At 40.0% G+C, this 72089-nt stretch overlaps 2 protein-coding genes across 9 annotated transcripts in view; one reads left to right on the top strand and one right to left on the bottom strand.

Moving 5' to 3' along the window:
- The first annotated feature begins 25350 nt into the window (after window positions 1–25350).
- ZSCAN12 (zinc finger and SCAN domain containing 12) lies at window positions 25351–46785 on the top strand. 7 transcript variants are annotated; one of them, XR_010023588.1, is made up of 7 exons: window positions 25351–25437; window positions 26340–26805; window positions 30640–30784; window positions 32270–33404; window positions 42478–42924; window positions 44076–44210; window positions 44317–46785. XR_010023588.1 is itself a non-coding variant. In XM_063096698.1 (5 exons), exons 2-5 carry the CDS (start codon window positions 26392–26394, stop codon window positions 42596–42598), a joined length of 1815 nt encoding a protein of 604 aa, XP_062952768.1. In that variant the 5' UTR covers window positions 25351–25437; window positions 26340–26391; the 3' UTR covers window positions 42599–44057. The 7 variants fall into 7 exon arrangements, 4 of the variants coding, with proteins under 4 accessions (XP_062952768.1, XP_062952769.1, XP_062952765.1 ...); XR_010023587.1 differs by lacking the exon at window positions 44076–44210; XR_010023586.1 differs by having other exon boundaries at window positions 44076–46785.
- Window positions 46786–70581: 23796 nt separating this feature from the next.
- Window positions 70582–72089, bottom strand: part of ZKSCAN3 (zinc finger with KRAB and SCAN domains 3) — a 10943-nt gene continuing 9435 nt past the window's right edge. For both annotated transcript variants that reach the window (XM_063096703.1, XM_063096704.1), the window contains exon 6: window positions 70582–71825. In XM_063096703.1, the coding sequence (XP_062952773.1) occupies window positions 70966–71825 (860 nt within the window). In that variant the 3' untranslated portion in view covers window positions 70582–70965. The remainder of the gene's footprint in view (window positions 71826–72089) is intronic.

Below are 72089 nucleotides of genomic sequence, written 5' to 3'. Positions count from 1 at the left end.
GCTGAGAAGATCAGTGTGCTGGCTATAATCCATTAGAATAGCCTGGTGAACTGTGGCATTGCACAATAGATGGGCAGGTGTATGCTGCAAAGTAGGGAGCCTCTATCTGGGTTTAAGCAGGGGAGTAATGTAATCTTACTAGGCTTCTAGAAATATCCTAGAAGCAATGTGTTGAATGAATTGGAAGGGGGCAAGACTGAAAACCAGAGAGTAAAGAGACTTGGAGTTGTCAAAGAAAGTAGCAAAACCGTAAGTTGGTGATAGTAAGGCAGTAGCTATTAAAATAAAGAGGGTCCAGAATGGGACTATGTTAAAGATTAAAGGGGTAGATTTGACTGGCTTGATAATTAGATTGATGAAAATGAGAAAGAAAAAGAAGTGCTAAGAGCACTGCCTATCACATATTAAGTACTGCAGAGTGTTTTTTTGGTTATGAGGAGGAAATGATGAGTAGTTTTTGGTGGTGTTGAGTTGAAAATACCCGTAAGACATGCAAGTGAAGGTTTAATACGCTACTGCATTAAAAGGGTCTGGAGCACCAAAGGAAGATTGGGATGAGAGAATCACATTTAAGAGTTCTCAGGTCATGACTGATGCCATAGAATGGGTGAAAATGCCCAGTATGAATGTGGGATGAGGTGGCTGGATCTCAATTTAGGATAACCAGACATTTCTTGGCAGGCAGAAGAGCCATGAAGTAAACGTAAAAAGAGCCATTAGAAACATTTATTTAACAAGCACTTACACAATTATTCCTGAGTGGCAAGTATTGGTCTAAGCACTTTACAAAAACCAACTCACAGAAAAACAACCATATGGAGTGTAATGTTTCTTAGAAGACTGAGAGTGGTTAGCAGTGTTAGGTGCTACGGGGTATCTCATAAAAAAATAAAAATAAAAAAGACTGAAAAATACCCACTGGCTTTGTGTACCAGGGGGCCTTGGTTATTTAACTTGGGATCCATAATTGAAAGGTGAGACCCCCTCACTGACATACACACTATTTTCTAAAATTAGAAATGCCTTTGAAAGCATCTAGCACAGTTTTTGGCAAAGAGAAGTTGATTTATGTGTTAATTGACTAAATCTTTGATATGCAATATAAGTGGGCAAAGCTGTTTGCATTGCTCTTTGCAACTATTTTCTTCATCTGAATATTTCACTGAAGTTTCTGTATCAAAAAGCTAATAGAGTCTTATTCTTTAATTCTAAAGTAACTGAAATGTCTTTTAATTTTATGCCATTTTTCTTATGCCATTTTTTGCTTGTTTTATCTTTTGCAGTGTTTCTTTACCTTCAAATGGCCTTGATCACAGCCATTTACTCTGAATAAATATGTTCTCAGTTTGGAGTAGATCTCTGTAAACAATGTTGTGTTATGTCTTAGCATCAACCTGAAGCACACCTACTGCTACAGTGAGCCAATCTTCTGAGCTGTGTTTCACCCAGAAATGGATTCAGTCCAGCCCTTCTGGGCTACAGAAGAAATGTCAGATAGTTAAAGAATCTAGCCTGCACAGAAAGTGAGCTTCTGACCAGGAGTACTTCAGACAGAACTTCAGGCAGTTCTGCTGTGTGTATTTACTTGGGCCTCAAAAGTCCAGCTCCAGGCTCTTTGCCGTCTGTGGCTGAGACCAGAGATACAGAGCAAGGAGCACATCGTGGAACTACTGATACTGGAGCAGTTCCTGACCATCCTACCTGAGAACTCTAGGCCTGAGTTCAGGAGCAGCCCAGAATAGAGGGAGGAAGCTGTTACTGTACTGGAGAACTTAGAGAGGATGATCCAGGAGGAAAGGTAAGATAAGGAAGAAATGGTCTATTATGAGACAGCAGGTATTATCTCCAAAGAGTTGACATCTCCTCTTAAGTGTAATCAGAGGGAAATGGCTAACATGTATTGGCCATTTATTTTGTTTTTTTAACTTATTGGCTCTGTGTATTTTCCCCTCTCTCTCTTTTTATCCCATGCTCTTGTAGGTTAAGGGAAACTCTGCTTTCTTTCCTCCTATTCTGTGTTCAACAGTACTACTGGGATTTTAAACTCTAGAATTCTCAGTAAATATCACCCTCTTCAAACTGTATCTAATTGTTCCCAGGTCTCATCCCTCCTACAGGGATAGAAAGTACCCCAAGAGCAAATGGTTTATCTGGCAGCAGCATAGGACCCATCTGGGGTCCGGCTCTAGTCTGTAAAGGATCAGCTCAGTTCTGAATCTTTGGAGATGCACCCTGTTCAGGAGAAAGGTGAGGAGGAGACTGCGCTGACAAAAAGTTAGGAAATGCTTCTATCTTTTTAAATTTTTCCAAATGAAACTCCTCACTACAATCTGTGCCTCTGTTTCATTTGATCTCTAATGCCTGTTCCACTTTTAACCTGTTCCTCTAAGCATATCATTTTAACCTTGACTATAATTATTTTTATTCTTTCACTTCTTTGCATTAAAATTCTTGAAAAATCCTGCTACTCTCTCATCATATCATGTGGACTGTTCAGTTTCTCCATTCTGTTTTAAAACTACCAATTTCCCTGACACTAACCTCTTATCCCAAAGGCAGGAGAATGTTTTTCTACATTGACACCAACGTAGAAACCTACTGTAGAAAACTATTGAAAGGTTACATGCAATAGAGAATTTTACAAATATACATTTTTTTAAAAGTTAGTATAAGAAACATAAAACTTTAGTTAGTAGGTACTTGCTTATTGGAAAAGCACACATACATACCCAAATGTAATTATACTGTACATATTGTTTACCACTTGTTTTTTAATTTAATATTACATTGTGGATATCATTTCAAATCAGTTACATATAATACATGTAATACATCTAGCTGACATGCATTTCACTATATGGGTATCAAATTATTTTTTAACTATCTCTAGAGGGTTTTTCATTACATCTTTTATTCTTTGTTGTTTTTGTTTGTTTGTTTTGTATATACTACCAATTAAAAACCATAAACTCTTTTACCATTGTTTTCCTTTTTATTCTGAAAAAAAAATTAAGCTTATGTAAAAATAGAATTATATAAGTCCCCATGAACCTGTCCACCCAGCTTCAACATTACCAGATCATGGTCAATCTTGCTTCATTTATAACTCTACTCATTTCCCATATTTTTTCATATGATTTTGAAGTGTATCTCAGATATATTTTTAAACTTGTAAATATTTCAATATTTGCTCTAAGATATATGAATTCTTAGGGGCATATCTAAATGATAGGGATTTTTAAAAATGTAAACATAATGCTATTTTCGCACCTAAAAAATTAACAATAATTCCTAAATATCAATTTTCCAGTTTTCTCAAAAATGTCATAAAATTTTTCTGTTTTGGTTTTTAACTTATTTGAATCAAGTTCCAAGGAAGAAAACATATTGTGATAGGTTATATCTCTTAAGTTGCTTTTAATATATAGGTCTCCCTCTCCTTTTTTCTCGAACTCCCTTACAACTCACTTGTTAAAGAAAATCAGGTCGTTTGTCCTGTAGAGTTTCCTGCAGTCTGGGTTTTGCTATTTGATCTTGTGCTGTAGTTTAACATGTTCTCTTGTGCTCTGTTTTCTATAAATTGTAGTAAATCTACAGGCTAGTTCAAAATCAAGTTTAAGTTTTTTGGGGAAGACAAGTTTAATTATTTTGGCAAGGTGGTGTTTTCTACTAGAAGGTCTGGTTGTCTCTTTTTCTGTGATGTTAGCAGCTCTTGATCCTCAGCCAGTAATCCATTAGGGGGTCCCCAAAATAGTGATATTCTAATTCTGTCCTTTTTCTTCATTTAATAAAGTTGGAATATTTATATAAAGAGATACTTCCCTTGATTTTCTATCTGATTACCCAGTTATTTGTATAGGAAAGACAAAGTAATTGCTTAACTCACTCCCCATTACCTTGTTTTCTTTTAATGGGTTTCTGAAACAATGAATTAGTTTGCTGTCATCCTCTAAAACAGTAGCCAATTGTTATTAGTAACAATTAGTATCAGGAACTCATGGATTTAAGCTTATTTGAGTTTTTTTGATCCTTTAAACTTACTATTGTTATTGAAGCTCATTTGCCTCATCTTTGACCCTTTTCAGTTTGGCTCCTGCATTTTTATGGCCTGAACCTCATCATCTTTAATAGCTTTCTTGCTGAATGGTACGGCCATGTTCACCTTACCCAGTCCTAGAATCAGTCATTTTTCCAAGGACCCCTGAGTCTGTTTAGTGGGAAATGGTATTTCAAGACCAAAAGTAAGGCACCAGGAGTGCTCATTCCTAGGCCTTTTCAGTGCTCAGAGTTAAAAAAAATTGAAGATAAATTATGTATCATGGGTTCACACAGTTGCTTATCTTTCATCTGTATCTCCTTTTGGAGGATTCTCAAACACATCAGAATGATAGCATATCAAATAATTACTCATTTGCTTTATCCCTTTATATATACACAATAGCCTCAGCAGCACCATCAACAAATATGATTACTATAAACAGCTTAATGGTGGTATGTCTGGATGCTCTTATTCTTTTCGTCCTTAAGGTATATCTCACTGGGGATATACAAAAAAATAAAAATAAAATTACTGCTTTAAGGACATTTGAAATAATTCCTTTTCTTGTAAAATAGTTTTAAAAATAATGTATTCCTTTTTAAAAGAATGGTTACACCACTGGTGGATGTTTTATTTCTTTTCCAATTTGTTTTATTTATTTTCCAGTGTTTGGAAATGCTTTAAATTTTCATTTTCTTTAATTACTGTACCTAAAATGTAAAATCTTAAATGTTAACTCTACTACGATATTTTCAAAGAGGTCCTATTTTTGTTTCTTCCTTCCTATTTCCTCCCTTCCCCATAGGTATCCTTTCCTTGCTTTTTTATGGATTATCCTTTCATTATTTGTTATTTTAATACAAGCATACATATATACACACACACAAACAAATGCACAACTCTCCCTTTTTTAAATGATAGCCAAGTGTAATTTAAAAGTCAAACTCAATATACATCTGTTTTATGTGACACATTTTGTTCTGTTATCTGTTTTTTCCAGTGTTTAGTTCTAATAAGTGCTTATTTAATTAGCAAGTGATTGACTAAAGTATGTGTGAATGAGTGAATTTTGCTGAAATTTTTGTTCTCTTCTTTCAGCTTGATCAAAATGGGGAGTGTGAAGGTGCTTCCAAAGCAGAAGAAATCTGAGGAAATAACATGCCAACAGGAAAATAAAGTCAGATTTGATGGAACTATTTCTCAGAATTTTGCATAGAAGTCCAAAGATAAAAGGGAAGACTAGAAAAATATTCAGAAAATACCACAGTGATGAAGGTGGAATGAGTTTCACTCAGAATTCTGTCCTTATTCAGCATCAGAGACTAACACTGGTGAGAAATCGTATGAATGTGATAAACGTTGAAAAACCTTTACTCAAGAGCACATGCTTCATGGAAAACAAGAGAATTCCAGTAACAGCCAGCCACCAAGAAAAAGGGGGGGAAATCACACTGAAGTTAGACCCACAAATGTGAGCCTATGGAAAAGCTTTCAGTGTAAATGTTGGATTCACTCATTGTAAGAGAATCAACACTGGACACAGACCCTACAATAAATGTGATACATGTGGTAAAGCCTTTGGTCAGTAGTCAGCCCTTAATGAGAACCAGAATCTTCATACTGGAGAGAAGTGTTACCAGTATAACAAGTGTGGTGAAGCTCTCAGTCATAACACAGAGCTTTTTCATCATATCTGAGTCCATACTGGAGGCAAACCGTTTTAGTGTAATCTTTATTTTGTAACTTGAACAATGTTACATTTAACAAAGTTATATTTAATTTTGTCAGAAAAAGCATTTATTTAACACCTGTTATATGGTAGGTACTTAAAAAATGGTCTCTTCCCATAACTCGTAAAGTTAGAGTTTATAACGTAGTAATTATTTGTCATACATGTATTTGTATGTGAAAACTCAGTTTTGGAGTGATTTTTCTCCCCTTCCTCCTTGCTTCCAGCTACTTATACAGTTCTACAGGGCCACTCTTAACTGTTGCTCACAATTGCCAATTTTTTAGATTCTTTGGTTTCTATTATGACCTTGGAAATCTGGATTATTCATTTCGATAGAAAGAATAATGGTCCCCCAAAAGAATAATCCTCATCCCATCGCTGTGAATGTTACCTTATATTGTAAAAGGGATTTTCAGATGTGATTAAGTTAAGGATCTTGAGATGGGAAGATTATTCTGGACTATCCGGGTGGGCTCTGTACAATCACTAGGTCCTTGTAAGAGGGAGGCAGAAGTGTCAGAGTCAGAAGGAGTTATGACAGCAGAAGCAGAGGTGAGAGAGATGTCATTGCTGGAAGGGGGTCACAAGCAAAGGAATGCAGGCAGCCTCTAAAAGCTGGGGAAGGCAAGAAAATAGATTCTCTCCTAGAGCCTCCAGAAAGGACCTCAACCCTGCTAACATTTTGATTTTAGCCCTGTACGACCAGTTTTTAGACTACTGACTCCAGAACTATAAGATAATAGACTTGTATTTGTGTTGCACTGAGCCATTAAGTTTGTGATAATTTGTATATCAACAATGAAAAACTAATACACTCATCATTAATATTCTTCATCATAAATAGAATCTGTGTTCCTATGTGAATGCAAAATAATAAACGGGAAGCCCTGGAGCAATAATTTGTCTTTGATACTCAAAATCACCTGGTTAGAAATTTCCCTGGTCATCAGCATTGTAGGAGTATTTCAGTCTGTTTATTCCTCAGTCTAATTTTCAAACTGAAGCCTGAAGAAGATAAATAATACACAACTGGAAAGCTGAAGCTCATCTGACTCCAGAGTCTGCATTCTTCACCATTTTATCATCTCACACTTCTAACAGCCTTGAAAAATCACTTAATTTTCACAGTTTGTCCTATGAAATAGACAGGATAAATATTCCCGTTTTGCTGACAGGAAGTTGAGACAGTTAAATATATGTATATACATACCCAAATTAATAAGTACTAGAACTCTATATGCCAGTCCATTGTTCTTTCCACTAGATGTACACTGACTTCAATATCAGAATTCCCGAAATTGAGATGATGTATCTCCTATTTAAAGTTTATTTTAAAGTAATTTGTTTTCCCTTTTTGGTATTGCATAGAGAAGAGAAAATTATCCACATCTCTTAGAAGCCTTCAGCAGTGCTTCCCTCTTAAGTGTTTGGCCTCCAGCTCTCGGAAAAATCAAGTTACATTTTCAGTTGTTACTCAAAGTGTCATGGACTTGAACATAGTGTTTTTAAAAATTTCCTGCCATATCTACTATTAAACGCCAGATTGTATAGGAAAACAATTTACTTGGATGCTATCTTTAGTCATAAGCATGAACTGTTTACTTTGTTTCCTCAACCCATTTAGATCCTTGTTTCTCAAAGTGGTCAGATACCAGCAGTTTTGGCATCACCCCAGACCTACCGATTCAGAATCTGCAGTTTAACAAGGTTCCCAGCTGATTGTTATGCACCTTAAATCTTGAGAAGCATTGGTCTGGCCTATCTTCCAGATTCCCCATGAAAAAAACCTGCAAGTGTGTTTTTGATTGTCAAGATACCTGAACTGTTGAGCAAAACCTCTTATTAGATTGGTTAGAGAACAAATGGTTATATTTCATGAAACAAAATTTGAAAGCATGGGAGAAAATTTATGAAATTAATTCCCATTTACAAAACTGCCTTGAACTACAGTCTTTTGTGAAGAATTTGGAATTTACAGCTGCATAGTTTTTTTAAAGCTTATGAAGTATTTTCGCATGTTCTCCTTTAATCCTTACAACTCCATAAGCTAGTTATTGTCTGTTTTCTAAAGATGAAAAGGCTAAGAAAGATGAAGGTTTTCCAGTTACAAAACAGTAAGCCAGAGTGAGAACTGGAATCCAGACCCCAGGTCAGCGGATTCCAGGTCACTGTCTGCAGTCCAGGTCAAACTTTCCAACTTTTCAAAATCCAGCAGTTCCTATAAATGCCAGAACACAGACAATGAGAAACTAATGTTTGTATGTCCCCAAAATTTATATGTTGAAATCTAATCACCAATGTGATAGTGATTAGGTGATTAGGAGGTGGGGCCTTTGGGAGTTGCCCTCATGACTGTTAGTGCCCTTATGAAAGAGGCCTCAGAGAGCTGCCTTGCTCTTCCACTGTGTGAGGACATAGCAAGAAAGCACCATCTATGCAGAACAAGTTCTCACTAGACACCAAACCTGCTGCCACCTTGATCTTGGACTCCTCAGCCTCCAGAATTGTAAGAAATAAATATTTGTCGCTTATAAGCCACCCAGTTTATGATATTTTTGTTATAGCAGCCCAAACAGACTAAGACACATGTACACTTCTCTTTCTTTCCTCTTTCGTTCCCACTTCCTTTCTTTTATTTTCTTTGTTTTTACTTTTTCTTTTTCAACTGAACCATCTAAAAGCAAGTTGCAGATATCATACTTTACCCCTAAACCCTTCAGTGTACATTTCCTAAGAATAAAGATATTCTTCTACAATACCGTTATCACAGCTAATAAAACTAATTCCACAATAATTTTCTCCAGTATTCCCACCATCACCACCAAAAAAAAAAAAAAAGAATTCTTAAACTCTTTTACCATTTGTTCCATTTTTCTTCCTCCTTTTGCTTCCCTTATTTTCGATTAGTCATAAATTCTGGAATTCTCTGCCACTGGATTCTTTTTTCCTTACCATGTTTTTGGCACTCCTTCCCTCTCTCTAAAGATACGTCTTCCAGAAAACCAACCCTGAGCAAAGTCAATATAACAGTACTCTGCCTTACCTGACTGTCTTTGGAGATTAGACATTCGTACTTTTTTTTAAAACTTCTGTTTTAAATGCCAAAACCATACTGTACTTTTATTCCACATACTTAATTTTCTTTTTATGTCAAGCTGCAAAGCTCATGAGAAGGATCTATTTAAGAAGTCCTGGATAAAAAGAGACGCCAGGGCATTGTAGGTTATTGACTTATGGTACTAAGTGTCCGAAATGGAACAAATTTAGTGTCCCTTCCACTAAATTTTGACTTGTCTCTTGAATTGCTTATTTTTAGAGTGTCTCTGTCATATACTGTCACATTTACTGATTCCTTTCTATGATTATCCATTACTGCTAATTGTAAATCAACCTCAGAAACATCTTCTATTTCCTTTCCTGTCTCCTTACTCCTAGTTACTTTTCCAAAGTTTTTGTACTTATTCTATATTTCTACACTTACCCATTTGGATTACTTTGTAATTGAAAACACTTAAGAGGATGTCTCCTTACTCACAAATGTTCCTTCTACTCATCTTGATTGGCTTTCTATTGTGCTTTGCATTCTTTCTGTGACATGCACCAGTCTTCTTGCCCTCCTGCTGGCACATGCTAACCACCTCCCTCTCCTATGTGTGGAAGCTGTTACCCACATACTAAAACAGTTGCCTCCTATATTTAAATCATACTTATTTCATTGAATTCATTGTTCTTCCTTGGATAATTAGTCTATTTATAGCTTCAGATGGTGATTCCAGAAGCAAATGCAGAAATTTGTGTCCAAAGTAAGAAACACATAAAGAGAACCATGTGGGGACCTATCTGGCAGACCCAGGGAAATTTTTTAGGAATTGAAGGACAGGTTAGGAAAGCAGTGGTACATTCCACAATTAAGTCAAGCTTAATGACCCTAAAATTTACTTTATTCAAAATTTCATCCATAATCAGCATCAAAGGCTCCTCTGAGCAGACAGAGCCTTGGAGCATGGTGTGCATGGAGAGCCTTCAAGTGCAGACCTCACTGAGCATTCAAGGAAGCACACTTTTGGCCCACCCACTGTATGTGAAGAGTGGGCAGAAACCTTTAGTTCAAACAATGGTCTTATTCAACAAATGAGAATCCATTCTGGAGTAAAATCTTATAAATGTGATGAATTTAGAAAATCATTTTGTCAAAGAACATTCTTCAGTCAACACCGGAGACTTCACACAGGTGAGAAATATTTGTTAAAAAATTTTTTAGTCAGAATGCAAGACTTTTTAACGAATCTTGAAAAACACCCTGGAGAGAAATGCTTTGGTTCCGATCAGTATAGTAAAAACTTTACTTATCAGTCTTTCTTGATTCAGCATCAGGTGGTTCATACAGTAGAGAAACCTTGTTAAGTGCAATGAGTGTGAGAAAACTTCTGTATACAACTCATTCCTCTTTTGACTGCAGGAGATCCACGACAGGGGAAAATGCTTTAAATGTACTGAGTATTAGAAAGCCTTCAGTTAGAGAGCAGGCCTCTCTGAGCATCAAAGAATCCACTATGGGGAGAAACCCTGCAAACAGGAGGAGCATGGGCAACTCACCAATCAGAGGGCATCCACATGGAGAATTAGAATGCTCGCTCCGCTCCGAGGAGAAACAAGCAGCCCAGTAGAAAAGTGTGAGTCACAACGCAGGTCTTGTTGAAAATGAGTTTCTGAAGGAGAATCTCTGTAAACAGAATGAGGTCGAGACCACAGCCCCAGTAAAAGTCTTGTCAAACATCAGAACACAGACCTCTCTAGGGAAAAATACTTTGAAGGTAATGATTGTGGGAAGCCCCTGAACCTCGCTAATCCCACCCACTTGCCATATATAAACTTCTTTCTGCAGCTCCAGCTTGCCGTTACTCTGTCCCCGGGTTCAACTTCCTGTGTGGCCCTGCATGGCAGTCTTCTCTCATTTGGAGGTGTAAGTAACAAAAAGCTTTTCTTTACACCTTTTCAAGTGTCAGTATGTTGTGTCCCTCCATCAAAAGAATCTTTAAATCCTATAAAACAGTCACCCAGTTATTAAGTGCCATAAGCGAGATTCACACCCAGATCTCAATCTCTTAGATTCAGGCTCTTTCTCTTAAATTGTTGCTCTGCCTCTGCAGCCCAAGGACTTTCTTCTTCTGTTAGCAAAATTAGCAACGGTTGCAGCAACCAACAGTATTTCTTTTAATGGTGGTGGAGGATATAGGTTATCTCCTTCCCCCACTTTTCTCCCTTTCTCTTTTCCTTTATTTATCTTCATACTCTGAATGCTTTAATAAGATTCTAGAAGGAACTCAGTCTTCAAAGTGGAATCATTTCCTATAGGGCCTCCAGATAGTCACATAAAAATATTAGTTTTATGAAAAGATCGGAGTCTGTATTCAAAAAGAAATGAACCTATATATATGGCAGATGTTGTAAATGAGCCATGAGACCTTAGTAATCTTTGAATCTAAAACCTGATGAAGGACCCATAACTCAGTAACAACTAGCCCTCCCAAAAAAACCATCTGTGGTAAACAATAAAACTGCCTAGTTGATGCTTCTAATACAGGCACATTTTACTATTTTCTTAATATGTTCGTATTGTTCACCTTGGGCAGTAGCATTCCCATTTTGGCAAGTACTCAAAATGTTAATTTTTCTTTTGCTATTGTCTTTTTTCTTTAACCATAGTAATATAGGATTATAATTTTTAAAAAGTCAAATGGCATGGTGTTGTAACACCAAGGTCAAGGTTTCAGATCCCTGTACCAGCCAGCCACCAAAAATAAAATAAAATAGTCAAATAGCACACCACATTTTGTGATGAAAAGCAACAGATCCTGCTTGCTCATTTACCACACTCCCTGATACTCCTGGGGGTGGGAGGTGGTGGCACTTTTTCTGTCCCTGGCTCTCCTCGTGGTCACTTCCATCTCAGTAAGCAATTTGCTTCTATTACAATTTTTTGGTTTATTTACTCTAGACATTGCCTATTGAATATTCGCTATATCCAATTAATTTGCTATATTAATTAATTCGATTGGAATTTAAGTCACAATCCCCAAAATATAATTATATTACTATTCTCAGTTCCTCCTTTTTTCACCTTGGGGGGAAAAAAGCTTAAATTTTTATTCATTTCTCTAAACAAGCGTGTACTCAATACATTGAGTATAGCCTAGTGTACATATATGCCTAGTTACATGGCTCAGTTTCTGCTTACCAGTATGGACCTTTCAAAATATTCTTGAGTCTTTTTCTCAGTCTGTCTCACATATCTTAAAGATAGATGAGCTTCTTGGCCTGTGCAAAAAACAAAAACAAAACAAAACAAACAAACAAAAGAACCAGTGCTTCATCATTTATATATAAATTGATTTTTTTAAAAAACAGCTAGTTGTGGACTCTGCCATTAGAGCTGTGAATAGGAAGGAAAGCATTCCACTGTCTCCATGTGAACCCTGAATGTTCTTCCTTTATTGATGTATTTTACCTGTGTTCTCAACCATGTCTTTCTAGAAGCTCACAAAATTCATATCACAAAACCTAACTTTGCTTTTGACTTCGGATTTCAAATCTGTAAATAAAATACTTCTTTTATTATCATTAATAATAATTTAGAGTTAAGAAATTAGTGTTCTTCTTTCTAAATATGAGAATTTAAATGTTGGCTGTATGTTGGGCTGGCCAGTTAGCTCAGTTGGTGAGAGCACAGCTTTATAACACCAAGGTGTTGGGTTTGGATCCCCATACTGGCCATCCCCCCCCCCCCCACCAAAAAAGTTGGCAATATGTTAAATGTTATTTTATTGAGTTTAAGTACTAACATTTTTCCAGATGAGAAATATGGATTTAAAATACAAAAATACAACTTGACAACTTTTCTAGTAGGGTAATCTCAGGATCTCATGGTTTAAATTTTTTTAAAGAGCTTTCAGGTCTAGCCCTAATTTTTTTTAGTGTCCAATGTGTTTATGAAATTGGTTAATTACTATAGCCCATAAAAGTTTACCTTATATATAGTAATTTTCATTAACAACTGGAACTATACCTGGTCTAAAATTTAGCACAACTCCTCAACATCACGTCTTTTCCTGGTTGGAAATTAAAAACTCAGCTACAAATTTAGAAGTGCATGTAGACTATACCATCTAAACTAAGGAAATTTAATATTCTCAGGGAATAGTCTAATCAAGCAGATCTAATGAACACCCGATCTGGTTTTCTATTGCTGCATAAACAACTACTCCAAAACAGTGCCTTATCACAACGATCACCATCACGTTTTGGGCCAGGAATTTGAAAAGGACTTAGCTGGGATTTTCTTCTATTTCATGTGGCATCAACTAGAGTCAGTTAGCAATATTAATCTGCCAGCAGCAGGGTTTGTCTGGAAAATCTAAGACAACTTCATTGCCGTGCCTAGTGCCTTGGCAGGGACAGCTAGAAGAGTGGGCTCAGCTGGGCAACTCTTTTTCCTATGTCTCAGGGCCTCTTTACGTGATCTTTACAGCAGGATAGTCACATTCTTCCATGGTGGCTCAGGGACCCAAGAGCCATTGTTCCAAAAAACAAAAAGTGAAAGCTGCTGCTCTCTAAAGGATGAGACTGGAAAACACAGCATCGCTTTTGCTATTTTTTATCTGTCGAAGCAATCATAAAGCCCAGTCAGATTCAAGGGGAAGTAACTTAGATCCCACCTTTTGATGGGAAGTGTCAAAGAATTTGTAGCCATCTTTAATTTTCCACAGTACTCTTATCCACCCCAGACTTAAAGTCTGGAGAAAAAAAATAAAGGAGTTCTTCTTGGAATCTCTTTTTCTAAATAGCGTTTTTCTTGATTGTCTCTTGCCTCCTTTTCAACCTCCCTAAATACACCCAACATCAATAAAGGAAGAACATTCAGGCTTCACATGGAGACAGTGGAATGTTTGTCTTCCTATCCACAGCTCTGATGGCAGAGTCCACAACTAGCTGTTTTAAAAAAATCAATTTATATCTAAATGATGAAGCACTGGGTTTTTTGTTGTTGTTGTTGTTGTTGTTTGTCGTTGTTTTGTTTTGCACAGGCCAAGAAGCTCATCTGTCTTTAAGATATGTGAAACAGACTGAGGAAAAGGCTCAAGAATATTTCTATAGGCCCATATGGGTAATCGGAAGCTGAGCCATGTAACTAGGCATATACTGTGAGCATGCAATGATGCCTTTTAGGATCTCAACCTTAACATGACCAAACCGATCTCATCAATCTCTTCTCAAAATGCTGCTTCTCATTTGGTGTTCCCTCTCTTAGTGGAGGCACTGCCATCCTCTGACTATACCAGGCTCTTTTTGTTCTCTTAACCCCTGTTTAAACACTTATGATGCCCTGATCCATTTTCACTTCTGAGTATTTCTCATTTTCATTTGCTCATTTATTCAGCACTTTTTAAATGAGACCTTTATTTCTCCCTCATTTATTGCAATAATAACCCAACTAGTCTCGCTATATCCAGTTACCTCCAGACTTAAGCTTCTTTCATGGCTTTTTCTAGGCTCAGGTTGACATTCAGCATCTTGGCATGGCTTTCAAAGGCCTTCCTGTTCTGGTCCTGCCTGCCCCTCTGTATCTCAGCATTTCACAATGTTCTACATACCCTCAGCCTGTCCTTTCAAGAGCTCGATTATTTGTCTGAATGGCTTCTTCCTGCTCTTCCACTTTGACTTATTTCCATACTTTCTTTACAGCTTAATCCAAGTGTCAACTCCTCCAGGAAGTCTAGTCCTCCCTGAGGTTTCAGAGCTTCAACAGCTCTACTTTCATCTTAATAGTAATCATATTTGTCTATTGTAATGTTCTAATTCCTTCAGGTTTGGGACCAGCATTTGTTCCTATATCTGACGCCTTAACTAGTATGCAGCAAATGCTCAGCTCAAAGTTTTGTAGAATTAATGAGTAACTGAACCCTATAACACCTGGTTCATTGAAGTGATTTGCAAAAGCTCACATGTTGGTTAATAATTCTCCTCTATGAAATAAAATTATTTTTAATAGTAGGAGACATAAAATGAAATGAAAGAATAAAACCAGAGAGAAATACAGCCAATGAAAAATGTTTCCATCTTCTCTTTAGATTTGAAATAGTTAACAGAGCAGAACCTGATATTTCCCGGTGGCTGACCTGCCTGAAGAGCCAGCCTGAGATTTTTAGGCGGCAGGCTTGAAGCTCTGTGATTGGTGGCTGCAGACATAGTTACTAAGAAGAAGCATGTTCAGGACAGTGAGTATAACTTGTACCCTACTGGTGGACATTCTTATACACTGAGCATGAAGCCAGGGAGTCTAAGGAATCAGGACTGCTGGAGAGTGAGGGGCTTCTAGCTGGTTGTCAGAAAACAGGCTGGGCTATCCTGTGGTATACATGGACATCTGTAGGTCAGTGGGAAGAATGGCCTGTCTTGACGCTTCATCTGGACAGAATTTTGAGTGTCTGTTTGCCTTCTACTCTGCTCCCTGTTTGTCTTAAGCATTAAAAAATATTCTTTCTTAACTTACAAAAGATTGTTAAACAATCTTTCTATTAAAAATTGGGATGAATGAAGAAAAAAAGCCACAATTATCTCAAATGATGCAGAAAAAGCATTTGACAAAATTCAACACTGCTTCATAATAAAAAAACACTCAACAAATTAATAACAAAAGGAAACTACTTCAACATAATAAAGGCCATATATTAAAAGCCCACAGTGAACGTCATACTCAATGTAAAAGATGGAAAGTGTTCCCTCTAAGGTCAGGAAGAAGTCAAGGATGCCCACTCTTGCCTCTTCTGTTCAACATAGTACTGAAAGCTCTAGCCGGAGCAATCAGGCAAGAAAAAGACATAAAAGATCATCTCTGTTCATGGATGACATGATCTTATACACAAAAAACCCTACTGTTAGAATAAACAAATACAGCAAAGTTGCAGGATACAAAACCAACACACAAATACTAGTTGTTTCTATACACTAATAATGAACAATCCTAAAATGAAATTTAAAAAAGCAATTCCATTTACAATAGCATAAAAAAAAAAACAAAGTAATTAGGAATGAAATTAACCAAGAAGAAAAAGACTTATACACTAAAAACTACAATATTATGGAAAAAAATTGAAGACACAAATAAATGGAAAGATATATGTTCATGGATTGGAATGCTCAATATTGTTTAAGTGCCATACTACCGAATTATTTAATGCAATCCTATCAAAATCCCACTGGCATTAACAGAAAAAAACTGTTCTGAAATTCCTATGGAATCTCAAAGAACTTCAAATAGCCAAAACAATCTTGGGAAACAAAAACAAAACTGCAGACCTCACACTTCCTGATTTAAAAACAAGTTACAAAGCTACAGTAATCAAAAGAGTATGGTACTGGCATGAAGACAGACACTGATGTATAGACCAACGGAACAATCTAGAGAGCTCAGAAATAAACCCTCACATATATGGTCAAATGATCTTTGACAAGGGTGCCAAGGCTACACAATGGGGAAAGGATAGTCTCTTTAACAAATGATGTTGGAAAAACTGGATATCCACATGCAAACAAATGAAGTTGGATTCTTACCTTATTTCATATAAAAAAAAATTAACTCAAAATGGATTAAAGACCTAAATGTAAGACCTGAAACTATAAAACCTCTAGAAGAAAACATATGGGAAAATCTTTATGACATTTGATTTGGCAATTATTTCTTGGATATGATACCAAAAGCACAGGGAACAAAAGCAAAAATGGGCAAATGGGACTACATCACTCTTAAAAACCTCTGTACAGCAAAGGAAAGAACCAACAGAGTGAAAAGGTAACCTATGGAATGGGAGAAAATATTTTCAAAGCACATATCTGATAAGGGGTTAATATACAGAATATATAAAGTACTCCTACAACTCAATAACAAAAATAAATAAATAATCCAATAAAAAAATGGAGAAAGGATTTGAATAGACACTTTCTGAAAGAAGACGTGCAAATGGCCAACAGGTATATGAAAAGATGCACAGCATCACTAATTATTAGAGAAATGCAAAAAAAAAAAAATAAAGAAAGAAACTGCAATGATATATCATCTCATATCAGTTAGGACGGCCACTATCAAGAAAGCAGATGATAACATGTGTTGGTGAGGATGTGGAGAAGTTGGAACTCTTGTGCACTGTTGTTGGGAATGTGAAATGGTACAGCTGCTACAGAAAAACAAGTAGACATCCACATGCAAAAAAAAAGGAATGTGCACACAGATGTTATGGAGGCTCCTCAAGAAGTCAAAAATAGAATTATCATATGATCCAGCAATCCCACTTTTGGGTATATATATCCAAAGAATTTGAAAACAGGATTGTAGAGAGGTATTTGTACATCTATGTTCATTGTAGCATTATTCACAATAGCCAAGAGTTAGAAGCATCCTACATATTCATCAATGGATAAAGAAAATGTGGCATACACATACAATGGAATTTTATTCAGCCTTATAAAAGAAGGAAATCCTGTCATATGCCCAGGTTTGACTTCCATAGAAGATTATCTTGGCAGTTTTTTAAGAGGCAGCAGTGCATAATGGTTAATTGCCCAGACTCTAGACCCAGACTCCTTCAGTCCAAGTCCTGGCTCCACGCTTTCTATAGTTGGTTAACCTTAGGTAAGTTATCCAACCTTTTTGTAACTCACTTTCTTCATCTTTTAAAATGAGGAAAGTAATAATACCTTTCTCAGAGGTCTGTTATGAGGAATTGGTAAATAAATATTAATAGAGAACTTAGAACAGTATATGTGGCACATAACAAGCACTAAAAAAAGTTTTTACTAAATAAATAGAATATTCTATACTCTTAAAATTAATAATTCATTGACATATTTTCATAACAAGACATATAGTGCTATCTCCTTTTAAATAATTTATAAACACTCAATTGGATGAATATGCTCTAATTAAATGGTCCCCTATGATGAACATATAAGGTATTTTTCAGCTTTTCTTTGTTATAATTGATGTGATATACATCCTTGTCCACATATATTTTGCAATTATACAACTATAATAATAGCTAATATTTATTAAGCCCTCCATATTTGGCACCCATTATGTTTAATGCTTTTTAACAATATCTCATTGAATTCTCACAACAATGCTGATGGTGGGTTCTGCTAATATTCCCACTTAACAGACAAGGCTCAAGAGCCATAGAGAGTTAAGTAACTTGTCATTGTTATACCATCAGTAAGTGGTGGAGGAAATGTTTGTGCATCAGGGTATGTGTGATTCTAGAGTCTATGATTTTAACCATTTCCATTCCATATATAAATTTTTAGAAGATTTCTGGGTAAATGAGTATATGATGTTTAAATTGTGAAAAAAATTGTCAAACCTCCTCCCCAAAAGTTGTAGCAATCAACCCTGTCATCAGCCTTACCTAAGAGTGCCTATTCCCTACTCTCACCAACCCTGATAATGAAAATCACTAGACAGAGAGAGGGACATTATGTAATGATAAAAAGGTGCAATTTATCAAAAAGATATGGCAATCCTAAAAGTGTATTCACTAAACAACAGAGCTACAAAATATGTGACACAAAAACAGAATTGAAAGGAGAAATAGATCCATCCATTCCAATTATTGTTGGAGACTTCAACAACCCTCTCTCAACAATTGATAGAACAATTAGACAAAATCATTGAGGACATAGAAGAACTCAAAAACACCATTAACCAGCAGGATCTAATCAACATTTATAAAACACTCCACCCAACAACAACAGAATATACATTCCTTTTAAGGACAGATAGTACATATATGAAGATAGACAACACCCAGGTTCATACAGCAAGCCTGAACAAATTTTAAAGGATAAACATCATACAAAGTGTGTTCTCTGACAATAATTTAACCAAACTAGAAATTTATCACAGAGAAATAACAATTGGAAACTAAATAACACACTTCTAAATAATTCATGGGTCAAGGAGAAGTCTCGGGGGAAATTTTAAAATATACATTGAACCAGAAATAGATCCACATAAAAATAGTCAACTGATCTTTGAGAAAAGAGCAAAGGCAGTGCAATGGAGCAAAGATAGTCTTTTCAACAAGTGGTGCTGAAAGAAGTGGACTTCCACATGCAAAAAAATGAATCTACACACAGACCTTACACCCTACACAAATATAAACTCAAAACAGATCATAGACCTAAATGTAAAACACAAAATTATAAGACTTCTAGAAGATAACATAGGAGAAAACCTAGATGACCTTGGTGATGACTTTTTTAGATACAAAGCATAATTCATTAAAGAAATGATAATTTTCATTAAAATTATAAACTTCTGCTCTACAAAAGACAATGTCAAGAGAATGAGAAGACAAGCCACAGATGGGGAGAAAACATTTGCAAAAGACACATCTGATAAAGGACTGATATCAAAAATAATCAAAGAACTTTTAAAATTCAATAATAAGAAAACAAACACCCCATTTAAAAATTGGCAAAAGACCTGAACAAACATTTTACCAAAAAGATATGCAGATGGAAAATAAGCATGTGAAAAGATGTTCAACATCAAATGTCATTAGGGATTTGCAAATTAAAACAAGATGTTACCACTACATACCTACCGGAATGGCCAAAATCTAAACCGTTGACAACACCAAATGCTTGTGAGGATGTGGAACACCAGGAATTCTCATTCATTGTTGGTGAGAATGCAAAATGGTACAGCCACTTTGGAAGGCAGTTTGGCAGTTTCTTACAAAGCTAAACATGTTCTTACCATACGATCCAGCAATTGCATTCCTTGGTATTTACTCATATGAATTGAAAACTCACACAAAAACTTGCATATGGATGTTTACAGCAGCCTTATTCATAATTGCCAAAATTTGGAAACAACCAAGATGTCCTTCAGTGGGTAAATGGATAAGCTGTTGTACAGCCAGACTCTGAAATATTATTCAGCACTAAAAAGAAATGAGCTATCAAGCCATGAAAAAAACTTAACTGTATGTTACTAAGTAAAAGAAGCCAATCTGAAAAGGCTACCTACTGTATGATTCCAACTATATGACATTCTGTAAAAGGAAAAACTATGGAGACCGTAAAAAGGTCAGTGGTTGCAAGGAGTTCAGAGGGAGAGAGGGATGAACAGGCAAAGCACAGAGGACTAGAGGACTTTTAGGACAGTGAAACTATTCTGTATGATACTACAATGGTGGATACTTGTCATTACACATTTGTCCAAGCCCACAGAATGTACACAGGAAAAGTGAAAACTAATGTAAACTATGGACTTTAGTTGAAAATAATGTGTCAATGTAGGTTCATGGACCATAACAAATGTACCACACTGGTGGGATATTGATAGAGGGGAGGCTGTGTATGTATGAGCAGGGGATATACAGGAAATCATTGTACATTTTGCTCAGTTTTATTGTGAACATAAAAATGCTGTAAAAAACAAAGTTCATTAATTTAAAAATACGTTAGAGTGAAAGAAAATGAAAATGTAGCATAGCAAAATTTTTGAACACAACTAAAGCAATGCTGAGAGGAAAATTTATAGCATTAAGCATATGTATTAGAAAAGAGGAAAAGTCTTAAATCACTAACCAAATCTTCCACCTTCAGAACCTAAAACAAAAAGAGCAAAATAAACCCAAAGGGAGCAGAAAAAAAGGAAATAATAATGATCAGGGCAGAAATCAATGAAACAGAAAAGAGAGAACTGACAGAGAAAAAAAGTCAATGAAACAAAGAGCTGATTCTTTTAAAAGATTAATAAGATTGGCTTCCAGGCAAAATGGTGGAATAAACGGTCCCCAGCATCACTCTCTCCCACAAATCAACCAATTTACAAGTATTAAAAAGCAACGACAGCCAAGCTAGTGCCACTAGAGCTCAGGGGAAGACTAGGAGAGACCTACAGAATTCATGAAGGCAGGAGAGACCTACAGAGTTCGTGAAAGCATGAGGAGAGAAAGAAAGGACAGCTCTCACCATTTCGAATCCCAGCCACTTCCAAGCTGGAGCCAGTGAGCACACAGAGCAGGAGCTGGCAAAAACCACAGCTGTGCCCTTCCTATGAAAGTTGCTTGGAGGCAGCAGGGGAGAAGAGGGCCTTGGTGACCCTAAGGCCAACAAGACCACTAACAAGGTTCCTGTGGACCCACATAGGAGTGTTCTCAAAACAACTGAAAAGAGAAGCCACTCAGAGCCAGTAAGTCATTGCAAGGGACCTGAGCACAGCCCATCCTATGGGAAGTGTTTGGTGCATGGCGGGTGGGGGAGACGGGCCCACCGGGGGAACACTGGGACACAGCAAGGACAGCTGATCTGTCCCCCAATCAGTGCAGGCCCATTCTGTATAGACAGGTCAGGAATATAGAACTGCAGGGGATGTGGTTTGCTGAAAAGACTCAGGTCCAGACCAGAGTTTCTACACAAATGAGGTGTACCAGAACTCACAAGACCCAGAAGTACCTACAAAGTCAACCATTAAAATCTGAGCTGCTCAAAAAGCCTTCCGCAGGGAATCAGCAGCAAAGCAGCAATTTAGCTCAATCACAGGGCTCAAGTGTTGGTCCCCACAGGCAGTTCTCCCATTTTAAAAGTAAGCAAAGGACAACAAATTGCTTCCAGTGTGGAGCTGAAGTGGTGTGAACAGTGAATAATCCAACACAGAACTGATAGAAAAAACAAAATACCCACAGACCAGAGACAAAGTTTGATATTAACTAGTAAAGGCCTCACTTCACCAAAGAATCGCTATAAAACCTAGAAGGAAGGGGAGCCCCCTGGGCCCCTAAGCTAGGGTGGGGGGAGGGCCGGGGGCCTCAGCCAAGCCTCTGACACATGCACCCAGCCCAGCGAGGACCACCAAGCTACTGCAGGAAACACCCCTGTCTCCCAAGCAAGGGCAATGGGGGGCTGAGGGCTTTGGCCACACCCCTCTGACATCTGCATTCAGCCCAGCACAACAAAGCCACCACAGGAAGCCCCCTGGTCTCCCCTGCAGGAATGAGGGGGGTGCCATGGGCCTCAACCACGCCCCCCTCCTTCTTCCTTCTCCCACCCTATTTCCTTCCCCTTTTCCCTCTCCCCCTCCCACCCCAATGCTCCACAACAACATCTTAGAATGTAAAAACAGATGGAGCCAGGCACCAACCCCCTCCTCCTGCAACCAGTCAAGGAGCATGCCAAAAACACCACTTCCATGTGGGTGGCCCACCACATCCACCTCAATAGCCATGGCTGCCACAAAAGTGGCTAGACACCACAACCATCATACAGATGGCCCTCCAGCCACTGCAGTGCATTGACACAAGGAGTCACCAGTGGAGACCAAAGAAAAGAAGAGGATGTCTCTCTCCACAAAGCCCATTCCAGAGTGATAGAAGAAGCATCTATATGCTAATAGTGGGGGACCTGAGCACACCTCTCTCAGCACTGGACAGACCATCTAGGCAACAAATCAATGGTATGTTTTTTTGGTTTTTTTGGTTTTTTTAATTTTCCTTTTTTGACTGGTAAGGGGATCTCAACCCTTCGCACAGTGTGGTCCGCACCACGCTCGGCCATCCCTCTATAGGATCCAAACCCGCGGCCTTGGCGCTATCAGCGCCGCACTCTCCCGGGTAAGCCATGGGGCCGGTCCTCAATGGTATGTTTATAGCAGTTTTATTTGTAATAAATCAAAACTGGAAACAACCCAGACATCCTTCAATAGATGAGTGGTTAAAAAAGCAGTGGTATTTTCATACGGTGGAATGCAACTAAGCAATAAAAAGCAATGAACCATTGATAGATGCAACAATCTGAATGATTCTTCAGAGAATTATGCTAAGTGGAAAAAGCCAACCTGTATAATTCCATTTATATAAGATTTTTGAATGAGCAAAATTACAAAAGTAGAGAACAGAGTAGTGGTTGCCAGGAGTTAATGAGAAGATGAGGGTAAGAGGGAGGTGGATGTATTAATAAGATGCTAGCATTGAAATAAATCATATCATGGTCTTCCTTGTAGTGATGGAAATGTGCTGTATCTTGACTGTATCAATGTAAATATTCTGGTTATGATATCATATTAAAGTTCTGCAAGATGTTACTAATTGTGGAAACTTGGTAATGAGTAAATGGGATCTTCCTGTGTTATTTCTTATAACTGCCTATGAATCTATAATCATTTCAAAATAAAATATAATTTAAAAAATCAAAAGCATCATATTTTGTGACATGAGAAACTACCTTGAATTCAAATTTAAGTGTCCATAAATCAAGCTTTATTGGAAGAAAAAAAAGTAAGAGCTGAACTAAGGAAACTTATCTTAAAGTCAGTTGATTAGTAACCTTAATTCCATCTGCAACCCCTAATTCCCTCTTGCCTTGTAACATAATATATTCACAGGTTCTGGGGATTAGGATGTGGACATTTGGGGAAGGTTATTATTCTATCACAGGTAATATACTGTAAATATCTGTCAATCACTCCACAGCAGTACATCAAGATATTTCTTATTTACTGTTATAGCTGCTTAGTATTCTACTGGGTAGATAGGCCATAGTTTATTCAGTCAGTCCCCTAGTGATGGACACTGGTTTTGTTTCCAATCTTTAGCCTGAATGCCTCAATGAGTAACCTGTGCATATGTCATTTCATATTTTCGTTAATGTATCTTTAAGATAGATTTGTAGAAGTGGTATTGCAGAAACTAAGGGTAAATTTGCATATGTAATTTTCTTATATATTTTTCCTTTTCCTACATAGGAGTTGAACCATTTTTCATTCCCCTCAGGAATGTATGAGTTTCTCTTTCCTCGTGAATAGAGTATGCTGTCAAACTTCTGGATCATTGCCAACCCAATATGATGACTAATGGAACTTCCGTGTAGTTTTTAATTTGTATGTTTACATTTTGAGTGAAGTTCAGCATCTTTGCAGGTATTCGAGGGCTGCTAACATTTCCAATTCTGTCAACCATTTGTTTCTTTTGCCCATTTTTTATTCCCAACTTTTAAGAGCTCTTCATATATTTGGTATACTAGCCCTTGCTTGTGATATGTTGTGAACATTTTTCCAATGTCATGTGTCTTTTGACTTTTTTATGGTGTTTTTTGACAAGCAATATATTTTATCTTTATGTAGGCAGATTTATCATCTTTTATTGCTTTTGGATTTTGAGTCATGGTTAGATAATGTTTCCCCATTCCCAGGTGTTGGACTTATTACTAATGTTTTCTTCTAATACATGTATAGGTGCATTTTTTACATTGAGATCTGAGATCCATTTGGAATTAATCCCAATTGTGATGTGTGGCAGGTGATGTGAATCCAATTCTACTTTGACCAAATGGCTATCAGTTGTCCCAATATAACTTCTTTATAAGTCCTCCATTTCCCTATTGATATGCGATGCCTCCTTCATCATTTACTAAATAATCATACATACCTGGGTCTATTTCTGGTCTGTTTTTTCTGTCTGTTCAGGCACCAATATCATATGTTCTAGTATCTTTAAGGCTGTCCCTCAAAAAAAAAAAAAATCGTTCTTTTTCAGAGGTTTCCTGGCTATTCTTAGCTTCCCATTTGAACTTTATAGTCAGTTTATCTAATTCTAGACCTATATTTGTTGGCGTTTTAATTGGGATATTATAGTTGCATACATATTTAGGAAGGATTGACCTCTTTGTCGAGTCTTCCTATCCAAGAACAGCATATTGCTTTCTATTTGTTTAAATACACTTGGCCTTTCAGGAGTGTTCTAAAGTTTTTCCCATATAATGGGTTTTGCATATTTCTTGTTAAGTTTATTCCTGTTTTCTCTTTTTTGTTTCTATTGAAAATATGGTTTTCCATTACTTTCTGTAATTGGTTATCACTGTTTATTCGTATATATGAAGGCTATTTGATTTTAGAGTGTTAATTTTAATATCCTGCTAATTTACTAAATTATCTTAATATAGTTTTCCCATTGAAGTCCGTGGGTTTTCAGATGCATAATCGTATGTATCATCAGCACATAAAAGAGGACATCAAGGGAATCATTGATGGTGAAAAAGGCTGCAGAAACAAGAAGGTTGGCCCTTAAGAAGTCTGTATAGACGAGGTCCCTTTACCATTGTGAAGCGTTGTGTCTGTAAGAACTTCGGGATAACATCCCTTTGGGGCACCCGGAACCTCAGAGATGCAGAAACCGGCATAAACGTGAGAGCGGAGAAGCGTGAGATCCCCGTCTCTTCGGATCGGCTCTGCAAGCCTCGACACCCATCGGGTCGGGGGAAGTGAAGACAATGGCCGGGGGGAAAGAACGATAAACCTGTTCTGTTTACGCTCGGGCGTGGGAGTCCTCAGCCTTCCTCTCGCGTGGGTGCGCGGGAAAAAAAACCGAGTGGAAAACCCCTCACACCCCCTTCCTAGAGCCGCGGCGGAAGTGCGCTCCGCGCGGCCAGAGCGAGCCGGGCCTCGGTGCCACGCCGCCGCCACTTCCGGCCTTTGTGGGTCGCTCTTGCTGGTGGGTTCCGGGTCCCTACGGGGTCCGAGGCCCCAGCCCTTCGCCCCGGAGGAGGCCGCCCTCTTCTGGCCTCCTGGGGCCCCTGGTGAGCGAGGCTGTACTCCGGCCGCGGCGAGCAGGTGGGCGGGCGAGGAATGGCGACGTTCCCGCCGCCTGGGCCCCTCAATCCCAGCCCCGGCTGGTGGGGGGCGGGTCCGGGTCCTTCCCTGCCCGGGCGGGACGGCAGAAGGCTCCTCCTCTCCGTAGGCTGTACCCGCGCCCCTCGGACAGTGGCTCCAAGCCCGGGGTGAGGGGGCCGGCCCGGACCTCTGCGGTGAGTCCGGGCTGTGAGCTCCAGCTGTGAGCCCTGTACCTCCTGGGTTTGTCTTGGGCCTCTGGCCGTGTAGCCGTCTCGGGTTTGACGCCGCACGATATTTCTGAACACTCCTGGGTCACAGACGCTAGCCGGCAGCCTAAAGACCTTTTCCTAGGCCTGCCTGCCTTTAGATTTACAGAGTCACAGAATGTGAGGATAGAAGAAAGCCTCAAATAATAACTTCTTTAGCCTTTTCATTTAATAAATGAAGAATGAGAGGCAGAAAAATTAAGGCCCTGAAGAAATAAGTTCATGTGACTTTGCTGCTTTTATGATTTCACGGTTTCCACCAGACACCTGGACATTTAAAAAATTTTTAAAAGCAATTAATCAAAGTCATCACAAATTTTTATTACTATTATTGTTATTTACTTGTTATAAATGTTAGTTTCATTCCAATTAATTGTCCTTTATATTAGGACTAAATGGAAATAAATTTTCTACCAAGTCTTATTCTTCCTTCTTAAAGTCCCAGAACAACTTGGCACCTTTTTTTAGTCTTTCTCTTTAAATTAGTCTATTCTTAAGTCTTTTCTATGAAAATATTTCCTTGAGTATAGTAAATTAACCTGGAGGCAGGCTTTCAAAGGTCATACTTAAATTCTTAGAATTTCCAATTTTTGTTTATGGTGTAGTTTGTATTAATAATGATGGCTTATTCCTTAGGTTTGCTCAGGTGGGATTTCACTTGAAGCACTGATAGAACTTTTGCACAGCTATGATGGTATCTACTTGGAATATCCAGGCCCATAAGGATCAGGACGAACTTTTGGAAGTAAAGATAGAGGAGGAGGAGAAGTATAAGTATACCACAAGACAGGATCAGAACCTGCAAAAGAATACCACCCATAGCAGAGAAGTATTCCGACAATACTTCAGGCAGTTCTGCTACCAGGAAACATCTGGACCCCGCGAGGCTTTGAGCCGACTTCGAGAACTTTGCCATCAGTGGCTGACGCCAGAGACTCACACCAAAGAACAGATCCTGGAGCTGCTGGTGCTGGAGCAGTTCCTGACCATCCTGCCAGAGGAGCTCCAAGCCTGGGTGCAGGAGCAGCATCCGGAGAGTGGGGAGGAGGTGGTGACTGTGCTGGAGGATTTAGAGAGAGAGCTGGATGAGCCAGGATATCAGGTGAGAAAAAAGTTGTTTTCTATTTGAGAAAAGATAAATTGTGGGTTTCTAGGCCAGAGTGAAGTATAGCATTATTTCACAAAGCGTGTTCTTGATACTTTGGCGCATCAGACAGAGACCTGAGTTTCATGGCAAATTGGTTAACTTCTTTATATGTTTTCTTGGAGGGATTGTGTATTTTTGTACTAATCTACAAAATTCTGTTTGGTAAATATGCTACTCAGCTTATCAACAGGATACTTCTAGTACAGAGAGAAGGTGTTAGAAAGACAATGAGAGCAGGGTGGGAAGCAGCCTCTTGAAAGGGGCATCACTTCTGTTGCACAATACAAATAATTAAGAAATAAAGTTTTGCAGATATATCTACTGCCCTTTCTCTCCATTAAAAGGTTAAAAGATGGAGAAATCAAGGTTCACCACTCAGAGGAATGAGATGAAGAGGAGTAGAGCAGGGGGTCCATGTTTCTTTGAGTAGTAAAAAACCCAGTTAGGTTGGAAAGATGAGTTGTGAGAAGTGTTGAGATAGAGAGTTCAGGACATTGAGTATCAACCTTCAAAGTTTAGATTTTATTTTATAGGACAGAGGCTCCTAACCTTTTCTTCTTGAGTCTAAATGATCTTTACTAACCCTTAGACATGAAAGAGAACCAAAGTATGTAGAACCTTTCTGTTTTGTTTTGTTTTAAAAGTGATATAAGACAGTAGTTCTCAACTAGTGGCAATCTTGTGCCCCAGAGGGCATTTGACAATGTGTTGGGACATTTTTGGTTGTCATAACTGGGGAGATGCTACTGGCATCTAGTAGGTAGAGGGCAGGGATAATTTTAAACATCTTATAATGCACAGTACTGCTTCAGACAACAAAGAATTATCTGACCCAACATGTCAATAGAGCCAAGGCTAGTAAACCTTGGTATAATGAATATGAAACTTAGTGAAATAATAAAACAGGAAGCATAATTTACTTTGTTGGGGTACAAAGTAGAGTGGAGAGAGAAAGAGCATGTGGCAGAAAGATCTAAGTTTGAAATAGGGTCATCAAAGTGTAACTTCAAAGGATGAGGCATGACTTAGGTAAGAATTAACTGGAAATGATGACAGATTAGCTCTATAAAGAAAGAAGAACCAATGGAGAACTCTTTACTGAGCAATCTATTCTAGGCTAAGCACTAGGGATTTGAAGCTTGAAAGACTCGTGTAATGGACATACTCCTAACACTGTTAAAGATTAGAGGATCATTCAGCAGATATTTACTGAATATCTGTTTTGTACCAAGTACCGTTTTAGGCACTGGGAATGCAACAGTGAAAAAAGCATAGAAGGTTGCTGCTCTCATGTAGATTCTAGTCTACTGAGAGAAGACAGACAGTAAACAAAAAATCAACAAGCATAAGATGTCAGGTAGTGATAAATCCTATTAAAAGCAATAACAATAAAGCTAAGAAAAGGAATAATGAAGAAAATGGACATTGTTCTATTTTTGATAGATTGGTTACGGAAGTCTTTTCAGATAGGATGACATTTACAACAGAAATCTGTATTAAAAAAGTAAACCATACAGCTATGAAGGATAAGAGCACTGGGGATAACAGCAGGGGGAACATTAAAAGGGCAGGTCTTAAGGTGAGAATGTGCTTGCCATGGTAGAGATGTGCTTGTCAAGGACAAGATGAAATAAAATAGTGATAAGGTCATATCATATAGGGGCTTGTAGGCCATTATAAGGATTTTGGATCTTATTCTGAGATGGCAAGTTGTTGGAGAATTTTGAGTAGAAATAATGTGCTGCTATGTTGAGAAAGTTCTACAATGGAGCTACAGGTGGCAGTGGAGGAAGCATAGGGGTCAAAGGCAGAAGCAAGGAAACCATTTTAGGAGGCTCTGGCTACAAGCAGTAATCCAGGCAAGAGATATCGGTGACTTGGACTAGTATAGTAGTGGTGGAAGTGGTAAGATATGTTTAGATTCTGGATGTATTTTGAAGGAAAAGCTTGACAGGATTTATTTTTATTTAGGATGTGGGATGTGAAAGAAAGTAAGTTAAGGATTATGCCAAAGTTTTTGGTCTGAACATCAGGTAGAATGGATTTATCCTTCACAGAGATCGTGAAGACTAAAATAGAAATAGGTTTGGGGTGAAGGAATAGGAATCGAGAATTAGGTTTTAGAGGTGTTGATTTTGAGATTCCTATTAGAATCTAAGTGGAAAAATTGAACAAGAAACTGGATATAACTGTTTGGAATTCGGTGGAGGGGTCTGTGCTAGAAATATAAAATTGGGACCTTTCAGGATACGAATGATATTTAAAGCCATGAGACAGGATGAGATCATCATGGGAGTAACCAGCAGTGGAAACTGAAGAGCAGCCAGGGAAGTAGGATGAGAACCAGAAGAAAGAATGGTATTTTCAGGTATAGGCAAAAAGTAATTTCGTTTAAAACATATTGTTTGTATTGCCAACCAGTCCTTTCTCTGAAAGCATGCTGGGGCAGCTAATGGAGTTCATAGCTTGTTTTCTGAGGCCTAGCCAGAAATCCAGATGTAGAAGGCACAGCTCACTGTACTGTCCTTTTTTTTTTTTTTTTTTCTTTTTTCTTTTTCTCAAAATTTGAAGTATCAAAACATCTTTTTCTGTACATCTAGGATATTCTGCTGATTCTGGCTCTTATTCTGGAGACAGGTTACAAAATGAAACTGTCATGGAAATAGAGACAGCATAGGGTGATTTCTTATTTACAAAATGTAGCCATTGAAGGGAATTGGTGAGTCATTTGAGGGCCTGTTGTGTGCCAAGGAACTGTGCTGGGTGCTCAGCATAGATGATGCGGTATAATCTCAGAGAGAGCAAGTAACTATCCCAAGATCACAGAAACACTAAACTAAGAGACAGAGTAAGTAATTAGTGTGATTCTAAATCCCGACTTTTTATGGTACCATGCTGAGGAAACCTCTTATTTTTGAATGCAAGAGGAAGAGGGCCCATGCAGGAATGGGAGCCACAGAGAGGCTGAAACTGCTGAATAAATGAGTTAATAGAGGGAACAAGTGTCAGAGGGAAGCAGAAGAGATAGGATTGAAGGCAAAAGTAGGGATGAGAACCTTGAAAAAGAGAACACATCTTCTAAAACAGAGGGGAAGGAGAAGAATATGAGCCTCAGGTGGAAATAGATAAAGTGAAAGGGAGATGATTTTTGAGATGACTGTGATCTTGGATAAATAGAAAATAAGATTATCTTTCCAGAAAGAAGTGGAATGGGAATGTTAGAAGGAGAGAGACTATTGGGAGCGGCTTCTGGAATGAATATGGAAGACATTTCTCTCCTTTCCTTTCTTTTCCCTTCCTTTCTCCTTCCTTCTCCCACCTCTTTCTTTTCTTCCTCTTTTTTCTTTGTTCCTTTTGACTTTCTTCATCATTTCTCTGCATTATTTCCTTTTACTTATCCCATTTCTTTTTCCTCTTATGTTTTATTTTCCCCTAAGTTCTTTTTTCCTCCTTTATGCCTCTATTTACCTTCTTTTCCTTCTCTCCTTTGTTTTGTTTTTCTATTTTTCTTTTCCACTTCTTTGAGCATAAGACAAAGTAAAAGTGGCACAACCAAGATATTTTGGCTGTTAACAATAGGAGAAATTACTTGTGGCCAGGGAAGGGAAGGTTCTCAAGAGGAGTCAACATTAACATTACTTTGAAGAATGGGTAGGGTTATGGCAGGCTGATACTAGGGAAGAAGGTCATTTCAAGTTTCAGCAAGCCGGGTGCCACTGCGATGCATAGTATACTCTTCTGTTTTCTGTTATCAGAATGAGTCTATCGGCTATGTCTCCTTTTCCTCAGGTCTCAGTCCATACTGAGGATCAGGAAATGTTCTTGCAGGAAATGGTACCTCTAAGAACAGAACAAGAACCCAGTATTTCCCTCCAGTCTATGAAAGCCCAGCTAAAGTGTGAATCTCCAGAACTTGAAGCCCAACAAGAGCAAGGTAAAGAAGAAGGACCCATTTGGGGAGGAAGGGGAAAACAGGGCTAACCCAGGACATTGGATCTTTTTTGTACTTAGTACTGTTCCTGATCATTAAAGTCAGAAAGGACTCTCTAGGAATCTGATGGCTCATGTATAGACTCTCAAACAGACTGGTTTGTCACTTTTTAATTCTTCTTTTTATATTCATATTTTTCTAAATTCTGTATTTTATTTGAGATCATTTAATTTAGTCCTTTTGATAGTTATATTTCTTTATACTGACCTTCCTGCTACTTCTTGCCTTTGTCATAACAGACAATACCACTATCTTCCACTTGGACTATAGTCTTTCTCCTTCAGTAAATAAGCCTTTGCCCTATGATGTCTGCAACTAACTCTCAGATGGTTCAAGAAAAAAAGAAATGTGTACACTTATATAAAGAAGGAATAATAAAGCAAATGTGGCAAAATGTTAAAAGTTGGTGAATAGGTGAAAGACTCTACCTTCCTCATCTCTACTTTCTCTATGTGTTTTCTTTTTTATTTAATTTTTTTTATAACAGGTAAAAATTTGCATGGTTCAAAAACAAAAATTTTACAAGTTATCCAGTGAAGTTTTCATTCTACTCAATTCCCCCAGCTATCTAGTCTCCTCTTTCTCTGAAATAGATTGTCACTGTTATTAGTTTCTTGTATGTTCTTCCAGAGATTTTTTTTTTTGATGCATGTACATTTCTCATATTGAAACAAATATATTTTTTTCTCTGTCATTAAGATGGTACATTTTTTATTTCTTAAAGCTGCTTAATATTAAAATGTATGGATATACTACACAATTAACTTAGCCAATCCCCTACTGATGACATTTGTCTTCAGTGTTTTACTACAACAAGTAGTGCTGCAATGAATAACCATGTGTGTGAGTATAATCTGTAGCATAAATTCCTGCCTGTGAAACTATTAGGTCAAAGGTTTTATACTGTTGTACTTTTGATAGATATTCTGAAATTGCCCTCTATAAAGGCTTGGATCAATTCACACTCCCTCCAGTAATGGGTGATATCCATTTTGTGAACATATCAAACTGATTAGGCAACTTTGATAGGTAAAAAATTACATTTCAATGTTGTTTAAATTTGCTTTTCCCTTATTCTGTGAAGTGAAGCATCTTTTCCTATGCTTAAGAGATATTGTACCAAGGTCAAGGGTTTGGATCCCCATACTGGTCAGCTACCAAAAAAAAAAAGAGCTGTTGTATTTCCTTTCATGGAAACCATCAGTTTTTCCTTTGCACAGTTTTCTGTTGGGCTGTTGATCTCATCCTCAACAATTTTTAGAGTGCTTTATTTATTAGGTTTGTCCTGTATTCTAATGCCATTTTATAGTCATGCAGAAACTTTAGGTTCTTATGTTTTTCATTTGAATAATTTTATGTTGCCTCATGAAGTTACTATTTGCTATCACTGGAAATTAATTAACATTTATGATTCCTTTGTAATTTCAGATTTTGAGACTGGAAATGAGTACAGGAATTTAATTCTAAAGCAAGAAGTTTCTGAAGAAATGGAGCCATATGGGAATATATCTAGCAGATTTGAAAATAATATGCTTCAGTCTGTTAGGTGTGGAGAAACTCATGAGCCCAAAGAAAAAATAGAAGAGCCTTCTGGATACTCCAGGGAAAATAAACAAGCTACATGTGATGAAAGCAGAGTAAGTTCAGACCTCTCTGAACACCAGAGAATCTGTCCAGGAGAAAAATCTTACAAATGTGATGACTGTGGAAAAGCCTTTAGTCAGCACTCGCGCCTCATAGAACATCAGAGGATTCATACTGGAGACAGGCCGTACAAATGTGAAGAATGTGGGAAAACTTTCCGTGGGAGAACTGTGCTTATTCGACACAAAATAATACACACTGGAGAGAAACCATATAAATGTAATGAATGTGGCAAAGCCTTTGGCCGGTGGTCAGCTCTTAATCAACACCAGAGACTTCACACCGGGGAAAAACACTACCACTGTAATGAATGTGGCAAAGCCTTTAGCCAGAAAGCAGGACTCTTTCACCATCTCAAGATCCACACAAGAGACAAACCTTATCAGTGTAGTCAGTGTAATAAAAGTTTCAGTCGGCGTTCCATACTTACTCAGCATCAAGGTGTTCACACTGGTGCAAAGCCCTATGAGTGCAGTGAGTGTGGAAAAGCCTTTGTTTATAATTCATCCCTTGTTTCCCATCAGGAGATCCACCACAAAGAAAAATGCTATCAGTGTAAGGAGTGTGGGAAATCCTTCAGTCAGAGTGGCCTCATTCAGCATCAGAGAATCCACACTGGGGAGAAACCCTACAAGTGTGATGTATGTGAAAAAGCTTTTATTCAAAGGACAAGTCTTATAGAACATCAGCGAATTCACACTGGAGAGAGACCCTATAAATGTGATAATTGTGGGAAGGCTTTTACTCAAAGATCGGTCCTCACAGAACATCAAAGAATCCACACTGGAGAGAGGCCGTACAAATGTGATGAATGTGGAAATGCCTTCCGAGGGATCACCAGCCTCATTCAGCATCAGAGAATCCACACTGGGGAGAAACCCTACCAATGTGGTGAATGTGGCAAAGCCTTCAGACAGAGGTCAGATCTTAGTAAACACCAGAGAATCCATAATAGAAGTAGTCTCTATAAATGTAAGGAGTGTGGGGAATCATTCAGGCAGAACTCAGCTCTTACTCAACATCAGACTATCCACAAAGGAGAAAAATCTGTTTCTGTTTGATGACTACAGGGAAGCTATCTCACAGAGTGCAGGCTGGTGAGAAAGACTATCTTTGTCATGATTTGGGGCATAACTTCATTCACTACTGCTAAAAGAAAGCCTCAGATATTTAATAAGAACTCACTATGTGCTGCCGGTTGTATTAGGAGGTGCTGTGGAGAGCAAGAAGCATAACACCAGATTCCTTTTCCCAGAGTTTACAACCTAGTTTGGGATCTGTACGATCCATATATTTAGTTAAATAAGACTACAGGGCAATAGAATTGATTCTCGACGTAGTGCAGAATTAAAGTGGCACTTGGTAGACAATAAGTGCCATAAATTCTGAAGGACAGATTACTTTCGCCTAGGGTGGTCAGGAAAGATTTTATTGAAAATAAAGGTTTGATAGGCAGATTTGAAAGGCTAAAGGGAGAAAGCATTTAGATAAAACAAAGGTAAGCAGAGGTAAGAGTGCATATGGTTTGGAAGCATTACTGATAAGACTAGCCAACCTCAAATAGAGAGGTCATTGGAACTGGGCAACTAATGACATTAAGTTTGGAAACCACTTGGGGACAGACTGTAGGAGGAGGTCTAGAATGCTAATAATTTCATCTAATGTTTTATAGCACTGTGACACAGAGCACTTTTCTCATTTAATTCCTAAAATACTTCTGTAAATCAAAATTCTCCATTTTAAAAAATGAAGATACTCTTGTTTATGGAGATGGTGACATAGCTATAATACCACACAAAGGAAAAGACTAGTAACTTAAGTGTAGGTCTCTGACTTCTAGTCCTGTCATTGCACTAGTGATTCCCCAGCTTGGATAAACATCAGAATTACCTGAATCAGATATTCAGCTTCCTTATGCCTAGGATGGGAGTTGAGAATCTTCATTTTTATAGCTCCATAGTCACCTGATACACTCTAAAATTTGGGAGATGTTGCATTGAGTCATAGCTGCCTTCATGGTTGCCTGTGAAGTGAGGAAGCCTGAACGTAGTCCTTTAAACAAGGAGCCACTGCAGATATTTAGCACAAAGAAATCCCTACAGGGGACCCGTGCCACCAGCTCTTTAGAGTGAGCAGGCAATTAGACCACCAAATGTCTAAAAACTAGGGTCTTAAGGTGGCCTTTCCATCCCTTCAAATTTAAGTATTTCAAAACAGGAGACCTACATTTCAAGACTCCCAAAGGTCTTCTGAGTGCAAGGCATGTGTGTGCGTGCGTGCGTGCGTGCGTGCGTGTGTTTAAGAGAGGTGTGCTGGTGCTCTTCTCTGTTTTACTCTTAACCTCTCTTTGTTTCCCAGCTTTTTCATTACTGTTGTGTTCTGAATTCCCTAGTAATTGCTCTCAACTGGTTTACAATTTTTTGGTTTGCATACCTTCTTGAGCACGTAAAAGGCCCCAAGATTAGTGAGAGTATCCCTTGGGTTTTTGAAGAACAAATCAACCAACAACTGTTGACTCTACCCTTGTATTGCTGAGTAAAAAATTCTGCTTCAGATGACAACCTATGATTAGTGGACAACAGGCAAGCCACATAGAAGTACACATGGGTCCTGGTCTGTTTGTCTTCTTGTTTAAAGAAATCATTCTGAGATGTCCTATTATTTTTTTCCCTTTCTACCTTGCCACAGCAAACTCAATTCTGGGACTACCTTCTTACCCACTCCAACACAACTCCAGTCTCTTCTTTCCTCACTTCTAGCTGGTCAGTGTGTTTGAAATAGTGAGACAGTGATAAAAGGCAAAGGAGAGAATGAAAAGAAGAGTAATCCCCATTATTTTTTAGTAAGTCCCATTCTTCATTACCTTTCTACCCAGCCCTGGTAATTAGATGACTTTGTCCCATCGTCATCCCACTCCTATAATATACTCTGCCCCCATTTCCCAAGTTCCCCTGTCTCTTGCTCCCCTATACAAACTATCCCTATACAAACTCTCATCACTAGGTTGGAATTGGAAGAGTCTCTAGTCCCATAGGAACATGTGTGTTAGATTTGGCACGACAGAGAAAAGGGAAAGAGAGACCCAAGCCAGGTGCTGTTTTAGCCAAAAGCTTTATTCCACTAACATGGAGGGGAGACTGAGCCCGATCAGTTCCCCAAAATTAAGGAAAGCAGGAGGTTTATAAGACTTTCAGGGAGGGTTCAAAGTAATAGGCAATTTTGAAATCAGTGGTATGCAAGGTGACACAGTCCTTGTGGTCCGATAACATATGGTCGGTTAAAGCATAGGTTCCCGATAAGCCACTGTCTCAGTACAAAGCATTCCAGCCCAAAGCCTGCTAGACACAACTCACAAGACATTCCCTTAATGATAACAGTAATGTTTACCCGTTCCCAGGAGAGGAATCTCAGTTCCCAGAGAAGAAAGGGAAAAGGGGCAGGGGGAAGGTGGAAAAGCTGCTCAACGGCTACGCTGAAGCTAAGCCAGCCGTGAGACCCAATGGTATGTTCCTAGCTTTTTAAGTTGTAAGTATGAACACATTTTTTCCATAGAAATGGTAATGGTATTAGTACTATAATTTAGGCATATGTGTCAGATTCGCTTTTGGGATTGGAATTTACATGACCGTGTATGGAATACCATTCTTGAGTTAACAACAGAAAAGCAAACGAACAATTGAAAAACAACTCATTCATAAGTTGAGGACTGCTTATTTAAGGCTTTTCCATAACACCAACATTGGAGTTGCAATTTTTTTTTTTTTTTAATTCCAAGATGTTGCAGAGCAGTGGGAGGGGGAGGGTAGTAGGGAAATGGAGGTGGAGGTGGGGGAGTGGGGCTGGCCCATGGCTGGCTCCTTTGCTGACCTGGTTGCAGAGGGCGAGGGGAGGGCATGGTTGACAGCAGTGGGCCCCCCAGTCCGGCTCAGGAGTCCTGGGGGGGGGGGGTTCTGGCAGCAGCATGATCATCACTGGGCTGGAGGTGGATGTTGGGGGAACGTGGCTGAGGTCTTCAGCCTCACTCCATCTGGTTGGGGGTCCTAAGGGGCTTCCGGTGGCAGCATGGTCATAACTGGGCTGAATGTGGACGTCAGGGGGACTTGGCTAAGGCCTGCAGCCCCCCTTACCCCAGCTTGGGGGCTCGGGGGGCTTCTGCAGTGGCTTGTTCATCACTGGGCTGGATGAGGATGTCAGGGAGGTGTGGTTGAGGCCCTTGGAACTCCCTAATCCCAGCTTGAGAGCCCAGAGGGCTTCTGGCTCTTCTAGGTTTTATAGATGTTCCTTGGTGGTCTGTTAGACCTTTTACTGATTAATAGAAGAACTTTGTCTCTGATCTGTGGTTTTTTTGGTGTTTTCTTTCAGTTCTGTGTTGGATTATTAGCTACCCCCACCACTTACACTTTGCACTGGAACTAAGTTGTTGTCCTTTACTTACTTCTAAAATGGGGGAACTTCCTGTGGGAACCAGCATTTGAGCCCTGATGTTGAGCTAAATTGCTGCTTTGCTGCTGATTCTCTGGGGAAGGCTTTTTGTGCAGCTCAGGTTTTAATGGTTGACCTTTTAAGCACTTGTGGATCTTGTGAGATCTGATACACCTGGGTTGTGTGGAAACTCTGGTCTGGGCCTGAGTCTTTTCAGCACATTGCACCCCCTGCAGTTCTGTATTCCCTATCAATCTCCACTGAGTGGGCCTGTGCTAATTGGAGGGCATATCAGCTGTCCATCTGTTCCCCAATATTCCCTTGGTGGGCCAATCTCCCCCACCCCCCACACTTCAAACACTTCGCATGGGGTGGGCCATGCTCTGGTGCCTTGCAATGACTCACTGGCCTCTGAGTGGCTCCTTTTTTCAGCTTGTATGTGGGTCCACAGGAACCCTGTCAATGGTTTTGCTGGCCTGGGGGCCACCAAGGCCCCTCTCTCCCCTGCAGTCTCCAAGCAACTTCACACAAAGGGCACAGCTGCAGTTTTTGCCAGTTCTTGCTCTGTGTGCTCACCAGCTCCAGCCTTGAGATGGCCAGGGCTTGAAATGGTTGGAGTGGTCCCTTCTTTCTCTTATCACGGCTTCTCGCGCCTCCATGAATTCTGTAAGTCTCTCCTCCTCTTCCCCTGAGCTGTAGGGGCCCCAGTTTGGCACTCTTTGATTTTTAATAGTTGTAAATTGGTCAATTGTGGGAGAGAGCAATGCTAGGGACCATCTGTTCTGCCATCTTGAGTCTCCCAAATCGGAGTTGCAAACTTAGGGCAGAGGCATCTGGGATTAGAAACCTAGTTTTTTGTTTGTTTTTGTTTTTTACCTCCAGGAAACACACAAGGATCCCAGAGTGAGCTGAACAGGTCTGTAAGCTCTGTAAACTAGAAGTATGTGAAGCCTGTTCCCTACCTAAGCTTACTCTGCCTCCCATTTCTCACTTTAATGAAAACTCTTCTCATTGGAGTGGACTTTACTTAGTGATGAGAACCTTTATGAGAATGTCCTACTTACCAAACCCATGCTATCAGTACTCCTTATCTAATCTGAAATTACTCTTCAAGAGTAACTTCAGAGCCTCTCTCTTTAATCTGACTGCTGTCTGGAATGTGAGCATTCTTATTTTAAACTCACTTTCTGCTCTTCTCAGTGCCTTTACTTGGTATCCAGTTCATTTTCTGCTTAACATGTTCTGTCAATGCACATATGTTCCTCCATTTGCCTTTCTGCACAGTACTTAATCTGTCTTATGTACCTAATATTATAAAGTGACAATAAACAAGGACCCAGAACAATGGAATATGCCTGTTATATAAAAAGACACAGATTATAACTTGTTTAAAAATAAATGTAGGATTTTATTCTGGTTGTTTCTTGTGCCTAAATACAGTTATAGTACCAAAAAAAAAAAAAAAAAATGGAGGGATACACATGGAATTTCCAGGTAGGCATCAAAGGGGATCAAACTAGTTATCCAGATAAATATAGTGGAATAGGTTACTGATTGAACCTACATTGGCAACATGGAGAAACTGAAGGTCCTGAGGGGCAAGTGAAGGACATGACAGATGTTAGATATGGAATAGGAATGTTACATTGGGGAGTGCGGTGCACAGAGAATGCTTTGCGATGAAGTCAAGAGTATATCTTTATGGATAAAAGATTGATGTGGTGTGACAATGACAGGATCTAGTCAATCAGGGACCTTTGAAGCATCTTACCTATGTGGATTTTGAAATCCATCAACAATAACATGAGAAAGGATGGAAAGGAAGAATATGAAAGTGAAGCAGGTCTAAGGTAGTAGTAGTGGCAGTCATTAGTAATAACAGTCAGGTAGAAGTAACTGGTGTAAAACTCAAATGATAAATCATGAAGCAGCAGCTTACAAATAACATTCGAGAATAAGACTGACTGGCTTCTCTTCCAGTTGATTAAGGTAAACAAGACATTGTGTGTTTAAGGCAAAAAGCACGTGGAGAGATTGGGGGAGAGTCAAGTTTCTAAAGCCATGAAAAGGGAAGTGAGTTTATACACAAGTTGTAGATAAAAAAGTAACCTGACAACCAAACGGGGGTTGCAGAGAGTACAGTGGAAAGGGATTGCAAAGAAAAGAAAGATGCTCCACGCCCCCCCCCCAAAAAAATAGGAAGAGGTTGCTGGAATATGAGGTATGAAATAAAGCTAATGAGAAGGAGAATGGGGTTGAGCAGGGCTCTGAATTGAGAGATCTCAACTCTATGGTGAGGACGGAGGTGGAGAGCACTAAGATACGAGAACTTAAACAAGCTCTGCACTGCTGTACTCAGTACAGAAGTCACCTCTTTCATTAACATCTAGTAGACTATTCATTGTACAGTTGTTGTCAAAACAAAGCCGTTATTACTGGCCATCTTTTGGGATTGAGAAAAGGATTTATTAAAAATATATAACATCTATTAACTGCTTACTAAGGGCCAGGCATTGCTAAATGCTTTACTTACATTATTTCATTTTCAGCTGGGAGAACTGAAATCAATTAATTAAAGTTGCTTTAGGTCACAAAGTTAGTATGTGGTAGGTCCAAAACTAGACCCAAGCAGCTCAGTTCCAGAGCCCACATTTTTAATCTGTGTAATAATACTCCTCTGTTTATTTCAGTTAAAAGAACCATGTATTGCGTTGATATTCAGTGTCTTGAGTAATTTTCTGTAGAAACTTTTCAACTTCTGTTACTATTCTGGAAAATACTTCAGAAACCTCCTGAGGCCGAAACACCTCAGATAATAATGTCACCACCCTCTCTGCATACCAAATCTGAGGTTTAGCCAACATAAACATCAGCCTTCATTCTTGTTGCCTGCACAGTGAAGGTGTCACAGGAAACATTCCACTTTTAAAATGGACTCTATGTGAAAGGATCACCCTCCTAGCTTAGAAACATAATTCATTCTTTGCATTCTCACAGAATAAGGGATATTTGGCTATTTAAGACAAATCAAGAAATTTAGAGAGATGCTTCAAGTGTTAATAACCCATTACAGATCTGTCTTTGATGATGGTTTTTAAAAGCAATTTTATATTTGAAGCCAGTACCACTTCTTGGATTTTAAATAATTATATATTATATAAAATATTTCTTTTATTTGCTTAAGGATTTACCTCTTTTACAGTTCAAATGGTGCTCCTCCTGACTCCACAAGACCAGAACTTACTTGAGCAACATTTGCTTGTTTAGTCTAAGGATAATCCCTTGATAGCCTTTAATTGAATCTCTTCCCAACTTTTATCCTTTCATACCAAAAGTTCTCATACCACAGCCTCTCCAGCATCTCATTATTTTAATTTCTTCGGATCCTCTCTCCTTCCAGATGTTTCTGGGTGTAATTGTAAGGAGTTCTTGCACAGTATTTTTTGTACATATAATTTCTACATATATTTATGTATAAAAAGTATATATGAATATATTGGTTATATATGTTGGGTATAATTTTTATTTTATATATAATTTGATTTTATGTATATAATTTGATTTTTACAAAACCAGCCATGATAAGTGTTTTAAACTTCTCAAATGATTAGCTCCCTAGATCACATTTTAAGACTGTCATTTAGAACCAGAGTTTTCCCTTGATTTCAAAGAAATGGTTGATTCTCTTCACACACGTTTAAAAAAAGAGAATATCCGCATCTGAAACCCATCAGTCAAGGCTCCTAGAGCTTTCACCCGTCACAGTTCAAGATGATTTCTGGGGGATAAGTCTGTTTGCTCCTGCCAGTTGTCTGCCTAATTCCCAAATGGCCTGCTTGCTCCTGGGGGTCCCAAGGACTCCTAAGTGGAAGCCATTTGTAACCGCTGATTTATGGTAAGATCTTCATTGTTCCTTTTCAAGCTTGGTATGCAGATCCTACTTTTTTGATCTAGTGCCTTAGTTCTTCCTACTTCAATGACGGATTTAGGAGTAGGTTATCTCTCCATTTCATCCCCGATAAAAAACCAGGTAGTTTAGGGAGTTTCCTGTAGCCAAATTTCCTGTTTATTCATGAAGCGGGGTTTAAGAATATGGCTTCTAGACGCAGATTGCCAGGGTTGGAGTATCATCTTATTAGCCGAGTGACCTTAGGCAAACGATTTAACCTCTCGTGCCTCAGTTTCCTCATGTAAAATGGCGATAATAGTATCTACTTAGTTGCACAATTATATGGTGCTTAAGAGTAGTGCGTAGCACATAAGTGCTTTATAACTGTTTGCTATTGTTTCGATTATTACTGTGGGCTCTCTCAAACGCATTGGCTCTAGATGCCTGCGCCCCAGGTGAGAAATTATCTGTAACCATGCTGCAAATTTCCCAGGACTGCTGCAAAGTCCTTGTAACCTTGGGATAAAAATTCCCACCCCGGTCTACTTTTACTTTCTTGCCTTTGGAACTGCTGAGCAGTGGCCGGCAGGAAACAAATATCGCCCAGACTGGAAAGGAGAGATTTGTATTTGATCTCTGCCCCGTTAGTTATCAGAGGTAACCGGCAGCCCAGGGTTTCCGCCGTTTGCCTTTGGTCGGCTTTTCCTAAATTCTGCACCTGGAAGGCCAACCCCCGGCGGGGCCCAACGCGCCCCAGCCTGGCAGTATAGGCACCTGGAGGTTACTTGATTGCTCAGCAGGAATCTTCGCAGCTTAGCGGGCAGGTTACAGCCGTGCAGCCACAGAGAGGAGAAAAACCTCCAGAATCCTAGAGAAGCCCAAATGCTGAGGCAGCTGGTGATAGCGGCGAGACCTAGAACTGCGGATCCTCCGGCCCTTGTGGCGTATCTTTGGAGGTGGTGGTGACCTCGAGATGTGGATTCCGTGTTCGAACTCGGTCCGTTACGGCCGTTCAGGGACTCAGGTGAGGTTAGAACTGACGACTGAAAGCTGCCGGGGAAAGTTAAGGATGGCTTTCAAGTTTTGAGGTATAAGGATAGTGAGGCTGTTGCGGACAAGGAAAGCCTAGCTTTCCGGTTTGGTAAAACTAAAGTTTAGTTCGTTCGGCGGAATGATGTGATTCGTGACTTTCTCTAGAGTAGATTGGTCGACGCTTTAGTACAAAGACAGAATCCACTTACTGGTTATGTGCTTTGACCAAATTACTTAATTTCTCTGCCTCAGTGTCATTCGTCAGTGGAATTATAACAGTATCAATTTAAATGACTAAATTCGTAGTACCTTTTAAATAAACATCTTACTGTTATTATTTTATTTCTGAGGTTCTTTACCATTCATGTGGGAGTCTCTGAGGGGGAGAGCAAAAGGGAAGGTGGTCATGTCTTTCTCAAGCTTTATTAACATTTAGGAAGTAAGAGACTAGCAGATGGGTCTAGCTACTAATTTGCAAAGTCACTCCTACTCTCCTGATTTATTTAGCTTCCTGACAGTTTCTTTTTTTTCTTTTTTCTTTTCTTTTCTTTTTTTTTTTTAGTGCATTGTGCTCAGGTGAGTGAATTCTTAGATAAAAGAGCTAAACAAAATTTAGAATTTCTGTTAACATTGTTATTTTATACCTCAGGAAGAAGACTGGCTACAAGGAAATACTTCTGAAAAATCATTGTGAACCCCAAGCTGGAGTGAATCTTCTCCTGAGCTCTCTCATTCCAGAATGGCAGTCCTCTTGCAGGAAAGATCTCTAGTAGTGACTGATGGTAGAGGAAGAGAGTTGTTCTTGGAACCAAGAATCAGGCTGACAAAAAAGTCATAGATCTTTCTTCCACCTTTAAGTTGTTACTACCAAGAGGTAGATACTTGGACCTCACAGGACTGTCGGAAGACTCAGGGAGCTCTGCCCACAGTTGCTGAGAACAGAAATACATACCAAGGAGCAGGTGCTGGAACAGATCCTGACCCCCCAGCCTGAGGAACTGCACATCTACATAATATCATCCAGAATGTGGAGAGGAGGCATCGGTTATGCTGAAAAAGTTGAAGAGATAGCTTGAATGAGGACAAACCATAGGCGGTAAGGGTTGGGAGGATCACTTGTGGCTTGACTAGTAAAAAGTTTGGGAATATCACGAAAAACAACAAAACTGAGCTTTAGCACCCACCAGATGTCTCTGGAGCCATAACTTAGTATCTCACTCACTGGCTTTAATTCCTTTTGTTATTCATATGCACCCTTGGAATATTCTCTTTCTATATCGGGGTTTGTTTGGGTGTTTAGTTTTACATTAAGTTTTCCGAGACCAACTTCATTTTATTGCCTTTGGGTCCCAGGCTAAAGGATAGAAAAAGATATGCTCATGGCAGAGATATAGTACCTTGGAATCAGAGATTTCATATCCAACCTAAGACCTTATTTTATTTTAACTCTCAGTGTTATTGCCTTTTGATATGTAAAGCTGATGAAAAAGGATTTCTGAAGAGAAGAGAGCCTCAGAAGGGAAGCTTTTTAAAACTCTTAGTGCTGTCCTCTCCCTTGAAACCTTTCCTCTATCCATCTCTTTCTTGTTATCTACCTGATTCTTTAAATAGAAACTCTCAGCCACGTTTTGGGGTTTTTTGATTTTTGACCTATTCAACTCCTTTAACTTCAAAGTGTTGCTTTCTTCTTAAGTTTTAGGCCTAACCATTACCTGGAAAAGTAAATTTCCCAGTTTACTTCATTTTCTCACTTCAAATTAGTATATGTTTTGAAACTGGTTTAGTTGTAACTTCAAGATAACTTCTGTCATATCCCATTGTTTATTGATCTACTCAACAAATATTGAGCATTTCATATGTCTATAGTAGTGACCTAGGTACATATCAGTAGGTGTATATAGTCCTCTTAAGTATCCTTAGCAAATTAAACACTCTCTTGGTTTTATGATATTTCTTGTTTCTCAGCTCTGGATTCAAACTGATCTTAATTTTTTTTATTATACCTTTCTGATTCTTTGTCCCTTTTTGTGAGAAAATCTTCCATGCTTTTCCATTCTCTTTCTGCCCAGCTGTCTCACTCAAACTGGAACCACATGTGCCTTCTTGGGCACTTCACAAAATTGAGATGCCAGTCTAGAGACTTAGTCATGCATTGTAGGGTTTTATTTTTATCACTGTTCCTTGTCATAGTCTCATGATCTTAGAAGACACAACTGATATTTGAATTGTTTGTGCATTTTTTTTTAGATGGTGTAACTAAGAATGAAAATAAAGACTTGGCTCCAACATAAAAAAATTCTGGAGATGCTGAATCTTGTAGGGGGAGTCTTTGTAGAACTGCAACCTCAGTGCAGTTAAGTGTAGTAAGAGCTTTAGTTACTGGTGAGTCATTAATCAGCACCAGTTAGTCCACGCTGAAGAAAATCTCTTTGAGATCAACAAGTTTTGTAAGGCTTTTGTTTATAGTGGGTCCCTTCTTTCCCACTAGGAGATCCACAACAAGGAAAAATGCTATCAGTTTAAGGAACGTGGGAAAGCTTTCAGCCATAATGGCCTTATTTGACGTCAAAGAATCCACGTAAGAGAGAGGTGGCATGAGTATGATGACTGTGAAGAGACCTTCATTCAGCAAGGAAACCTTATGGAATCTTGTGTGAAGAATGTAAGAAGATCTTCACCCAAAGTCAGGACTGACTGTGTTCCAGAGAATCTACACAAGAGAGAGATCTTATAAACATGGTGAATGTGGAAATTCTTTCCACGGAATCACCAGCTTTAATTAACATTGGAGAATTCTCACTAGAGAAACCCTGCCAGTATGATGAGTATGGAAGAGTCTTCAGACATAGGTTGAACCTTGGGAAATAGCAAATCTGTATTAGAAAGGTGCTTATAAATAAAAGGATTGTGAGAAGTTGTATGGACAGAGATCAGGCCTCAACGACAGTCTCCACATTACCAAAAAGTTTATATAATTAATGTAGATGGGCAAGTTGTATGGGGAATAGGTATTCTAAATTGCCCATTTTAGCTAGTAAGGACATAAAATAAATGTCTCAGGTCAACAAAAGGTCAGAAGTTCTTTTTCCCTTCTCAGAGGAGCCTGTATATGTAAGCAACCAGGACTTCTGAGATAAGCTGTTTATCTGCATCCCCAGACTTGTGATCTGTCTCCTAGCTGATTATCTGTGTGCTGAGGGACATGTTATTTCCACCATCCCTGCTCTAGTCTCATATCTTTAATTTATTCAACAGATATAGACAGTAGTATTACTGTCTACTGTTTGCTGCAAATATATAATATTTTATTTTCTTTAAGGGCTGTATTAGTCCTTTTCTGTTACTTATAACAAAATACCTGAAACTGGGTGATTTATAAAGAAATGAAATATTTATTATTTACAGTTTGGGAGGCTGGGAAGTCCAAAGGCCAGAGAACACATCTGGTGAGGGCCTTGTTCTTGATGGTGACTGTACAGCAGTACAGGGTATCACATGGCTAAGTGGCAGAAGCAAGAGAGAGAACACTTCACATCTGCTCCCCTTTTAATGCCATCAGAACCACAACCATGGCTACCATTGAGCCATCAATGGATTAATCCATTCACTACGGCAAGGTCCTCACAATCTAATCACCTCTTCAAGACCCACCACCTCTCAATTACCATAAGGGGATTTCCCACCCTCTTAACATTGGTACATTGGGGATTAAGCTTGTAATACATGAAAATTTGGGGGACACAATTCAACCCACATCAAGGGCTTAATAGGCTTGTATGGGTACTCTAGAACACAAAAATCACATGTGTAATGTTTCAGTAAATGTAGCAAAAGATCCACATCATTGAATTTCTGGGCACTTTCACGAATTTGGGACTGCTTCTGTGTTCTCCAGTGCAAAGCCATGTAGGTATCCTTTAGAGAATATATTTCTTCCAGCTTTGGTTTGATTATTTTTTTAAGAGGGAAAAAGATATTTTATAAAAAAGATACTTCACATGTAGCCTATTGACAGATAATGATGGGTATTTTCCCTCATAGATAATATAACATTGTGAAGACTACTACTTTGACTTGTTTTTATCTTTTCAGTTCTAGAACCTACAGCCTAGAAGAGGAAAGAATCTTTAGAAGCTGTCCTTTAGCAAGTTGGTAATGTAGCCCAATCTCTATCCATACATAGGAGAATGAGGCTTATCTATTTTAGAGTAGGTCACTAAACATAGGAACCATGTATTTTAAAACTTTGTAGTGATATTTCAGAATCCTTGGTGTGTATCTGCTGTACATCCCTAAATTTTTTGCGTAAGTGTATTAGTCCATTTCTGTTGCTTATAACAGTTTAAAACTGGGTAATTTATAAAGGAATGAAATGTGTTTCTTACAGTGTCAGATGCTGGGAAGTACAAACTCCAGAGAATACCTTTGGTGAGAGCCTTCTGGGTGGGAACTGTCTACAGGGTCCCATGGTGACCATGGTGTCACATGGTGAGAATTGGCTGAGCGAGGGAGCTAACCTGCTCACTCACTATCCTTATAAAGCAATCAGAACACACTCATTACTCTATAAATGGTTCAATCCATTCATGAGGGCACAGTCCTCACAATCTAATCACCTCTTAAAGGCCTCACCTATCAAATACCATAATTGGATCTTCCACCCTCATAACATTGTTACAATGGGGATCAAGTTACCAATACATGAACTTTTGGAGGACACATTTGACCCATAGCATTGGGCATTATAGTCACTATTTTAAAGTATGGACTGCATTCTGTAAAAGGTTTTTCTAGCATCTGTGGAAATCACGTTTTTTCCCTTTATTATTGAAAAGAATTTTCTAACATTGAACCAACCTTGCATTCCTGGAATAAATCTCAGTCGTGATGTATTCTAAATGTGTTAATGGGTTAACTTACTAGTATTTTATTAATACATTTTCTTCAGTATTCATGTGAAATAGGTCTGTAGTTTTTTATTTTTTATACTGTATTTTTCAGTGTTAGGTTTCACTCTTGAATCATGAAAAGAATTAAGTTTTTGTTCATTTTTAATGCTTTAGAACAATTCATGAGGCATTGGAACTAGCTGGTCATTAAAGGATGTATTCTCATATGAAATCCTCTGGACTGGGTTTTTTTGTGTGGAATAAGTTCCTTGGTAACTTTCTCTACTTCTTCTATGAAAATGGTCTATTTAGGCTTTCTATTTATAATGGGGGTCCATTTTGTTAATCTTTATTTGCCTAGGAAATTAGCCATTTCATCAAAATTTTCAAATGTATTTGTCTAGAATGTTCATTGTAATCTGTGGCTAGTTTTTAAACATCTTTATTGAGGGAAATTAGTATAGAGTGAATTACACAAGTGTAGAACTTAATGAGCTTTATTTTATTTTTTTATTAGCATATTCATTATTACAAGTCATACTTATTTTTTAAACCCCTTATCCAATCTCTCCCCCTCCCCCAACAACTGTAGATTTGTTCTCTCCATCTGATAGATTAACTGTTCCTCTGTTGACTTGTTGCCTAGATGATCTGTCCAATACTGACAGGTGTGATCAAATCCTCCCCTATTGTAAAGCAGATGCTTCTTCTGTTACTCTAGAGTGTGCTTTGTGGAGAAAGAGGGAGAGGAAAGGACCTCTTCTTTTTTTCTGGTCTCCACTGGTGCCTCTCCTTGTGTCAATGCAGTTGAGAATCTCGAGTGCCATCTGCGTGGTGGCTGTGACTGCAGCTAAAGAGACTAGCTGCTTTTGTGGCAGCCATGGTAATTGCAGTGCCCATGGTGGACAACCCGCATGGAAATGGTGTTTTTGGTGTGCTCTTTACCTGGTTGTGGTTGGGCTGGACTTCCCCCGGTTCCATGCCTCAGGAACCCCCTGGGTGGTGGTGGCAGCTTGCCTAGTTGTGGCCTAACTTGAATTTTCATTGGTTATCTAGGTTCCACCTCATAAGTATGGACTTAGAGTTAGGGTCTAGGTATCCAGAGGCCAACATAAGAACTTAGAATACCTGGGTCCCTGTAGAGTTATAGGGGGGTGCATTATCTCTAGATCTAGAAGTCCTTATGTCCTCAGGAAGGCTAGGGAGAGTAGGACAGAAGGAGAGAAGGCCATCCTCCCTGTCATCTCCAGATAGCATGTATGGATTAGAAATCTCGTCATCGTCTTGGATGCTTGGAAATGTACCTATGTTTGAGAGAATGAGCACAAGATGGAGAACTGTCCCTTAATGAGTTTTTAACATGTGTACACCTATGAAACAGTCACCACAATCAATATAATGAACTTATCACCCCCAATATTTCTTCACGTCTCTCGATAATTCCTCCTACCTTTACCAGCACTGCCCTCATTTCCAGGCAGCCTCTCCTTTTTGTTGCTATAAATTTAGTTTGCATTTCCTAGAATTTTATGTCAATGGACTCATATAGTATGTTTTCTCTTTTTTTTTTCTGGCCTCTTTCATTCAGCATAATTATTTTGAGATTCATCCATGTGTTGCATGTATCAGTAATTCATTCTTTTTGTTGTTCACTTTTTATGTCACTAAACTACACAGAGCTTCAGCTTCCTTATTTGTAAACAGGGATTATAACACCAAAATTCATGAATAAATATAAGCACCTAACTTGCACAGTGCTTGGCATATAAGAGGATACTCACAAATGTCACCACTTGTGTCTTTATCTACTTTCCTTCCCATTATACATCTATTAACACCCAACCTAGTATGTGGTAGGGATTTGGAATGCAACTATAAGTAAGACATGGCCACTGCCCCAAATAGGTCATAGTCACTCAACATCCAGCTTTATTTTTTATGCACTATTACCAGAGATTGTTTCCTTGAGAAAATGAGTAAAACTCCTTGGGGGATTTCATTACTATATGCCTGAATTTATAATTTAGTGCTGATTAAAATTAAGTTAATGGCAGTGTCTACTACAGTTGAACATAAGCATGACCTGGCAATTCTACACCTGTGTGTGTACCCAACAGAATATGCTCACAAAAAGATGTGTAGAAGAGGAGGGCTCCAGTAACCTAAATTAAGGATGTGACTTTGGGATAAAGTAGAAAGAAAATCATAATGATAGCTAATATGTACCATTTCCTGAGTCCCGTGCTGATTGCCTTACATTATTTTATTTAAATCAATATTTTATTTAATACTAATAATAAGCCTGAGGCAGCTATTATAATTGACAAAAAAGGCTTATAGAGATTTGATAACTTTTATCAAGGAATTCCAGTTATAAGCAGAAGAGTTGGACTTGGAAAATAGGCTCCAAAGAACACATCACCAATGTGCTCTGCCTGCCTGTGGTGTAAGTTGTACAGCTGGTCACAAATGTATAGACTGAAACAAAAGCCAGTAGTAACAGGGTGAATATCATTTGCTTAGGAAGTAGATGACATGAAGGTGTTGATAAGAACACACCAGAATAGGATGGTGAACTCTGATTTTGCCACATTGGAGATGGGACTTCTGGTTAGAGATATGTCAAAGCCGTTTCTATGTTAGATTAAAGGAGGAATTCACTCAATCATTATTTTTTGTAGGCACTTGAACATGACAGACACATTCCCATTGCTCTGGTGGAAATTATAACCTAGTGAAGGAGACAACCTAAAAACTACATAAATGGCAATGTGAGGGTACTTCAAAAAGTTCATGGAAAGATTTGTATTATGTTTTAATTCAATTTTCCACAAACTTTTCGAAGTACCCTCATATAATTACAATTGTAAAGGCTTTGAAAGAGAAGTGTAAATGATGTGATGGTAGTATATCATTAGAGCCTTATTTAGTCTGGGTAATGAGGTCTCTCTCAGGAAATAATATTTAAACTGAGACCTGTCAGAGAAATCAGGATAGAAATAGGTACAGCATTTCAGGCAGAGGGATCTGCAAGAATGAAGACCCTAAAGGGGAAACAAACTTGATAATTTTGAGTAACAGAAAGAAAAACTGGGCTGGATCTGAGTAAGGAAGAAAGACCATCAAGAGACTGGAGGCCCAATAAAGAGAAAAGCTTTATGGCCAGTTCTCTGTAAATCTGTGACTTTTTCCCCCCTGGACCTTTTAAAGTTATCACTACCCTTTCCTTCTTTTCAGTCTTCCCTTCCTTTCAGTCTTCCTTTCTTTCTTCCCTCAGGTAGAAAAAAGTGCTTTTTCCTAAAGTATTATTGTGTCAAAAGTCCCCAAGCCCACCATCAGGATCAAAGATTCACTAGAAGGAATCACAAAACTCAAGGGGCTGTCATTATTTTGGAATTCCTTATGTATCCAGTGAGTCAACTCCTTAGCAATTGGGTCTATCATTTCTAAATTCCATTGGTAACTTCATCTAATAACTGATCACAACACAGCTGCTGTCTCACTATGAATGACTCAGTAGCCATCTAGGCATCTAAGGTTTGTCAAGCTCTTCCCTCCTTTTTCCTTTTCCTAGACAATACTTTTGCCACATTTCAGTGAGTTGGGGTTGTTGTAGAGAATCCCTCTTCTCCCCCTTCCCCCTGAAGCCATATATGTCAGGGGCCCCCAAGACCATCCTCAGGCTTGATGATTTACTAGGAGGCCTCACAGAACTCAGGAAAGCAGTTATACTTGCAGATATAGTTTATTACAGCAAAGGAATACAGATTAAAATTAACAAAGAGAAAAGGCACATGGGTGAAAATCAAGAGAAACCAAGCACAAGCTTCCAGGTGGTATCCCTTCCCAGTGAGGATGCACTTAATTCTCTCAGCCATGATGTATGACAATATGTACAAAGTATTGCCAAACAGGAAGATCACCCAAGATTTGGTGTCCAAGGTTTCTATTGGAAGTCAGTCATGTAGACATGCAGGCCTGAATGACTGACCTTAGCTACCCAGGACCCAGAGGTTAAACAAATAAAGCATGACTTGAGGGCCTCAGGCATACAAAAAAACACAAGTGTTCACCATAAGTCACATTATTATTATAAACTATCTGGTCAAACTAATACAGTGTGATCCAAGGCCACAGCCATAGAAAACATTTTTATCAGACAGGATATTTCAAGGACTGAGAGGTTATGTCCCAGTAGCTAGTCAAGGGTCAGTCCTCCTGAAGACAGACTTTTCTTTAGAACATGCAGGGTTCGAGTAACTTGGGCCTGCTGAGTTAAGCCTTTATTGCACAACTCTCCAGGTAAGTAACAAAAATGGCTAAAGTGGGCCAGGTCAGGAAAACAATGGGTGAGGAAATGGGGGTAGTAAACATATTTCTCCTTTTCTTAGTTCTAGCCAATTTATAGAAGTTGTCATTCACTCCCAGTGAGCCAGATCCCAAGGTTTTTCAAGAGGATCAAGTTAGAAATGGGATTTCTACTTAAAGATACGTTAAAGTCAATGCTTACCTTAAATTAAGGGATTTATTCAAGTTACTTGCAGGCACTTGAATATAACAGACATATTTCCCCTGTTCATGTGTACGTTATAGCCTAGTGAGAGACACAGGTATTAAACAACTAAATAAAAAATCCAACAAATGGTCATGTAATTGTGATAAGAGTTTTGAAGAAAAAGTACAGATGATGTGATGGCAGTTTATAACAGGGACCTCACCTGATCTGGGGAATAAAATCTCTCTAAGGAAATCACATTTAGCTGAGGACTGAAAGATTGCTCTGAGTTGGGGGTGGGGGGGTGGCTTTCACCCTTTTCAGAGGAATCTGCAACAATAAAGGCTGTGAAGGGAAGTAGCTTGATGAGTGTGTGGGACAGAAGACTGCTGAGCTGGGTATCTGGGAAGAAAGGAAGAGTGTTAAAGTGTTAGGAGACTGGGGTCCAAATAGGTGGGGAAAGAGCACCATGGCCAGCTCTCGGTAAAGACAGGGCTTTTGTTCCCTCCTTCATGGCTTCAACCTTCTATATTTCTGTCTTCCTTCAGGTAAGGGAGGGTCACATCGTTTTTCCTAAAGTACTACCTAGGCAAATAAGTGACTGAAGCAGGCCAGGTCAGGGAAATAATAGGGACTGGTGGAGATTGTTGTAAAAACACTTTTCTTTTCAGTTCTAACCAATTACTGCCAAATTACAGTCTACCCCTAGGAAGCCAGATCCTGAGTTTTTAAGAGGAGCAGGAAATCTAAACTTTTCTAAGAAGTGGAAAGTAAAATTTTTAAGTGTTAAAACAGTATGTAGGTCAATCATATGCATACCAAACTGTGAAAACCACTAACGGGTAACCTCTTAAATCACGGTTAATAAGAGTAAGATGGAATGAGTGAATTAGTTTTTAAAAATTAGGTAACTGATCCACTATTTTTCTAATATAAAACTTTGATCTTCGTTGTTTTAAAGTTAACCCAATGATGACACACCCTGGTGGGAAAGTACCCTCCAGGATCTTTTCCAAGCGAAGTACCTAGACCAGTGGTTCTCAATTACCTTCCATCTAGAAACTATCGTTTATGAGAAGGCATCTTAATCCTCCCTTTATCTCGATAACCCAGCATGGAGCTTTCCCCTCGATTTCTTTAACTGTGCTGTTTGTGCTCGAGCCCAATGAAGGCATGGCCCAACACATTCAGGCCAACGGAAAGGCAAGAGATGCTGGCTGAGTTGTTTTGAGAAGCCTAAAATATGAAGATGGTTTACGCAGTAGGTTTGTATTAGGGCGAGAGGGGTTACCTGGTCCTAGATCGTCCCACCCGCTGGTGGTGGGTGAAAAGCGCCTGAGCTGAGCTGCGGAACAGAGGGAAGCCGGAAGCGCGCACGCGAGCGGGCGTCTCCGGCCGGCGACGGCCGTGCGGAAAGGAGACCACCGAGTCCGCAGCGCCTCCTGTTCCTAGAGAGGAAGCGGGAGCGCGTCCGCGGTACGCCGCTGCTGGGCGTGGCGGCTGCCAGGGGCGGTTTTGGGGGTGCTCTGGGTTCTGGTGACCTTCTCTTTCCCCAGACAGGTCCGAGTTCCCTGGAGCTGTCAGTGAGCAGCTGCGATACCAGGGTGGCTTCGCCCCGTCAGATTCTTCACGGTCCTGGATGAGTGGTAGCGTCGGAGGACTGGGGCTGGAGCAGGCGTGCGGGGGGAGGACTCCTTGCAGACTCTTCTTCCGCGTCCCGAAGGGGAGAAGCCCACCCCGCCTTCCTGCGTGCCGAGTGAGTTTCAACTTCGTGATTGTTTAGAGCTGAATAACGTAAACTCTCGTCCATCTAAGCCTGAGTTCTGCGTTAACCAGAGTTTGTGTTATTAATTGGATTTGTATGTGTAAACCGCTATATTTATTTACATCCTTAGCAGTAATTTTATCAGTTAATCAGCAGGTCCCTTGCCAAGTATTTGCATTATAGAAATGTGAAATATTTCCAGTTTACTGGCTTGTATTCCCTAACGTGGTCCTTTTCTTTTATCGTGGGTTCCGAATTTATCTACTCTTAGAAGCTTTTGATTCCACCCTTAATCTAACATATCTTATTACATTGAGTTATTTGGTCAACTTATTTTGTAAATGGAATCATTATTGAGCCCCTACTACAATGAAGCTAACACTGAAGATTCATAATAGCTACTTAACCTAATTTTATTTAGATATTCTAATCTGTTTTTATGTTTCCAATTTAATTATTATACCAGTTGAATAATCTACTTAAGAACTCTATATCCTCAAACATTGATTTTGCTTTTTTCCCCTACAAAAGTTTTGTGCAAGTTAGTCATTTTAGATATAAACAGTCCTAAGAAATAGTAGAAGAGTTCCCAGCCTTTTCACCACAATACTGATATTCTTTCCCACTGCCCTATTTTTGAGATAATTTGCCTGCTAAACAAGTATAATTATTTAATATCTCTAATTTATTTCCTACTTTTTATTAATCCAAGAAAAGCATGACTAGTCAAACTCAGTCACTGTCATTACCTGATGTATAAAAACAGTACCAATAATTCATCTGTCACATCAAAAGAATCCCTGTCATTTCAGCAGCCACCCAATCTGAACTTCTGATTTATTTCAATAAATATTTATATGCCAGGAAAATTTGCAGGTATTTTTATTACAGTGGTAAACAAAACATAAAAAATTACAGTTTTCACAGAGGTTTACAATTCTAAGAGATGTAGGCAAGTTGACAAATGAACAGGTGAAAAATAATGTATGGGCATCCAGTTCCTGAAAAGATGGAGCAGATACACTTCTCCATGTTTCTCCCATAAGTACGGCTAAAAACCCTAGACATTATATATAAACAAACAAGAAGACTCTGAAAGTTGGAGAGAAGGCAAATAGGAACCTTGGGACCTGAAGAAAGACACAGAGGTGAGTTCCCTTGGTATTTTTTATTCTTTTTGTTTTTGTCTCATACTTGCAGTATCAGTGGGAAACACAGGAACTTGGGTGCTAGAGAAGCCTGTGACTCAAAAACATTGCAGTGGAGTCTAGCCAGGGAATTATTTCAGTTACTGTATTTTTAGTTCTAAAATTTGAATTTGGACCTGTAAGCTCAGTTAGGTAGAGTGCAGTATTATAACACCAAGGTCAAGGGTTTGGATCCCTGTACTGGCCAGCCACTGAAAAAAAGGATAAAATTTCAGTTCGGTTCTTCTTTGTATCTACTAGTTTTTGCTGAGTCTTTTGTTTCAAACATTTTCCTAAATGCTTGCTGAAGCATATTTACAGTGACTGCTTTAAAATTCAACAAATAATTGAGCATCAGGGTCATGGTTTGTGAAGTAATGAGTGGTTTTTTTAGCATGTCTTAGATTTTTTAAATATCCTGGACATTATGACACTTTGGACTTTCTGTTTTAGCAGACTTCCTCTGACACACCACTCTCAACAATCAATAGAACTACTAGACAGAAAATCAACAAATATATGGATGATCTGATGAATTAGATCCCCATCAACTAAGGGGATCTAATTGACATTTACCAAACATTGCACCCAACAACAGCAACATACACATTTTTGTGTGTGTCTATACAACATTAACAAAGATAGACTATATACTGGGCCATAAAACAAACATAAACAAATTTATAAGAATTGCAGTTATACAGAATGTATTCTCTGGCCACAATGGAACCAAACTAAAAAACAATAGCAGACAACAGGAAATCTCCACACATTTGAAAACTAAGCAAAACACTTCTAAATAATGCCTAAGCCAAGGAGGGAGTCTCAACGGAAACATTTTTTAAAAACAGAATTAAATGAAAATACAACTTATCACAATATGTGAGATACAGCCAAAGAATGCTGACAGGGAAAATTAGAGCACTAAATGCTTAATAGGGTAATCTCCCCTTATCGATGTTTTCACTTTCTGCACTTTCAGTTACCTGCAGTACAGTACAATAACATCTTAAGAGATTATATTTACATAATTTTTATTACTGTATATTATAATAGTTCTATTTATTAGTTATTGTTGTTAATCTCTTACTGTGTCTAACTTATAAACTAAACTTTATCATAGGCATGTATGTATATTAAGAAACATAGTATATTTTGGGTTCAGTATTATCCATAGTTTCAGGCATCCACTGGGGGTCTTGGAATGTATCCCTCACAGATAAGGGGATACTACTGTATTAGAAAAGAGGGTTAGTCTCAAATCAATAATTAAGTTTCTACCTCAAGAAATAAAAGATCAAGAGCAAAATAAACCAAAGTCAGTAGAAAGAAGAAAATAAGAATAATAACAGCAGAAATAAATGAAACCAAGAATAGGAAGACAATAGAGAAAATCAGTAAAACAAAAAGCTGTTTCTTTTAAAAAAAAAAAATTAGTAAAACAGATAAGCTGCTAGCAAGACTGATATAAATTACTAATAACAGGAATGAAACCAGGGATATCACTACAGATCCTGAATCCATTAGAAGGATCATAAGGGCAGACTGTGAATAACTTTATACTCATAATTTTGACAACTTAGAAGTAATGGACTAATCCTTCAAAGAAAACAAGAAACCAAAATCCAACCAAGATGAAACAGATCAACTGAATGGTCTTATAACCATTAAAGAAATTGAATTCATTATTTAAAAGTTCCCAAATCTTCAGGCTCAGATGACTTCACTAGAGAAGTCAACCCAACATGTAAGGAAGAATTAGCATCAGTTTAACACAATCTCTTCGAAAAAATAGAAGAGGAGGGTATACTTCTCAACTCATTTTGTGAGGCTAGGATTACTCTGATACCATAACAAGACAAAGACAGTACAAAAAAGAAAAAAGAAAACTACAATCCAGTATCCCTCATGAACTTAGATGCAAAAATTCTCTACAAAATATTAGCAAATTGAATCTAGGTATTTATAAAAAGAATTATACATAATGACTAAGTGCCATTTGTATTTACTTAAAAGATAATGAAATACTTATCTGTAAACCTAACAAACATGCAGGATTTGTATGTTGAAAATGATAAAATGCTGAAGAAGAAAATCAAAGAGCTAAATAAGTACAGAGAAATACCATATTCATAGATTAGAAGACAAAGAATAGTAAAGATATCAATTTTCCGTACATTAATTTATAGGCTTAATACAAATCCTACCAAAATCTCAGCAAGAATTTTTGTAACTATAGGTAAGCTTATCCTAAAATTTGTATGAAAAGGCAAAGGACTGGGCTTCTGGTCAAGATGGTAGAATAGACAGTCACCAGCGTCATTCTCTCCCCTAAATCAACCAATTTACAACTATTGAAAAGCAATGATAGCCAAGCTGGAGCCACTAGAGATCAGGGGAAGAGGAGAAGAGAAAGAAAGAACCGCTCCAACAGTTTTGAGCTCCGGCCACTTCAAGGCCTGAGCTGGTGAGCTAACAGAGCAGGAGCTGGCAAAAGCCGCAGCTGTGCCCTTTGGATGAAGTTGCTTGGAGGCAGCAGGGGAGAAGAGGGCCTTGGTGGCCCCCAGGACAGCAAAACTACTAATAGAGTTCCTGTGGACCCACACAGGAGTGAGGAGCCACAACAACTGAAAAAAAAGGAGCCACTCAGAAGCTGGTGAGTCATTGCAAGGGACCAGCACATGGCCTGCCCCATGGGAAGTGTTTGGAGTACAGGCAGTTGGGGAGATGGGCCCACCGGGAGAACACTGGGGCATAGCATGGACAGCTGATCTTCCCCCCCACTCAGTGTAGACTGGTCAGGAACATAGAACTGCAGAGAGTGCAGTTTGCTGAAAAGGCTCAGGCCAGACCAGAGTTTCTGCACAACCCAGGTGTTCTGAATCTCACAAGAGCTGGAAGTACCTATGAAGTCAACCATTAAAACCTGAGCCACACAAAAAGCCTTCCCCAGGGAATCAGCAGCAAAGCAGTGATTTAGCGCAACCATAGGGGTCAAGTGCTGGTCCCCACAGGAAGTTCCCCAATTTTAGAAGTAAGCAAAGGATAACAAATTAGTTCCAGTGCAGAGTTTAAGTGGTGGGTACAGCAAATACTCCAACACAGAACTGGAAGAAAAAACAAAATACTCAAGAACAGAAACAAAGTTTGATACTAACTAGTAAAGGTCTCACATACCAAAGAACATCTATAAAACCTAGAAGGACTGGAATTCCCCCGGGCTACCAAGTCAAGGAGGAGGTGGTCTTGGAGGCCTCAGCCATGCCCCTGACACCCACAACCAGCCCAGCAATGACCACTGAGCCACCACAGGAAGCACCCTGGGCTCTCCAGAGCTGGGGTGGTGGGGGCCAGGGACCTTGGCCATGCCCCCCTGACACCTGCAACCAGCTCAGCAACGACCACTGAGCCACCACAAGAAGCATCCTGGGCTCCTCTGCAGGAATGAAGGGCATGCCACAGGCCTCAACCACGCCCCTCCTCCTTCCTCATCCTACTTCCCCTCACCCCTCCCCCAACTGTTCTGCAACATCATAGAATATAAAAAAAATAATATTAATGAATAAATAAACTTAAAAAGAAAAGGAAAAGGGCTAATAACTATATTTTGAAAAAGAATAAAGTGGAAGGAATTATTATACCTTATGTTAAGGCTCACTGTATACCTACAGTGATCAAGTGATCAAGAGAGTGGGATATTGTAGAATGATAGGCATATAGTTCAGTGGAATAGACTGGAGGATCCAGAAATAGATCTACCCAAAAAAAACCCAACTGATTCTTGGCAAAGGTGAAGAAGCAATTCAATGGAAGACAGATAGCCTTTTCAGAAAATGGTGCTGGAGCATTGGTCATCCATAAGTGAGAATGACCTAAAACTACAAAACTTTTAGAAAAAAACATCAGAACTTAGGGATAGGTAAAGATTCTTATGGTTGACATAAGAGGTACGGTTTATTAAAGGAAAAAATAGTAATTTGGTCTTTATCAAAATTCAAAACTTTTGCTCTGTGAAGACCTTGTTAAGAGAATGAAAAGACAGGGAGAAATATTTGCAAACTATATATCTGACAGCATTTCTATCTAGAATGTAAAAGAACTCACCAATCTCAGCAACAAACAATTCGATTAAATATAGGCCAAAGTCCTGCACAGATATTTTACTGAAGAGTACCCAACAATGGGCACCCACTTGTGTCATTTACTGGAAAATTCATGCCCCATATCACTTCCTGGTCACCCTCACCCACACGGGTTGCCTTAACTTTTTTCTCCTCATTGCAAATTTTCCCAAACATCAGCTGCATTTAGACTCTTTTTCTTTTTCACAAAAACATATAAAGAATTTTAGTGGAGGCACCTACAGGATTATGACAGCAACTATCAGGACAGCATGTCGTCTTCTTGGCTGAGAGCTCAGGGAGTGTAGGATTGATGTGGAGGAGTCCATCCTGCTGAGTTGGCTAGGGCATCAGAGAGCCTTCTTTCCTTAAAGTAACAGTTTGGGATATAGGGCAGGGGCAGTCAGGGAGCACAGAAGGATCAGTTCCACACCAGTAAACAGTTTTGCACTGACTTATTTTTAAGTGATCATCCACTCAGCCTCAACAAACAAACTTTTAATAACAACTAAGGCATTGGGCAACTGGATTCATTCAATCCTACCTTCGGTAACTTAACCTGCAAACATTCATCAGCAGGTAGCATACACTTTTGGATCCCAGGAAATTTATTCGTATCTTGTAACCCAGCAAATGCAATACAGGTACAGTAGTGGAAAGAGCTTACTCATTTCCCTTTGCCCACCAGTTAGGCAAGAACGTGTGTTACCAGATCCTGTGAAGTCTTACCACATATTCTAACCTGTCCTGTGTGGCTGCATCTATGTGTCTTCTAAAAGGGCATTGTGACTTTACCAGGCCTATGTTTGGCACCAAATTTGACATATTTGGTTAGAAAAAAAGCAAGCTCTTTCTGGACTGAAACCATCTTTTGATTTATATAGATAGCAAAAGTACAAAATGTGCCACCTCTGTGTCCATTTCCCCACAGGATGGCACTGAAAGAGGCCATGTGATTGAAGCACATATGATGGAACATCCTGTTGCTGAGTAGCCAATGTCATTTTGCAGATAAGTAATTTTATAGCATGCTGTCCCGGCCTGCGGGACAGATAAGAACGCAGGCTCGAGGAGGACTACCTGTAGCTGGTGAAAAGGGGGAGGGACAGGAGACACGCAGAATGGAGGCAAGACAAAATTCTGATCAAGCCTCAAAATTTTATTGCTAGGCGATTGCTTATATGCATAGTGAAGAAGGGGTGGGCTGTCACAGAGTGTGGCAGCTTATGATAGGCGGAAAGGCAGGGGGGTGATAGTGGCGTGGTATGAGAAGAGGAGGTGGGGAGGAGTGTTGGCTTGTTATGATAGGCGGAAAGGCAGGGGGGTGATAGTGGCGTGGTATGAGAAGAGGAGGTGGGGAGGAGTGTTGGCTTGGCGAGCGCGGGGCTTTTCTGAGGAGGAGGAGAAAGCCTTACATAAAATGGCTGTTATTTGTTAAAAATGGCGGCTACTGTTAGATATGGCTCCCGACATCTCCTCCCTTTCTGTTCAAAGACAGAAGGGAAGGCGAGCATTAACCGGGCGAGGGAGTAGGGGCCTGGCTCCCCCGTGGATTTTTTGAATCCACCATCATTGGCTCTTGGTATCTTTTGGGGGGAGGGGCAGAGCCGAAATTGATTTTTGATAGATTAGATACCAACCCCTATGCAAGCCAGGCGTGCTCACAGGGAAACCCAGAGGAGGTCGTAGTTCTGTGACCTTCCCTTGCAATACTTTGCTTTGCACTCACCCCGGTGCTCATACCCTGTTCTCCCTAAAGGGAGAGGGTAGACATGCCTCTGGTTATCATGTCGTCCCCGTAGGGAAGGAGCCCTAGTAGTCTTCTCCCGCGTCCTTTGATGCCAGCCGTTGATAATGAATTTGGATAGGTTTAGAAAGGACAGCATCAACCTGTTTTTTAATTAGGTTGGTGAGATGGCGAAATGCCCAGGGACCGAAGGTTATAAGTAAAAGGAGGCAAAGAAGGGGGCCCAAGACAGGGAGGAGGTAAGGGAGGAGTCCATTAAGTCCAGTCCAGAGCGGGTTTTCGAACCTGTCCTGGAGAAGGGCAGATGGGGGTGGAAATGTTAGTTATGGTATGACAATGGGAAAAGGTGACAAATCCGACATCAACGTCATAGGAATTATTTTGTGAAGGTCCCTGGAGGCAATCAGAGAGATTGAAACCCGAGGGCTGTACTCTGAAGGGGGATGATAGTGAGCAATTGGCAGTTTCACTAAAGGGGATATACGAGGCATTGAACACAGGAATGGCAGTAGGTAGAGGCATACCGACGGTTAAACATAGCCAGCAGTCTTGTGCAAGGGTGGGGTTTGTGGAGCTTAATAGAGAGTGGGTAGCGCTGAGGATGTCTTGTGTATGTGGATCTAAAGTAATGTCTCTGGGTTTTGGAAGGGCGAGTGGATGGTAGTTTAATCGAGGATATAAGTGTTGGGCTAGTTCTTGAATTCGTTGGGCAGCTAAAGCCTCTTTTAGGGTGTCACTGGGGCCCCCTCCATCTGATACATGAATCGGGGCCATGGGCGACCAACATACATTTTTGCCGACATGTTGTGGGAGACAGGATGCCTGAGAATATTTTTCAGAACCTCCCTCTAAGGCGCTGCCAAAGGTGCCCGAAAAGGCCCTTTCTAAGGTAGCAGTAAGGTAGGTTTTTTGTGGTGTTTGTGTAGGGTCAGTGCATGTTTGTGTAGAAGAGTAGCAAGTGGAATGGACGGACTGGAGAAAAGTGCAGTTTTTAGGGCAAGGTCCAGGGCGACCCTGTACTGTAGGAATGATCGCAGGTTTGTTTTTGCAGACCCATTCAGGCTTTGTCGCCCCAGACCAGGTGTAAGATGTTGCAATGTAGGCTACCTTTGTGTTGCAGTCTACTTGACTGGTATAGGCACTTGGGGTGCGAAAAACCGTACCGCCCTTGCAATCGCAAGGGTTTCCAAAAAGGACCTTGTAGAGTTCTTCACGACTTGGTGGAGGTTGAAAACCCGCCTGCACACAGAAGGCATATGAAAGAAGGGCGAGGAGGCAGGGTTTCATCGTCTGTAAAAAGAGAAAAGAAAGAGTTTTTTCTCAGGGATTCTTCCCTGGGTTGGGTGAATTATTTTCTTTGGGGGGGGTTTACTGGTTTGATTAGACGTTCAGGCAGCCATCGAGGCCCCCCTTCTTGAGTGTCATAGATACAGGCCGAGCCACGTCCCCATATGAGGACCGGGTCGGGGCCCTGCCATTTAAGTGTTGAGGGATTTTTCCACATGACCTGCGAGTACTGGTCATTTGTTTTTTGGTGCCAATGACGATCGGCTGCTGATTTTCCCTGTGCATCAAGTTGTAAGAAATTTAGAGTGAATAGAGCGTGGTTAAGGATATTACGCGGTGAGCCTTTGGTGGGGTAGAGACCTGTGGTTTTAAGCTTGTTGATGGTATTTTTTAAGGTTTGATTTGTTCTTTCAACAATGCCTTGGCCCTGTGGATTATATGGGATTCCTGTAATGTGTCTGATATGCATTTGAAGGCAAAAGGTTTTGAAGGCTTGAGAAGTATATCCAGGGCCATTGTCTGTCTTTAGGACATTAGGTTTACCCAGAACTATGAAGCAGTGGAGGACATGAGCAATTACATTTTTTGTGGCTTCACCACTTTGGAGGGTGGCGAGGATGAAGCCACTGAAGGTATCTACTGTGACATGGATATATTTTAGGTTGCCAAATTCTGGAACGTGTGTAACATCCATTTGCCATACTTCATTTGGAAGCAAGCCTCTGGGGTTAACCCCAAGGTGTGGTAAAGATAAAAAAACTACACAAAGGGGGCAGTTTTTAACGATGTCTCTGGCTTGCTCTCTGGTGATTTTAAAACGGAGGCGCAGCGTTTGGGCATTTACGTGGTGTAGTTTGTGGAATTGTTGGGCACTTTTAAAGGGGTCCTGCAGTAAGGAGAAACAGGCCCGGGTTAGAGTATCAGCCTGTGTATTACCATGAGAGAGGGGGCCTGGGAGATCCGAATGGGCTCTTAGGTGTCCAATAAAGAAAGGTTTCTGACGTGATAAAATTAACAGTTGTAATTGTTGGAACAAAGGTACTGCATTTGTAGAAGGTTTTATGTAGGGAACAGTCTCTAATAATGGGACAGAGAAGGCAATATATGCACTATCAGTATATAGGTTAAAGGCCTCATTTTTTAAGAGCTTGAATACTTGTATGATGGCAAATAATTCAACAAGTTGAGCTGATTGATATGGGGATTTTGCAATATATTGTTGGTTATTTACTATATAAGCAGCTGTACCTGAGGAGGAGCCATCAGAGAAAACTAATGTCGCTCCTTTTAGGGGCTTTTGAGAGGTAATTTTTGGGAATGTAAAAGGGTGTAGCCGAGAGAATTGGAGAAGTTTATCGGCAGGGTAGTGGTTGTTAATTTGTCCCTGAAATAGGATCAGGGGAATAGCCCAAGAGTCATCGTTTTGTATTAGCCATTGTACTTGTTCTCTGGTGTAGGGGAGAACAAGATGGTCAGGGTCCCTTCCAAAATGTAGGCGGCTCTTTTTCCTTCCTATTTTGATTAGTTTAGAAACGAGGGTGGTATATGTTGTTAAAACCTTGTTCGGAGATGAAGATAAGTGTACCCATAATAGGGGGCTATGTTGCCAAATAACCCCGGTAGGGGTGTGTGGCATGGCACAGATTATGAAGGAGAAAGGTTGGCTGTAATCTAAGAATGTAACTTGTTGTTTTTGTATAGCAGTTTCTAAAAGTTGGAGTGATTTATGCGCCTCGAAGGTAAGAGCACGCGGCGACAGGGGATCAGGGTCACCCTGTAATATGTCAAAGAGAGGTTTAAGTTCTCCTGTGGTTAACTTCAGATAAGGCCGTAGCCAATTGACATCCCCTAGAAATTTTTGAAAATCATTGAGTGTATGTAAATGATTAGTCTTTAATTGAACCTTTTGAGTGGTGATGACAGTCGAATTGAGCTCAAAGCCTAAGTAATAATAGGGATCTTTTAACTGAATTTTATTGGGTGCAATTTGTAACCCAAGGGTGGTGAGTGCCTCCTGTAATTGGGCACAACAATTGAGTACCTCAGAGGCGGTTTTTCCTGCCAAGAGAATATCATCCATGTAATGAATAATATAAATATGAGGCCATTTGTCCCGAAGGGGATCTATAGCTTGTGCCACATATTTTTGGCATAGTGTGGGGCTGTTGGCCATTCCTTGTGGAAGAACTTTCCACTGGAACCTTTGCATTGGCCCTTTAAAGTTGGTTACTGGGAGGCTAAATGCAAAACGTTCTCTGTCCTGGGGGTGTAAGGGAATGGTAAAAAAACAATCCTTAAGGTCAATAATGATTTTGGAATAATTGGAGGGAATAGCTACAGGGGAGGGGAGCCCAGGTTGTAAGGCTCCCATAGAAAACATGGTTTTATTGATCTCTCGTAAGTCCTGGAGTAATCTCCATGTGCCTGATTTTTTTTTAATGACAAATATAGGAGTGTTCCATGGTGATGTGGTAGGTTCAATGTGGCCAGCATTAAGTTGTTCCTGCACTAACATAGTGGCCGCAGTTAATTTAGTTTCAGTTAGTGGCCATTGATCTACCCAAACGGGGGTGTCTGTTTTCCATTTTATTTTTTCCGCGTGGGGTGCAGGAAGATCAATGGCCATTAGAATAAATTTTGATTTCCTAACCCTTGTCGGTTGGTGTTAGGTGTGACCGAAATAGGTTCTTTAATGCCCTGGTTATTTTTTCCAAGTCCTTTACCAGGGAAAAACCCTTGATTTAGCATTTGACTGGTTACTATTTCATTTGGGCTACACATGATGACTTTTAATTGTGACAGTATGTCTCTCCCCCAAAGATTAACGGGTATTCCTGAGATAATATAGGGTTGTACTTTTCCTGAATTTCCTTCCATATCTGTCCAAGTTAGGATTTTAGAACTTTGTTTTGGGTTGGTAGACTGTCCTATACCCTGGAGGTGGGTATAAGAGACATTAGAAGGCCAAGAAGAAGGCCAATGTTTTTCAGAGATAACAGTAGCATCAGCCCCCGTGTCTACTAGTCCCTCAAATTTTTTTCCTTCTAAAAGTAAGGTGAGTAAGGGCCGTTCAGGAGTAATTTGTTGGATCCAATAGGCATCCGAAGAGCCAAAGGCAGAATCTGATCGGGGATGGGATGAATTGTGGTGATTTTGTGTATTTAAGGGTAATATAAGTAATTGAGCTAGGCATTGGCCTGTTTTAATAGGGACTGGTCCCGAGATTGCTGACACTAGGATTTTGATTTGTCCTGTAAAATCATTGTCTATAACTCCGGGGACTACGGTTAAACCAGCGAGGGAAGAACTCCCCCTCCCAAGGACGAGTTCAAAGGTGCCAGGGGGCATGGGGCCATAAACAGTTGTGGAGAGCACTTGCACACCGTGTTCAGGAATTAATATTGTATCGGTGGCGGAAAAGAGGTCCAATCCTGCGCTTCCGGGGGTGGCTCGTTGGAGGGAGCTAACTCCTGGGCGGGGAGAACTTGTTCCGGGGGGACGAACCGTACAGCCCCTAGGTTCTGTTCCGAGGATGGGGCCAGGGGTTGGCCCCTTTGGGAGTTTCCCTGTTTTTTAGGTAGGGAATTCCCGTCAATGTCAGTCTTGGAATAGCAATCAGATGCCCGATGTTTTCCCCGTCTGCAGCGAGGGCAGACGGTGGAGGGGGGAGGTCGAGATGGTTTGGCATCAGTCTGTAGAGCAGCCTGAGCCTTGGCTGGACATTCTCGTGAGAAGTGACCGGGCTGTTTGCATGTAAAACAAGCCTTGGATTGTTGTCCCTTGTTGGTTGTTGCGGCAACAAGGGGTTTTAGGGCAGCTCCAATAGCAAGGCCGAGGGTGTGGGAGGCCCCAACCCCAGAGCAAAGCTTAATATAATCAGCAAGAGAACCGCCGCGGTGTGGGCGGATAGTTTCCTGACAGGTGGGGTTGGCATTTTCGTAAGCTAGATGTTTAATGAAGGCACTTTCGTTTTCACCTTCCCCAACCAATCGTTCTGCTGCATCAGTTAGTCTGCTAATAAAATCACAATATGGTTCGTCTGGTTTTTGACGAACTTTAGCCAAGGAAGTGGTGGCGGACCCTTTGGGTGGGAGTCGGCGCCAGGCTTTTAAGCCGGCGACCTGAATTTGGGACAACAATCCTGGGGGAAAAGCAGCCTGAGTTTCATTAGTTTGATAAGGAGGTCTCCCTAACATCTTGTCCCTAGTCCAAGTTTTAGAAGTTTTATTCTCTGTATTACGCTGTGCCGTTTCCTGGCAGTTTTCAACAAAGTCTGTGCGCCAGAGAACAAAGTCGCCCCCGGAGAGGGTGGCCCTAGCTAGGGAAAACCAATCATTTGGTGTTAGCCACCGATCACTGAGGCCCTCGAGAAGTGCTAGGGTGTAGGGTGCAGTGGGTCCGTATAAACCAACTGCAGCTTTTAAATCTTTAAGATGTTTAAGATTGAGTCTACGATATTTTTGTCCTTGGGGGAAGTTACTCAGGGTTTCAACCTCAGGTTCCTCCGTATCGGAGGCCTCCTCGGTGGAGAGGGGGTCTTGGGTGTCAGGATTATTTTGATCTTCGGTTTCGCCCTTATCTTGACTGGAATTTATGAGGGCGTGGCTGCGTGTGACGGGAAAAGTTAAGACTGGTGGACTGGGTGTCTTTCGTTTTTTGGGTATGGTATCTTTTAGAAGGAGCAAACTAAGTTCATGGTCAAGGGCTTTTATTTCTTTGACTAATTGGAGGTGTTGTCGTTTTTGTTGAAGCGTGGATTTGAGGGAGGAAATTTGTTGGGTTAGGGAAGAATTTATTTGTTGTAGGGGGTCGTCTTGGAGGAGTTTCTCAGGCACAGGGCATAGGGGGCCCACAAGGGGAGGAAGTGGTTGAGGGAGGGGATGAGGGGGGGGTTGGTGGGGAGCGGAGGGCGGCGGATGAAGAACTGGCGCAGTAAGCTGCCAGGAATCCTCGTTATCATGATAATGAGCTGCCTGTTCATCCAAGGTCTCTTGGTCCTCGGGGGGGAGTTGATCGTTATGAGGGGCGAAGGAAGTAAGGGAGGGGTATAATTTTGGAGCTGTTTTATGAGTCTTTTTAGAGGGGTTAGTTTCAGGGCAGATTGTCTGAAGGGTTTTTTCAGGGGGATCAGCATCATGGCTGTTAAGTCCCTCCGGCATGCCTATTACGACAGGGGGGCAAGTTGAGGGGGGGGGCGAGAACCGTCCTTAAGGGCTGTCTCCCCCACTTGTATTATGTTTTTAATATCCGGGTCCTGAGAATGGGTTTGTAAAATGTCATTAATTAAATTCCAGTAGGAAAAGGTAGACACGGGGACCTTGGTGGGGCCAAAGGTACGATAGTAATCATTGAGACAGTCACCAACCCGTTTCCAGTATTTATGATCGATGGTGCCCTCTTGAGGAAACCAGGGGCATACATCTGTTAAGAAATTGAAAAAACTTCGGAGATCTTTCTTTTTAGCCTTAATTCTGCGCATCTTGAGGGAATCCTTAAGCCCCTTAAGGAAGAGCTCGTGAGAGCTCAATTCCTGTCCCATGATAATCACCTACTCACCGGTCCGATGTCCGCTGGGGCGGCTAGTCCAGCGACGATCAAAATCGAGTCTTGTCCCGAGGATTGATCACCCACGGGCTCGAAACGAGCTCAGGAGCTCAGGGTGTGCCTGGCCAGGCTTCTTCCGAGTAGGTGCCAGCAACGTTGTTCCGTGCCTCGGGCCCCACGTCTGGGCGCCAGATGTCCCGGCCTGCGGGACAGATAAGAACGCAGGCTCGAGGAGGACTACCTGTAGCTGGTGAAAAGGGGGAGGGACAGGAGACACGCAGAATGGAGGCAAGACAAAATTCTGATCAAGCCTCAAAATTTTATTGCTAGGCGATTGCTTATATGCATAGTGAAGAAGGGGTGGGCTGTCACAGAGTGTGGCAGCTTATGATAGGCGGAAAGGCAGGGGGGTGATAGTGGCGTGGTATGAGAAGAGGAGGTGGGGAGGAGTGTTGGCTTGTTATGATAGGCGGAAAGGCAGGGGGGTGATAGTGGCGTGGTATGAGAAGAGGAGGTGGGGAGGAGTGTTGGCTTGGCGAGCGCGGGGCTTTTCTGAGGAGGAGGAGAAAGCCTTACATAAAATGGCTGTTATTTGTTAAAAATGGCGGCTACTGTTAGATATGGCTCCCGACAGCATGCAGTTATACCTTAAACAGAAGTAAAAAGACTCATTCCTCATCAGAGGAAACTATCTCATGACAGCCTCCAAGTTAGATAGGGAGGTAAGCAGAAAATGGCCTTATAGCACCTCCTCACAAAACCTGCCATGCATGCATGTTCTGGGTGGATTATAGAGCTTAGATCAGCTGGTGTTAAGTCCTTGTCTATGTGGCACATATGGAAACATGCAAGTTGGCAGACAGCCATGGTGCAGTCAATACCCTGAAGAAAGGACTATTAGGTTGATAACAAAATGAGGACAGACATGTATAAAATACCTTAAGCTAGAAGACAAGACAGTTGAGTTTATTTTGCTCTTCAAGGGCAAATACAATAAATGTTCAGAGACATTGTCTTGTTCATCTTTCATTCCTTAGCACTTGACCTAACAATCAGATTTGCTGAATGAATGGCTGTAAAGACATAACTTGTTTAGAAATAGGGAAGACTTTTATTTCAGAAAATCGGAATGTGAACACTTTGGTCTCTAGCAGTAAGTGCCAGGGGATTGTATTTTACGTTAATACTACAAAAGAACAAGTAGAATCAGCTGGTTTTCAGAATCACTCATTCAACAGGAACTGTTAGATGCTGAGGATACAGTGGTGATCTGTTTATTTATTCTTGTCTCTCATCCTCATACCAACCCTTCTCTGTCCTGATCTGTAAGCAGGTAGGGAGGCTACAAACATCACTTCCCAGGCCCCTACTGCCAATTGAGAAAATTAGATCAAAAGGGGGAGCATGGTTAAAGGTTTTAGTGCCTCAATACCTGTAACTACAGTATTATGCTGGTTAATTTTATGTCAGCTTGGCTGAGCTATGAGGTGCCAGATATTTGGTCAAATATTATTGTGTCTGAGAGTGTTTTTATAAAAGATTAACATTTGAATTGTTAGACTGAGTAAGACAGATAGCCCTCCCTAATGTGAGTGGCTCTCATCTGATCAGTTGAAGGTGTGAAGAAAACCTTCCATCAAGTAAGGCGTGCTGCTTTGAGCTGGGACACTGGACAGTTGGCCTTCAGACTCAAACTGCAACATTGGCTCTTCTTGGGTCTTGAGCCTGCTGGCTTTCAGACTGGAACTCACATCGTTGGCTCTCTAGCTTGCAATCTGCAGAACTTGGGACTTCTCAGTCCCTATAATCATACAAGCCAATTTCTTACAACAAATACACACACACACACACACACACACACACTCTCTCTCTCTCTCTCTCTCTCTCTCTCTATTGGTTCTGTTTCTCTGGAGAATCCCAACTAGTACATGTTGAGAAAGTTTCAAAATCATGCAGTACATTTTTATCAATTTAGAAATTCACTTAACCAAAATAATCATGTTTTAATACTGTAATACAAATAAATTAGTGATCCTGAAGAGGCAGGCAGCAGGAGTGTCTCCAAGAAAAAGAGGAAATTCTCTTCCAAGGAGGAGCCAGACAGCAATGAACCTGAAGAGAATGCTGGCAGCAAGAGCAGCTCCAAGAAAAAGAAAAGGTTCCAAAAACCATTCCAGGAAGATTACAATAGACATTCTCTGGGGAAGGGCATACCCCAAGGTGATTTTTCCCAACCCATGTCCTATACTCCAGTAAAAACAAATTCATATGCTCAATAGAGACAACAAAAACAAGTAACTTACATTAGAATTTGTTAGATTTCTGTCCCATCGATTCCTGAAAACCTTGAAGTACAAAGCCTTGGAAACTGGCATAAAAATGGGGACTTGGATAGATCTGTAAAGGACTTTGGATGATGACTCAATTCCTAATAAGCAAAATACATGGAGTAGGACAGAATGTATCACAATGGTGAAACCATTAATTGTGGAAGGTGACCAGAAAACCTTGCTATATCTGAATTCCAGAGTCTTAGACTAGTATTGTAAATATGGAAGAGATTGCTGGTGCCAGAAACCAAGTGAAAAATCTGGATACATGCAATTATGAAAGCATATTTCTATAATAAGAAGTGATATGCTAACAAAACAGTTTGCAGGAAAGTAGTCATCCTGAAGTACTTTTGCAGAAACAACTCCATTTGAAATAAACATAATAAATACTACTTGTACAATCCTGACTAAAAAAAGTTTTCTCACTTGAATGCACAAGACTGAAATTTTGACTATCATGGTTAAAAAAAAAAAGATGGTCTACAAAGTGTTTAATGAAAAGTAGATAGCCTGCAGAATTAACTTAATGGTTGAAGTTGTCATCATGAATAATCAAGGAGCTGTTACCACACAGGTGACTTGGGGATCAATATATAAGAAGACCAAGACTGTCACACACCAATAATGGAGTTCTGAAACCATTAAGTGATACTCATCTTAAATATCTGGTGCAAATTCACTAACCTGGACGAAGTGTGAATTTAGCAGGAATATGTTTTGATGCAGTTTACAGTGTGTGTTGGGATGTGAAATGGGGTAAGATAGTGTATACATATAGCATCAGGTAACACTTGGTTAGGCCCAAGAGAACTAACTGGCAAGAACCAAGATGCTCAGCATTAGAAAATTTATCATTTTAGGGCCGGCCTGTGGCTCACTCGGGAGAGCATGGTGCTGACAACACCAAGTCAAGGGTTAAGAGCCACTTACTGGTCATCTTTAAAAAAAAAAAAAAAGAAAATTTATCATTTTATTCTGTATTGATAGCTGATTTTCATACCGCCTGAAAGTTTTCTCCCTAAAGAGTAGCAAAATTAATGACAGGGAAACATTAAGTAAAGAATAGAATCCATAGATGGCACAAAATCACAGTAACTTAATGATAAAGAAACTGTTTAAGGCATTCACACTAGAATTCCTAGTCTGGTAAAAAATATAGATTCTATCACAGTAACCCCACCCTCACCTCCACTCTGCCGATCCTACGTACTTGGTAAAAAATGCACTAGATTGACTCAGAATCTAGAACCTCAGAGAATGACACAAGCACAAATGGCCTTGGTGAGAAATTACTCAAATCTAGACTATCATATTTTCAGAGCTATGAAGGTAATCTCACTGCTACATTTAATAAATGTTTATTAGCACCTGTATACAAGGCACAAAGGGTGGAGGATTCACTACAGTCAAAAAGAATGGTCAGAGCAGCAGCCCCCAAATCACAACCATCCACCCAGTAGACATCATAAAGTGCTGGTTGAGGGCAAGCAGTCAGTGTTGAAGCCCATTTAATTCCAACCAGTGAGAACAAACCATTTCAGGTGTTATCTCCTCCAGACAGATCTCTCAAAGCCTCCTATCAAATAAGATTTTTCCCAATCAACTTCTAGAATACAGAAGAATTTATCTCAGCCAGACTACATTTTCTAACACCTGATGAGTAGAGTAGTAAATAAAGCCCCAGCCCACAACTTCTGAAGCTGAGAAGGTTCCAGGGTGGCTTCAGTTCAATGAGAAATGAGCACCAACTTCAGCAAGTATGACGAGGGTCACTGTGATAGAATTCTTTTCCCGACATGGCTTCTCTGATGCTGAACAAGGTATGAAGTTCGGGTGAAGCCTTTCCCACATGCATCGCACTGATAGGGTTTCTCACCAGTGTGGATTTTTTGATGTTCAATAAGGCCTGTATTCTGAGGGAAAATTCTCTCACACTCATTACATTTGTAAGATGTGGGAGCCTCAACAGTTTCCCACTGGCTTTCCAACCTATCCAGACTTTCCCCAGCTTCTCCATGCTCAGGTTCCTGAACATTTTTATCACCAGTATGAATTCTCTGATGTCTCAGGAGATGTGAACTCCGCCTAAAGGCTTTGCCGCACATGTTGCACAGGTATGGCTTCTCCCCTGTGTGGATCCTGTGATGTTCGAGGAGGCTGCAGCTCTGGCTGAAGGTTTTCCCGCAGTCATCACACTCATAGGGCTTCTCCCCAGTGTGAGTTCTCTGGTGCTTGATAAGGTCTGAGCTGTGACTGAAGGCCTTGCCACATTCTTCACACTCATATGGCTTCTCACCAGTGTGGACTCTCTGATGAATGACAAGGGCAGAGCTCCCAATGAATGCTTTGCCACACTCCTCACATTCATAGGGTTTCTCTCCAGTATGGATTCTTCTGTGCTTACTCAGGCCTGAACTCTGAGCAAAACTCTTTCCACATTCATGGCAATAGTGTCGCCTCCTCCCTGTGGCATTTTTCTGCTTTCTTCGTAACCTGCCCTCCTGTTCACCAGCTTCTGCATATGCAGGAATCTGGTCCTCACCCAGGTGGCATGGTATCTGCCCAGGCTCTTGTTCTGGATGTTTCTCAGCTGGAGGCAAGTCTCTGATCTTAGTCAGCATTTCACCACCTGAAACAACAAATGGCAGGTGACTGTCGGTTATGCCCTGCCATGGGAGGAAAGCTCTGGGATAAGTAGCAGGGAGGCAAGAATTACATATATACACCAAGGAGGAGGATTTAAGTGTAAGAGTAAGTATGGGGATAAAAAAAGGTGGGGACAGGAGTGCTGGGGAGGAGGGAGGCCTGAGAATGGGAACGGGGCCATTGGATGAAGGGTACAAACTAGGAATGGAGGGAGTGGAGGGGAGGTGGTGAGGACCGAGGACTGTGC

The sequence above is a fragment of the Cynocephalus volans genome, chromosome 5 (genome assembly GCF_027409185.1).
Source record: "Cynocephalus volans isolate mCynVol1 chromosome 5, mCynVol1.pri, whole genome shotgun sequence".
Taxonomy (NCBI): domain Eukaryota; kingdom Metazoa; phylum Chordata; class Mammalia; order Dermoptera; family Cynocephalidae; genus Cynocephalus; species Cynocephalus volans.
Note: the sequence above shows the minus strand (reverse complement) of the source record. Positions and strands in the feature narration are given on the sequence as shown.

What these genes read in the sequence shown, in the direction of transcription:
- ZSCAN12 (XM_063096695.1), top strand. Translation starts at nt 26,392, where the DNA reads ATGATGGTATCTACTTGGAATATCCAGGCCCATAAGGATCAGGACGAA. An exon ending in TGGATGAGCCAGGATATCAG is followed by an intron (nt 26,806 to 30,639) that starts GTGAGAAAAAAG and finishes CCTTTTCCTCAG; the next exon opens with GTCTCAGTCCATACTGAGGA. An exon ending in TGAAGCCCAACAAGAGCAAG is followed by an intron (nt 30,785 to 32,269) that starts GTAAAGAAGAAG and finishes TTGTAATTTCAG; the next exon opens with ATTTTGAGACTGGAAATGAG.